General features: G+C 56.6%; 9 protein-coding genes across 19 annotated transcripts in view; 3 read left to right on the top strand and 6 right to left on the bottom strand.

Moving 5' to 3' along the window:
• The window catches only part of BAP1 (BRCA1 associated protein 1), an 11,971-nt gene extending 6,987 nt beyond the window's left edge, over positions 1–4,984 (bottom strand). For both annotated transcript variants that reach the window (XM_009099516.4, XM_050979360.1), the window contains exons 1-7: positions 4,856–4,984; positions 2,521–2,550; positions 2,368–2,422; positions 1,575–1,707; positions 1,100–1,219; positions 573–634; positions 360–502 (exon numbers count right to left, since the gene is read on the bottom strand). In XM_009099516.4, the coding sequence (XP_009097764.2) occupies positions 360–502; positions 573–634; positions 1,100–1,219; positions 1,575–1,707; positions 2,368–2,422; positions 2,521–2,550; positions 4,856–4,892 (580 nt within the window). In that variant the 5' untranslated portion in view covers positions 4,893–4,984. The remainder of the gene's footprint in view (positions 1–359; positions 503–572; positions 635–1,099; positions 1,220–1,574; positions 1,708–2,367; positions 2,423–2,520; positions 2,551–4,855) is intronic.
• Positions 4,985–7,413: 2,429 nt separating this feature from the next.
• On the bottom strand, positions 7,414–19,938 carry SEMA3G (semaphorin 3G). 4 transcript variants are annotated; one of them, XM_050979380.1, is made up of 16 exons: positions 19,815–19,938; positions 16,307–16,467; positions 15,196–15,258; positions 13,543–13,662; positions 12,848–13,031; positions 12,648–12,764; positions 12,254–12,396; positions 12,060–12,174; positions 11,908–11,977; positions 11,588–11,732; positions 11,098–11,329; positions 10,893–10,984; positions 10,605–10,646; positions 10,207–10,432; positions 9,775–9,914; positions 7,414–9,684 (listed from the first exon to the last, which is right to left on the bottom strand). In XM_050979380.1, the coding sequence occupies exons 1-16, from the start codon at positions 19,900–19,902 to the stop codon at positions 9,220–9,222; spliced, it is 2,403 nt and encodes an 800-aa protein (XP_050835337.1). In that variant the 5' UTR covers positions 19,903–19,938; the 3' UTR covers positions 7,414–9,219. The 4 variants fall into 4 exon arrangements, with proteins under 4 accessions (XP_050835337.1, XP_030083925.2, XP_050835338.1 ...); XM_030228065.2 differs by having other exon boundaries at positions 12,848–12,938; positions 19,815–19,937; XM_050979381.1 differs by lacking the exon at positions 15,196–15,258.
• A 1,389-nt stretch (positions 19,939–21,327) lies between these two features.
• On the bottom strand, positions 21,328–27,951 carry ACY1 (aminoacylase 1). 4 transcript variants are annotated; one of them, XM_050979319.1, is made up of 15 exons: positions 27,858–27,951; positions 26,036–26,180; positions 25,367–25,431; positions 24,447–24,551; positions 24,245–24,339; positions 23,984–24,060; positions 23,648–23,737; positions 23,367–23,423; positions 23,184–23,257; positions 23,034–23,083; positions 22,702–22,846; positions 22,552–22,620; positions 22,378–22,457; positions 22,040–22,100; positions 21,328–21,900 (listed from the first exon to the last, which is right to left on the bottom strand). In XM_050979319.1, exons 2-15 carry the CDS (start codon positions 26,142–26,144, stop codon positions 21,736–21,738), a joined length of 1,242 nt encoding a protein of 413 aa, XP_050835276.1. In that variant the 5' UTR covers positions 26,145–26,180; positions 27,858–27,951; the 3' UTR covers positions 21,328–21,735. The 4 variants fall into 4 exon arrangements, with proteins under 4 accessions (XP_050835276.1, XP_050835275.1, XP_050835277.1 ...); XM_050979318.1 differs by lacking the exon at positions 27,858–27,951 and adding an exon at positions 27,427–27,472 and having other exon boundaries at positions 26,036–26,168; XM_050979320.1 differs by lacking the exon at positions 27,858–27,951 and adding an exon at positions 27,334–27,355.
• Positions 27,665–29,306, bottom strand: ABHD14A (abhydrolase domain containing 14A). The gene is made up of 4 exons (XM_050979322.1): positions 29,073–29,306; positions 28,828–28,943; positions 28,302–28,537; positions 27,665–28,036 (listed from the first exon to the last, which is right to left on the bottom strand). Exons 1-4 carry the CDS (start codon positions 29,285–29,287, stop codon positions 27,854–27,856), a joined length of 750 nt encoding a protein of 249 aa, XP_050835279.1. The 5' UTR covers positions 29,288–29,306; the 3' UTR covers positions 27,665–27,853.
• A 937-nt stretch (positions 29,307–30,243) lies between these two features.
• On the top strand, positions 30,244–31,528 carry ABHD14B (abhydrolase domain containing 14B). The gene is made up of 3 exons (XM_018924630.2): positions 30,244–30,460; positions 30,616–30,857; positions 31,190–31,528. The coding sequence occupies exons 1-3, from the start codon at positions 30,253–30,255 to the stop codon at positions 31,370–31,372; spliced, it is 633 nt and encodes a 210-aa protein (XP_018780175.1). The 5' UTR covers positions 30,244–30,252; the 3' UTR covers positions 31,373–31,528.
• A 126-nt stretch (positions 31,529–31,654) lies between these two features.
• On the top strand, positions 31,655–38,820 carry PCBP4 (poly(rC) binding protein 4). 4 transcript variants are annotated; one of them, XM_009099546.4, is made up of 13 exons: positions 31,655–32,886; positions 34,305–34,420; positions 34,748–34,771; positions 34,851–34,883; positions 35,131–35,247; positions 35,333–35,461; positions 35,704–35,832; positions 36,086–36,160; positions 36,330–36,374; positions 36,515–36,590; positions 36,964–37,016; positions 37,421–37,590; positions 37,906–38,820. In XM_009099546.4, the coding sequence occupies exons 2-13, from the start codon at positions 34,325–34,327 to the stop codon at positions 38,219–38,221; spliced, it is 1,263 nt and encodes a 420-aa protein (XP_009097794.1). In that variant the 5' UTR covers positions 31,655–32,886; positions 34,305–34,324; the 3' UTR covers positions 38,222–38,820. The 4 variants fall into 4 exon arrangements, with proteins under 4 accessions (XP_009097794.1, XP_018780174.1, XP_030083990.1 ...); XM_018924629.3 differs by having other exon boundaries at positions 34,305–34,426; XM_030228130.2 differs by lacking the exon at positions 34,851–34,883.
• A 1,295-nt stretch (positions 38,821–40,115) lies between these two features.
• On the bottom strand, positions 40,116–41,393 carry LOC103824289 (probable G-protein coupled receptor). Its single transcript, XM_009099533.4, has one exon. The coding sequence runs from the start codon at positions 41,343–41,345 to the stop codon at positions 40,116–40,118; it is 1,230 nt and encodes a 409-aa protein (XP_009097781.3). The 5' UTR covers positions 41,346–41,393.
• A 1,284-nt stretch (positions 41,394–42,677) lies between these two features.
• PARP3 (poly(ADP-ribose) polymerase family member 3) lies at positions 42,678–47,625 on the bottom strand. The gene is given in 10 exon segments (XM_050979159.1): positions 42,678–43,016; positions 43,131–43,277; positions 43,493–43,670; positions 43,912–43,989; positions 44,139–44,291; positions 44,431–44,657; positions 44,879–45,014; positions 45,222–45,347; positions 45,544–45,781; positions 46,319–47,625. Coding segments are annotated over 9 exon segments (1,398 nt in total). The 5' UTR covers positions 45,727–45,781; positions 46,319–47,625; the 3' UTR covers positions 42,678–42,846.
• An 81-nt stretch (positions 47,626–47,706) lies between these two features.
• Positions 47,707–62,816, top strand: RBM5 (RNA binding motif protein 5). The gene is made up of 24 exons (XM_009099531.4): positions 47,707–47,868; positions 47,972–48,416; positions 48,616–48,771; positions 50,706–50,775; positions 51,255–51,328; positions 53,651–53,734; positions 54,159–54,219; positions 54,377–54,442; positions 54,590–54,750; positions 55,782–55,879; positions 56,371–56,458; positions 56,687–56,764; positions 56,858–56,930; positions 57,437–57,522; positions 57,840–57,918; positions 58,177–58,268; positions 58,814–58,978; positions 59,441–59,587; positions 59,666–59,737; positions 60,478–60,657; positions 60,869–60,943; positions 61,366–61,463; positions 61,550–61,679; positions 62,200–62,816. The coding sequence occupies exons 1-24, from the start codon at positions 47,852–47,854 to the stop codon at positions 62,323–62,325; spliced, it is 2,721 nt and encodes a 906-aa protein (XP_009097779.1). The 5' UTR covers positions 47,707–47,851; the 3' UTR covers positions 62,326–62,816.
• The last annotated feature ends 881 nt before the right edge of the window (positions 62,817–63,697 follow it).

Here is a 63,697-nt window from a genome sequence, read left to right as displayed (position 1 = left end):
CAGTTGTCTCAACACACAGTAGTTATTTGGAACAAGGAGAGAGCGAGGAGATAAATTCTCCTTGCTATATAAAGTTATTTCAGAGCTGAAGGACCTTATGGCTGTGAGCAACTGGGAGGAAAAGGAAAAACAAAAGCAGTACATTTAGAAATAATAACTGCTTTCTAGGCACAGTCCTCAGCACACAGGCTCCAAAATTAGCTGTCAAAACTCAGGACAAATCTGTGAGCCATTGGAGTGATTCTCAACTAATGCCAGTTAACCCTAAGAGGCAATGAAAAACAATACATTGACGCAGGTGAATAGCACCCTGGGGTGCTATTCACCCGCATCAACAAGCAGGGACAAGTGGCTCTTACCGTGGTCAATGGGATAGACCTTCAGCCCGTCGAGCTCAAAGAGCCGCCCCTTGATGGGGACGTAGCTGACAAAATGAAAAGCCTCCATGGTCCGCACAGCGCTGATGCCATTCTGCTTCTCCGGCAAGTGCCGTGGCTCTGGCCTGCGAGGGATAGAGGCCATGGAGAGCCTGCCTCCTCCAGATGGAGGCAGCTGCAGACACTCTCACTCACCTGGCATGGCTGTTGTGGGCCTTGGCCAGCTCCGGAGCATTGCCAATGGCATAGCCTTTGCTCTGCAGCCAACAGCAAGAGAGGAGAACAGCTGAGAAGCGACAGGGAACAAATAAAATGCTTCGCCTTCCCACTCCCTCCCTCCATCTACCCACAGGACCAGGACAGAAACCCTCAGGCACATCCTCTACTCTTCTGAGTTACAGGTAAAGTCCCAGATGGAAAAAGCAAACAATTTCTACTGAATAAATTACAGCTGAAGAAAAACAGACTTCACAGTAGGTCTGAAGGGAAGAGGACTTTTGATTACAGGGAGTAACATGACAGAAGGCTCAGAGCTCTGCCCAGCCTAAAGGGGACCAAGGCTCTGAGCAAGGCAATGCAGGAATACGAGAGAGAAGAGGCAGTCCTGCTGCAGTGTGCAGCCACAGAGGCAGGGAAGGAGCCAGCTCATGAAGAGCATCACCCCAAGAGGGGAGCAAGAGGTAGTGCCACCCCTGCACAGCCCTGCCCGACCCTGCCCCTACCTCAGGGCTAAAGCCTTTGGTGAAATCCTTCATGCGGCTCAAGGTGGGGCCCAGGTCAACATTGTTGCAGTTCAGGAGGACGCTCAGCAGGGCATGGGTGGCACAGGAATTGGGGATCAGCTAGAGAGTAACACAAAGATCAACTTAACCAGCAGGAACAACGCAGCCTTTCAACAACTCCTCAGTATTGGTAACAATCAACTGAAAGCACTTGTGAGAACAGACCCGTGACCTCAGCTCTCACAGGAAGGAGGGAAATCAGTATCATTTAGTGAGCCTCACCATGCCCCATGAGCATGCTCACAGTGCAGGCCACAGTCTCCCAGCCCTCACTGGATTCCCTCCAACCTGGAGCTCAGGGAAGAGGAGCTGCCCTCATGACCAGCAAGATCAGTGCAGCCTGTCAGTGGCACATTGCTTCCCTGAGGTGTCACAGGAGACACCCCCACACACCTTCCCCCAGCCAGGAGCCTACCTGGTGAGCAAAGAACATGTTATTGACGATGTCATCGTCGATCACCGACGTCTCGTCCACCAGCGTGGAGACCTTGCGGCGGGAGCGGCGCTCCTCAATCCACTTGAACAGGAAGATGAACCCATACACGGGGCTGCACAGAGAAAGCAGCAGAGCTCTGCACCAACCACTCCACTGGGCTGCTCTGCCCAGCATCAGAAACGCTCTTGTTTCACAGCACAGCAAAGACAGAGGAAAAGCAGAACAACCAGTGCCATCTTTCTGGCAGTGACCATCCCTGCCACAATCCCCCAGCCCGACACTACCGAGGACACTCCTGTGCTGATGCTTCAGGCTCCGCTTACAATCAAGCTTGAAAACTTTGGGGATTGACAAGTCTTAAGAGGCTGAAGACAAAGAAATGGGAAAATCCCCTTTGGACACTGACTGACTGCAGAACAGTGCCTGGCCACTGAATGACCCTCCTTTTACACTTACCTTGGATTCATTTCTGAGAGGAATTCAGCAATGGCTTTTAAGAAGCAACAGCCTCAAAGCCTTTTCACAGCACCAGGACGGGGGGAAAGACCACACTGCAACGACACCACCTCTCTATGGTAACAGGGAGTTGAATCCCTGGAGGATGTCCCCCAGCTGCCCCAAATTTAATAAAGCCCTCCTGGTCCATCCCTTACAGCTCTGATCTCCATGCCAGACAAGCTCACACAGGCCCCTCTGAACACCTGGCCATGAGCTCCCAGGCCCACAGAGCACTCTGCTTAGCACAACTCACACTCTCAGACCTCTGACTCACCCTTGGCATTTGCTCTGCAGATCATAAATCTCCTCTACCTGCACTCCCTTGACCCCTGCAGACAAAGGAGAGATGCTGGTGTAAGGCCCACTAGAAGGGACAGGGTAATGTCAGGCACAAAAATGACTTCTCAGAAAGGTTTCTAGGACTTACCAAAGTCTTCAACCAGGAGTGTGAAAAGACCTGAAAGGAACAAAACCAACAGGTTATTTCTGGCTGAAGAGAGCAGAGAGGAAATCCACTGTTATCATCCCCTGAGAGTCCCACATGGTCCCAGGCCAAGGCACAGCCAGAGAATCCACAGCAGAGTGGCACCAGGACCACACCAAGTCCCAGCAGCAGGGCTGCTGAGCTCAGAGGTGCTCCAACAACCTTCACCCCTCCATCCCCACTGATCATCCTCTTCCTCAAGAGGACCTGAACCATCTCTTTCCTGCAGCTGGCCTGCCAAGTGAGCAGCAGGGAGCACCTAAATCACACACACATACTTGTAACCAGAGAGAAAAATGACTGAAGATATCACAAGATACTTAAAAAAAACCCTTGTAATTTCTGTTCATGTTAGTCAAAGTCAGTGAGGGGAAATCCAGATCACAGCAACAGGGCTGCAGGGAAGTCCAAGGGCTGAAAGAAGCTCATCTTCATCTCCCTGTCTGTTTGGGGGAACCAAATCCAACAGCCTGTCTGCAGTGGCTATAAAATTCAGGAGGACATAACCAGGGACACAGAGACAACCTCAAGAAAACAAGGATTATCAGACGTCAGCAACTGAGCAGCAGCTGCCACTCTGATGCTGGAGCAGCAGTCAGCCCAATTTTCAGGCAGTCACTCTGCATGTGAAGGAAGCGAGTTCGAGACTGGAATAACAAATCTGCTTTTTCAGCTCTCTTAGAAAGGCTGCTGAAAGCCTGGGAAGAAGTCCAGGGAATACCAATAAGAAGGATTAAATCCAGAGAAACATCCCTGTAAGCAATGGATTTAAGGACCCTGATGTAAGTGACTCAATTAAGAAGAGCCCAAGGGGCTTCCACACCAAAGCTGAAATAATTAAAACAGGGGGGAAACTCCTGGGAGCAAAAAGTCTTCATTAATTCAGCAGAAAACATTGTATTTCTTACAAAATGGTCAGTGAGAAGCAGTATGCTGTGGAAATAACATGCTTCAAACCAGTGGAAGGCCAGGCCATTACACCAAACCCCATCACCTTCCTGGTCCCTTCCAACCCCACTGTTTTCTCTGGCATATTTTAGCATTTCATTTTACCTCAGCACCCACAAAAGGCACATCCCTGCTGCTGACACCTCTCCTGGAACACTCCAACACCCACAGCACATTATATGGCTTGGCTGGACACATTCTGGTGTCCACAAGCTCACATAACACTAGGCCAGCAGCCTGCATGTCCCAAGGCTCTCTTCCCCACCCAAGCCTGGGGAAGGTTCCACCAACCTTTCCTGAGCAGTAAAGCACCCAGAGATTCCACCCAAGCCCCAGGCAGAGCCAGTGGGGAGAGATTCAGCTACTGGATGTGCTGGAAGCTGAGAGCAGCACATGGGTCACTCCTAAGTCTGTCCCAGCTGCCCACCCTGCATCCAAACTGTCACATGGCCAAAAACCTGCCTCTGCCCAGACAGGCTGTCCCCCAAGCAAATAACCTTCCCTCCCAGCTGTGGGAATCCAAACCATGTCCTGGGACTTTCTGCCATGATGAAGGCCAGGAGGGGAATGATTTCAGCCTTTTTCAAGTACCAGTAAAGAGCAGAAAGAGCAGCAAAACTGGGGGTGACTGGAATCCTGACACCAGACAGAATCCTTTGCTGAGTGCAAGAGACAAAGACAATTCCAAAGGTCACATTCCCTCACCCACAGCCCCAAAAACTCACCACCCCATCCTAGAAAGCAGCTCCCAGCCTTGCACAGGACAAGCCCATTCCACACTACAGCGACTCGGAGGGTTAAAACACCAGCTTTGCCCCTTAATTCCCACCCCTGAAACAACTCCATCACTCACAGCATCCACCCCCAGGGCAGCGGGAAGGGGACACCCCTGACCGTCCTGCTCCCAGTTTCTCCCTGCCGACCTCTTCAGCCCCCGTCCTGCCCTCCTGCAGGCCTGCACCGCACATCTCAACCCCCCAAAATCCACTTGTGCTCCCGCACCACCGCAGCCTCACCGGTGCACCCGCACCCCCAGCCCCCCAAAACTGCACCTCCACACCCCCTACCCGCAGCTCTTCCGAACTTTACCAGCTCACCTCCCATCCCTAGCCCCCCCAAACTCCACCCATGCACCACAAGTCCCACCGCTAAAACCCCACCCGTGCCCCCACACCCCCAGCCTGCCCCTGCAGCCTCCCTGAGCCGACCGCCACGTACCCCCACCCAGGCCCCGCTGCCCGCGTGTTCCTCAGAGCCCCTTCGCCGCCCCGAGCTCTGCCTCGGCCGGCCCCCAGCCCCGCCCACTGCGCGGTGCGATGGCCGCGCTCACCGGGGTCGCTCTCCAGCTCCAGCCAGCCCTTATTCATCTTCCCGCGGGCCGGGCCGCGCCGCCATGTCCGGCCCCGACTGCGGGCCCCGCCGTCGCTCCCCGCTCTGCGTCATCGCGCCCGGTGACGTCACGCGGCCGCGACACGTGGCCGTGTTGGGGCGGAGGGGGCGGGGGCGAGCGCAGGCCCCGGAATGGCCCGGGAAACTGCTCTGAGGGAGAGAGCCCGGGAATGGCCCGGGAAACTGCTCTGAGGGAGAGAGCCCGGGAATGGCCCGGGAAACTGCTCTGAGGGAGAGAGCCTGGGAATGGCCCGGGAAACTGCTCTGAGGGAGAGAGCCCGGGAATGGCCCGGGAAACTGCTCTGAGGGAGAGAGCCCGGGAATGGCCCGGGAAACTGCTCTGAGGGAGAGAGCCCGGGAATGGCCCGGGAAACTGCTCTGAGGGAGAGAGCCCGGGAATGGCCCAGCGCTCCCTGGAAAACTGCTCCGAGCAGGAGGAGGCCCCGGAGTTGTTACTGCTACCGATACATCCTGCAATGTTTGCTTTTCGCAAATATTAAAATGGATTTTATATGTGTGGTGTTAAAGCAACTTTGTTGTAAAGATTCAGTTTGTATTTTTGCTGTCAATTGAGCTTAGTGAAATAGCCGATGTAAGTGTGCTTGTGTTAAACTCCCTGCTGGGTTGGGATAATATCCCATGGACACAGGATGAGGACACCTGTACAGATGTGCCAGCCGTCAGCACTCCCCGTCTGAAGGCAGCGTGGGCCTGGGCCAAAACTGCAGGTGGTGATAAAAAGGACCAAAACCACAACCAAGGAATACACGTGCCCTAAAAAGGTGGAACGGAGGAGGAGCCATGCTAAACAGTTCCTAGAATATGTGAAATAGTTTGGGGAAAAGTTTAGTATGCATAATTGTTATGAATATGTAAGAGGCTGATGCCATAGAAATGGTACATAAAGGGTGTTTCCAATAGAGCAGGTGTGCTCTTGGCTGACACACCCGGCCACAGTAATCTTTGCTTTATGGGCTTTGTCTCCTATTGGCCTTTATTAAACTGTTTAAAGTTTCACAGGACAGTGAACGTGTTTTTCACATTTTTCCTGGTGTAGGGTGTGCAGGAAGGATGGATGTCTGGAGCTTATTGCCTCCAAAGCAATAGGGTTTGTCACATCTCTCTGTGTTTTCTGGTGACTGATTTCCAGCCTCTCTTCTCTCCCTTTCCTCCCTGTATGCTGCTACTTCCCTTTATTGTCTGGGGAATTTAGCTATTGGCACGTGCTCATTAACTGTATGCCTGTAATTCTCCAGACACTGGTACTCAGTGCTTGTTCAGTTCTGCCCCGTGCCTCAGGGACCCTCTGCTCACTGTGACACCCCACAGCACTGCTGGGGAACAGGCCTCCAGCAGAACAGCAACCTCCAGGGCTGCGGGATGGAGTCCGTGCCCAGTGCAGCCTCCAGGGCTGCGGGATGGAGCCCGTGCCCAGTGCAGCCTCCAGGGCTGCGGGATGGAGCCCGTGCCCAGTGCAGCCTCCAGGGCTGCAGGATGGAGCCCGTGCCCAGTGCTCCTAAGAGGGGCTCTGGAAAGGTGCATGTTGGGTGGAAAGAAATAGCAAGAATGATAATGTGGGGGCATCTGCCTGGTGGGGTTGTGGAGTTGTTTTGTTTGTCTGTGGGGTTCTTTGGGGATGATGATGATGATGATGGTAATGGGGCTCAGGCTCAGCAGCCCAGGCTGCCCTGTTGATAAGGGGCTGCACTGCCCAGCCTCTCCTCCCAGGCAGCTAAAGACAGGGTGAGAGGGACACAGTCTTAAGCTGCACCAGGGGCAGGTTCATGCTGGACATCATGAAGAGTTTCTTCACAGCACAGGTGATCAGACCTTGGAACAGGCTGCCCAGGGAGATGTGGGGTCACTGTCCCTGGGGGCGTTCAAGGCAAGGTTGGCTGTGGCACTCTGTGCCATGGTCTGGTGACACAGTGTTGGTGTCAGGTCACAGGTTGGTCTCAGGGGTCTCTTCCAGCCCTCAGGTTCTGTGACTGTGTGCCGAGGTGTGAGCCCTGGCCTGGCCAGCAGCTCCACCGTGGCTGCCTGGGAGGCCGGCAGGCTGACAGGGTGAGCGCGCCCCTCCCTGCACTTCCTTGGGAAGCGGGATAAAAATAGGAGTGGCTTTGTTCTTGGGCCGTTCCCACGCCTGCCCGGCCCCAAGGATCCCCTCACCCCACCCTGACCCTGGGACAGTGCCGAGCCCAGGTGGGACTGCTCCCCCTGCACAAACCGGGGTGCACGGGGCTGGACCTGCCCGGGATGCTGGACCCGCCCGGGGTGCTGCCTCCTCCCAGCCCTGGTGCATGTGTGTTGTATTGCACACGGATTCTTACACACGTGGGCATGTTCATGGCTGCTCAGCCCCGGGAAGTTACTAGGCACACAGGTTGCCTCAGCTGGCTGCTGATCACCAGAGACAAGGCTGGAAGCCTGCAGAATGCAGCCCTGACAAAATCTCTCCTGCTCCAGCCTTAGTGGTAAATCCACCCAGAAGCACCAGGCTCAGCCACCCCAGAGATTTACTGGGAGCAGGGACAAAGCACCCCCAAAAGGGGGGACTGTTTAGGGAACTGTTTGCTCCTGGTCTCTGTTCCTGCTCAGTTTGAAGCATTGCTGGCCCTGTCACAGCTCCCAAAGGCAGCAGAGCTCTCAGGGCCCCTCTTGCTGCTCCCCCACCGTGGGCAGCCCAGCCCCTGCTCCATGGGACACAGTGGTCACTCGGGGCAGAGGGGTGCACGGGTCAGTGCAGGCACTGCAGAGCTCTGTAATCCAGGCCCTGAGGAATCACACTCCTGTCTCATTTCAGGCTTTTCACCCTGGTTCCTCCTTGTCTCTGCTTGCTGGCTGTTGTTCACCTGTGCCCCCCAGGCCTGCAATTATCTAGATCCACGTGCTTGGCTCCCATCTGGCCCCATAAATCACTCCCCTCCCTGCAGAAAATGCCCCAGCCTGCCAGCCCCACCTCAGCTCTCCCATCCCAGGAGGTTGCAGGAGAGGTGGGACAGGGAGGAGGAGAAGAGGGCCAGGACCCCCAGCCCATCTCCGTGGGATGGGGCAGTGCTGCCTGGGGAGCCACTGCTGCAGCACAAACACACACAGGGAGGAGAGATGATATCACGACCTGGCTTTGTGTGAGCTATTTAGGGCCTTTTAATTATTATTATTATTATTATTACTATTATTTTTCTTTCCCGTTCCTCCAGGTCTGAACAATGCCTGTCCCGGCGGGGCCGCGGTTCACACCATTGTGTGGGGCTGCCCTGCCTCAGGAAGGGGCAGATCTTTATCACCCCGGGCTGAGTGAGTGAGCTCATGTCGGCTGAGGAAAGCAAGGAACACCTTGCTGGCAGCCTGGAGGTGCCCTCCATGCACCTACCCCCAACCCCTGCATTTGGGGGAGGCCCTGGGTGCTGGTTTAGCTCCACCAGGCAGCAGGAGCCCACCCAAACCAGCCGTGTCCCACCCAGCCCTGCGGGGCCACCAACCAGCAGAAACCACCCCAGGTGTGGTGCAGCCCCCCAAACTCTGCTGGGGCTGCTTTCTGCCTGTCCCTGCTCCCACCTGGGCACAGTGACAGCTGTGGCATTAGTGCCTCTCCCAGTGTTTACCCAGGAACAGGTCTAACCTGCCCACAGCCATTTGCTTTTCTCTCCAGCCCTGTCCAGCCCTAAAACTGTGGCTGTGGGGTGGAGAGTGGGGAAGTGGGGAGCTGCACCCAGGAACAGCTGGCACTGCTGAGTGTGTCCCAGTGCCAAGGGAAGGTAGGAAGGAGCTCTGTCCCCTAGGATATACCCTGGGTGGCACAGCACAGCTCTAGCTCCCCAGGCACAGAGGTGACAGAGCTCCTCCTGCACACAAAAGCTTTTGGGATGATGCTGGCTTTCCCCCATACAAGCAGGCATCATCTTCCCCAGGCTCTGTGCTGGTGTGGAAAGAGCCTGGAGCCATCAACAGTCCCCCACAGCTCCACACGTGGCCCCAGTACTCACAGAGGGATCCAGGCAGCATGTGGGTGACAGCATGGCCTGGGTGGCACCATGCCACTGTGCCCCAGCCCACCCAGGCACTACGGTCTCCACCTGCTACATCACCTGCAAGAGCAAGGGGGAGCCAACGTGTCCCACCTCACTGCCTGTTTGTGAGGTGACCCTGCAGCCCCTGAGGGTGACAGGGACCTGCCCATCCACTCCGGCCAGGGGGACTAGGCTGGCAGCACTGCAAGCCACCCAGCAGGTCAAGAGGCCCCAGCAGCAGCACAGGGAGCTGGTAGCTGCCCACGGCTGCCCCACGTCCGTTCCCCTGCTCTCCCTAAGTGGCCGGTGCGTGCCGGGGCACACGGTTCCTCTCGCTGTGGGCTTTGGCTGTCCGTCCCTTCTTGGCCACGTCCACACCAGCCAGGACCAGCTTGGCCTGGGCCAGCTTGTTCTTGCGGTGGTGAGGACGGCTGCTGCACCAGAGGCGGGCGCAGTACTCCTCCACCCGCCGCGGGTTCTGGGAGCTGACCAGGTGCATGATGTCCTTGAACCAGCTCTTGGGAGCCTGTGGCACCAGCCGGGGCTCAGGGCACAGCAGGTGTGGGAGCTCATCCCCTCGTCCCCGGGGGAAGGAATGTGCCAGCTGCTCGCCAGGGATCACCCGCAGGGCAGTCTTGGCCACGGTCTGGGTGAAGCCGTGCTCCAGCGTTTTGCAGAAGTAGGTGCCGGCATCGTGCCGGTGCAGCCTGCGGAACAGCAGCCCCTGCTCCGTCTGCAGGATCCGCTCGTCTGTCTTCACCTGCAGGCCACCAGGGGGTTGGGAGGGTCCGGGTGTGGCCCGTGTCCCTCCCGTGTCCCCGCAACGGAAGCGGGTGCAGGGGAGCCTCACCTCGTCCCGCTGCTCGTCAGGGGGCCTCTGGACAAACCACTGCACGCTGGCTTGCGGGGAGCGGGGCAGGCACTCCAGGAAGGTGCTGTTGTCCTCTGCCCCATAAAGCACCTTCTCCTCAACGCTCTCAAAATCATCCACTAGGGCAAAGACAGGCACGGGCTCACAGGGAGGGCAGAGCCAGGCTTCCACCTGCCCAGGTGCCAGCCCCCCTTGGCCACTGTGTGGCTTCATCTCCTTCTCTCCCAGTGGCCAGCCCCAGCCCGAGCAGCACCCACCTTCTCTTGGGGCATGCCCAGGTCTCTGAGATGGGCAGATAACGGTGCCCATGTGGAATGGCCACAAGCCCCTCTGTGTTCTAGGGCTGTGCATGTCAGGCCATCCTGGGGCACTGGGAGGAGCCTCTCAGCCCTGGGGCCCCTAGTCTCTCACCGGTCAGGTTCTGGTCCAGGCACTGGTGTGCAGGGTTGGTCTGGTGCATGTCCTGGCGGCGCTGGCGGCGCTTGCCGGAGGGCTGGTAGTGAGTGCAGGCAGTGCCATCCCAGGCACAGTAGGGATCCCTGGCCAGGCAGCACTCGGCACAAGCAGTGCCATAAGACTCACACTGGTGCAGCCGTACCTGGGCCACGCCTAGGCTGGAGCCCACGTAGAGTGTTTGCTGGGGGAACAGCACCAAGGTGGTGACGTTGGCAACCCCCATGGGCTTGGCACCTGGGGGCCCAGCCAGGACACCCCAGGGCACATATGACATGGCTTTAGGAGGCCGGTGACCACAGCTGGACACCTGCCTGGTCCCCAGCCCTTTGACTGAGCCAGTGTACTGTACTCACACGCTTGACAGAGATCTCCATCTGGGTGATGGGCACAGGCATCTGTAGGGGAGGGGAGTGGACGTCAGGCTGGCATAATCCTCACCACAGACAGCCTGGCTCATCTAGAGCCACCAGGGCTTGGCAGAGCATCAGGAATGTAACCCCCAGCCAGCCTCTGCCCTCACAGCCCTGAGACCTTCCAGTGACCAACAATGCAGTGACAGCCCTGACCCTCCGTCCCCATGTGTCCCCAACCTGAGCCCACCCCACTGCCCCCTCCCTTGCAAGTGAGGCAGTAAATGTCACCTTAAAAACCTGCAGCTCCTCCAGGATGACTTCTTCAGTCACGGCTGAGCTTATCTTCTGCACGACCACCACCTTCAGCACCGAGCCAGCATCTGAGGGCCAAGGAATATGGAGGTGTGAGCACCCTGCATCTCACAGCCTAGGGGGGGCCCACTGGGACCCCCAGCTCTGCAGCTCCTTCCTGCACTCTGCTCCTGCTGCTCACCTGTGCCTAGGAAGAGGATGTCGTGCTGCCCGTCCTCGGCCTCCACCCTGTCCACCACGAGCTGGCGCAGCCGGTGGGGCAGGTCGGTCTTCACCAGGAGGGGCCGGCGGTGCCGGGGGAGCACGGGCTGGTACATGAGGGGGTGGGTGCGGGCAAAGTGCAGCACCTCGTCGGGGAAGTCCTTGGTGGTGCCATACTGCCGCCGGGGCTGGTTGGTGGTCTTGCTGGGACACTGCAGGGACAAGAGGGGACCAGCTCAGCCCAGCCACGCCAGCACCCATCACTCCTTCCCCCTCCATCGCCCCTCAGAGATGTCTTGGGTTCCTCTCTGCCTTCCAGTTTGGCACCCATGTCTTCCACCCCTTTGCCAGACCTTGGCAAAGCACCAGCTGACCTCTCCAGCAGGTGAGAAGATGGGCATGGCTCCATCACCACCCCAGAAAAGCAGCTGGAGGAGGGGAGGGACCTGGAGCTCCAGGGAGTCACTCACCACGCCCGGCCGTGGGTAGGGCACCCTGCCCTCGTAGGCACCCCACTGGTGATGGGGGCTCTCCCGGTGGGCAAAGGGCCCATTGAAGACCTCCCGGATGTCAGCCATGCGGTACACACAGACAGCAGAGCCCCGGAAAACGTGGCTGCAAGGGGACAGAGAGTGGGTTGAGCAGAGCCATGCTTGTCACTGCTGGCAGCGGGGGTACCCACATCCCTAAAAGACATGGGGAGCAGTCAGCAACCCTTGGTGACAGTGACAGAGCAGGTCATGGGCAGCTGCAGCTGGATGTCCCCAGAGGCTGGAGCTGGACCACCCACCTGACAGTGCTGAAAAGGGCATAGATCTCTGGGCTCTTCCCATCCTTCGTCCTCAGCAAGAAGACATCCTCTGGAAATGAAAGCATGGGCTTTTTCCTGAAATCCAACTAAGTGACTAGCCCCAGTGAGATACAGCTCCATGCACTCCTTACCCAGCTCATCAAAGTAGGTGTCGATGCCACCAGGGCCGGGGACTGAGCACACCAGCCGGGCCTTGTTGAAGGTACTCCACTTGTTGACCAGCACCCTCTGGCCACCAGCATCATTCTGCAGGGACAGAGAGTATCAGGGCCACTGCTATGACTTGGTACATCCCTGTCCCCCACGGTCCCCACCAGCATCTTACCACGCAGACACGCCCCACACGGCTGACAATGGCGTGCTCCTTGCTGTCTGCCTCCACCACCTTCTCCGTAAAGAAGAAGTAGGCTTTGTCATTGTCCCGGTCATCGTTGTCTGGGATCAAGTGGGCTGCCACAAATTTGGGATCTGCAAGCAAGAGCTGCTCATGTCAGGTGGGGAGAGAGGGCATGGCCACCACCTCCAGAGCCCCAGTCCATGCTGGGGCTTGGTGCCAGCCAGCACCACCCCCAGACCTTGTTGCCCTGGTGCCTGTCCCTGCTCTTAGCTGGCATGGGGGATGCTGCACCATGGCCACAGATGCTCTGGCCACCACAAGGTTCGTGGTCCCTGGCATTAGCCCTTCTGGGGGAGATGGAGGGGCAGAGGGAAGCTGTTACCGTGCAGTAAGCTCTGGTCCACCTCTGTGCGCAGGGCGGAGCGGGTCCCCATGCTGCGGAAAACACCGGGATCGCGCCCCAGGAAATCTGCCGTGAGGCCAGCGTACAGCTCCCCACCTGCAAACACACCCAGCTGGCTGCCAGGGGAACATCCCTGGACACCCCCCAGAGGTTCCCACATCCCGAGGAAGACAACCCACCGATGACGGTGCTGGCGAAAGCGCGGCTGGGCTCGTGTGGGCACCTGCCCCGGCCGCTCTCCACGCTGGCAGGGTCCAGGCTGAAGGTGTGCTGGGGAGGGGAGCAGGCAGGTGATGGGCCATGCAGGGGCCAGCTCTGGTCCCTGCCCAACCTGCACCTCACTCGGTGCACCCAAAGGACCATCTGGAAGCAGCATCCACACTTTTTGAGGCAAGACTGATCCCATGAGGGTGCACAGCAGCTGAAGGGGACCCACCAGCCCCGTTGCTTGCCCGTCTGCCTGGTCAGAGTCATCATGGCACAGACAGGGCTCCTGCTGCCCAGACAGGGCCAGGCTGTCGGGAGGGCTCTGAGGGGTATCCTGCCATTCCATCCCAGCCAACCTGATTTATGAGCAGTGAGCTGGAGAGGAGAAAATACCACCCCCCACCTCAGCCCCAGACAGGACACCAGCCCCTGGGGACACATCTATAAAGGGGATCCCAGGCCAGAGAGGTGGGAAAGCGGGACAGGGAGTAGCAGAAGGACAAAGGGACAACAGCGAGCTGGTTTCTGACACTCTCCCCCACCAGTATTCAGATTAGAGCAAACTGCACATTCAGCATCCCCGTGGAGTCCCAAGGACTCTCAGGAGAGAGAGGCAGGCAATGGGGACCTACATTCCAGGGCTGCCCTGCTGGGGATGCTGCCCTACCTCGCCACGGTGCCCCACGTAGACGAAGGTGCACATGGGGTGGAAGGCGCCTGTCCCGCAGGCCAGCAGGTGTGTCCGGTTGTAGGGGTGCAGCACACGGACATAGTTGGCACAGTCAGTCTGGGGGGACAGCAGGGAGAGGAAAGGTTACTGGGTATTGGTGCTTTGCCCACCCCAGCTCCCTGCCTCTGCCTGGGGCCCTGCCACAGTGGGTGAGCCCCAGCCCTGGCTCCCTGGGCTCCACCCAGGCTCCCTGCCTCCAGTCTGGTGCCAGGGATCTGGGGTGGCAGCTTGTGCCCATTGACAGGGCTTGTATGGACTTCATCTGGGTGGGCCCCAGCCCATTGCAAAACAACAGGGCTTTTTACTGGTCCTCCTGCTGCCCAGAGCATCCCAGGGGAGCTACGCAGGATCCAGCTGCCACCTGGGCATCTCCTGCCCACAGGCACCTGTGCACTCCCCCCGTGGCACAGCCCACGCTGGCCAGGGGAGCAAAGTCACCTGCCCTGCAAGCTGCAAACCCTGCCCCAAACCCCTGGCGCCCAGGACGTGACCAGATGCAGGGACATCCTTCCCCATCATGTTCCTGCTTACGCCAGGGATGAAACAAAAGGAGGAAACAGTGGAGACAGAGACAGAGACCCACAGGCATCCTGGGCTGCCTCCAGAACAGCCCTGGTCTCTGCCGTCTGGAATTGTCCCCTTCTCTGAGGGACGGCAGCAATGACATTCCCAGGGCTGGAGACCTGCCACCTCTGACTTTGTGCATTTTCTCCTGGCAGTTCCCACTGGAAAAGGGCTCCCATCCTTCCCCACCATTAGCTTGGCAGCTCCCCCTGGCCAGCGCCAGCCCTGCCTGCCCTCCATTGTCCCCTCCACAGCGGGATGCGAGGCCCCTCCTCTGCTGGGAACACCGCTGCCCAGCCGCCCCAGGGGCTCCCAGCCTCCTGCTGTTTATTTTCCCTTTGCAAAGAGCCTCTAAAATAGCAAGGGAAAAAAAATATATGTTCAAGAATAATAAGAAGTTGAGCCTGCCCTGGCTTGGATCTGTCGGTGAGAGCTGGTAAAATAAACACAGAGAGCAGAACAGGGACTCCTGGGAGCAATTTGTCTGGGCCAGGGGAACCTTGGGGACTTTCTCCCCGCCACAGTCCTGTTTCATATCGGGGCAGGGGGATGCAAAGAGGGGTAAGGTTTAGGGAACAAGGTCACCAAACCTGAGCCAGTTACAGATTTCCCACCATCAGGAACAGCCAGGATAGGCCAGGCAGTGTTGCTGGGGTCTGGAGCACAGCATGGGGGTTTGGGTCCCTCCAAGCTCCTGTCCCAGAGCCCAGCTATCCCTGCCTGCTCGTGCAGCCACACTGGGAGATACTGGCCACCACTCTGTGGCCACAGGGCTGAGCACAGTAACTAAGACAGGATTTCCAGAGCCTGGAGCAAGCCTATTGCGTGGCCAGGACTGGCCACAGATTCCCTGCCTCGGTTTCCCTCTTGCACAAGGATTAACTGGCCCCTGAGCCCCAGGGCCATCCCTGGCAGGTGACATGGCACAGGCCCAACATGGGGGGAGCCATCTGGCTCCCCCCATGGACAAGGACACCCATCTGGCTCCCCCAGCTCACAGCAGAGCACACATGGGGAGAGACTCACCCCTGGGTCCTTCCCCTTCTGAAAACACTCCTCCGTCTGCCTAGGGCGGGGTGGCCAATAGATCTGGAACACAAAGGGTCTGTTGGAGCAGGGAGGAAGAACAGCAGGCACCCAGCCATGCAAATCCACATCCCCAGGCTGCCAATGGCAAGCAGATAGAGAGAGGGACAGAGAGAGGGAGAGAGAGAGGGACCACAGCTCCCTGGAGCCCACCCAGCCCAGGACTCCCACCCTACAACCCCAAGCAGCACCCTTCCTCCTGGGCAGATGCATCCTGGCAGTCACAGCCCACAGCTGGGCTGGATTTGGGTGGTCATGCTGGGAATGGCTGGAGCTGGCCTGGAAGGGGGTGGGCTTGTGGGTGGCCTGGGGAAAGGGTGCCCAGGGGACAGCAGGAGTGATGGAGTCCATGTCCCCCACAGCCTTTAGCAGCTCTTGGACCGAGGGCAGCTTGGGTACACAAGCCCTTGACCCCACTGCAGTGACCCAGCTCGCTGAGGGGCACTTCATTTCCTCCTCCTCTCTCTTCAGCTAGAAACAGCCCAGAGCCGTGTTTGAAAACAAAAAGTCCAAGTGGAGGGGGTGAAAGAGGAGGGGAGCCACCACCCAGCACCATCATTCTGGTCCATCACCTCTCCCACCAAGGAACCAGGAGAGAGTTGGGAGCATTGCCAGGTGAACCCGCACAACTCCTTGCAGTGATGGATCCCTTTAGCTCCTTGTCTCTGCAGGCTTTCAGCTGGATATTTGGCCTGTGAAGGGGACGCCCAAATGGGGATGGGCATCCCTCGATCTCCCAATGGCAGTTTTTTAGAACAGTGGGGTCCAAAACAATGCTCAGTGCCCAGCTCACTGGTGAGCTGCACCACCAGTATCCTAGGCTGATGATCATGACTAATTGCCAGCTAATTTCCCTCCAGCCACCACAGCCAGCCTGCCCTTGCCAGGCACTACAAGTTTACAGAATAATTTCGAGGCACTTGAGATGAGGCCATCCCCAGGGCAGGCCTTGCTGCAGAGTGACTTTGCCCGGCTCAGTTGGACACCAACAGGTCCACAGGGGGCCAGGGTGGGGACAAACACCCCAGATGCTCAGCAGCACCCAGCTCACCTCCTTGGCATCTGCACTGGCCCCGTCCAGGAGCAGGGAGTAGAGCACATCCTTGCCCCCAAGGAAGAGCCGGTCGCGGTACTCGTCCAGGTAGAGGGAGCGGAAGCCCAGGGAGCCACGGTGGCCAAAGAAGAGCACGGAGCGGTTGGAGCCTAAAAGCTCTGCCAGGAAGAGATGAAAGCATCAGCAGAAGCCATCCCAGCCCCAAGGGTTCCTCTGACTGCTTCTGAGTATCATGGAGCTGTCCTGGAGTCAGCAGAGCTGCTCACAGCCACGGCAGACTGCAGCATGTCTCCATGCCTTCCTGGAGGCAGGGACATCTCAGCCTCAACCTGGCTGGAGTGCTGTTCTCCCTGCCAGCCAAGGACAAAGCTGCACAGCCAACAATCAGCAGCAGGGTCCCAGGAAAGGTTCCCACCTCCAGCAAGGTTTGGCTGAACCACTCCCACTGTGGCCGTGCCACAGCAAGCGGGGCAGTGCCATCAGCCCCAGGCTGGGATGGTGGCGAGACTGGACACGGGGTGGGTGGAAAGCAGGTCATGTCCCTGCTGGGTGCCAGCCAAGGACACAATAGCAGGCACCCAGCCAGTGCCATGGGGAAACTGCCACATAAAACCCACTGCTGCCAGTGCCACCAGAACTCACTGACAGGATGGCTTCCTCCATGGCACACACAAGGCACTTGGGGAGAGGCACCAGCATGGGGGTATCCCAGGGATGGACAGGCTGCATCCCTGGGATGGACATCACATCCCAAACAACAGGGTCTGACCGTCAAAGCCCCCAGAGCAAGTCCAAGCCTGAATCTCGTGCAATGCCTCACAGTGACAATGACACGGGGGCAGTGGCTCGATTGGTTTCCAGTAGGAAATTACTTTCAGGGTCATCGAGCCGGCACAGTGGTGCCCACAGAGCTGCCACAGCTGCCAGAGGGAATGGCTCAGCTTCACAGGGCTCTGAGAACCCATCCCGACCCCAGACCAGGCCATTGTGCCTGCCAGACAGAGAAGGAGAGGACAAAGCGCCATTGATGAGCACAGCTCTGTCCCCAAACACCCTCCAGCCCGGAAGACTGCCAGCCACTGCAGCTGACCCCAGGGAAAAACCCAGCCCGAGCATCTCCCACACATGTCCCCAGAAGAGGGGAGGTGGTGCTGGGACAAACCCAGTCACCACAGATCAGGACACTGGGCTACCAAGTCCTGCTCTTGCTGGGGGGACATTTGTCACTTCCAGCAAGGAGGTGAACAGCAACATAATTCCCATTCTGGTGGGAAATGCCTCTTCTAGGCCCTGCAAGGGAGACAAGGTCCATCCCCAGCAGGGAACAACAGACTCCTTCACCCCACCATACACCCTATCGCTGCTCAAGGGCAGTCCCAGTGCCCCAGCTGGTGAAGCCAGTGGCACGGCGGATACAGCCCCAGCGGCTCCATCCTCATCGGAAAGAGCCCTGTGCTTGCAAGCAGAGCTGGCTCCAGGCAGTGGTGGTCCCTCCACCCAGTCTGGCACCCTCCTCCCTGTGTCCTTCCAGCATCAGGTCCTCCCATATCGCTGGGTCCAGCCCAGGAAAACGCTGTCGTCTCCTTCTATTCTTGCCCAGCAATAACATTTTCCCAGCTCAAAACAACACCGGCAAAGTCGGCAGGCTCCTTTTATTGTTTCAGGCAAGGCTTCCCTTTCTCTCCCAGACCTGGTAAATTCCTCCTGCACCTCGGGTTACACTGGCTCAGGGCACCTTCCCCTCCAAGTCCCCAGGGAACACCCTTTGCCGTGCCCCATCCATCCCTGGACACCTTCACCCCAGGGTGAGGGTTCCTCGGGAGGGACAGCAAAGAGCACAGGGCAATCAATGCTTCTGGTCCTCACAACAGCAAAATGCTCTTTCCCTCTCACATGAGCCACTGCTGGAAGTTGAAACAAAAGGAAAAGAGTGGCTGGAAGTGGGAGGGAGAGCTGGGTACACGGCCACCACTGCACCCACAGCACGATGCTTGTCCCTGTCACCCCACAAAGTCACCTCACAGCCAGAGCCAGCAGCCACACACAGCCCCGGTCGAGGAGCTCTGCACAAACAGCTTCAGCTCACCACGGTTTTAATTTCAGAGACTCTAATGTCTTTAATTGAAATTTTCTTTTTTTTTTTTCTTCCCCCAGGGGAGAAGGCGGTGGCAGAATTTGTTTCATGGGAAATTTCAGTTGCTGTTTCCAATTTGGAAAACGAATGGAATAATCAGCTTAAGAAAAAAAAAAAAAAAAAAAAAAAAAAAAGCTTCCAAAGGTGGCTCGCTCCCCGTGGGAGGCTGAGGAGCTTCCACCCCGCCCCGGGCAGCTCCTCGCACCTGGGAAACGGCCCTGCACGGCTGGACTTTGTGCTGGAGTGGATCAGACACTGAGCCAGACACTGAGCCCCACGATTCACCCCTGCTGAGACCCCAGATCTCCTCACCCTGCTGCCAAGGCCAACCTGAGGACACCGGGTCACATCACAGGACAGAGCCATGAGTCATGCCGGGCTCCCGGGATGAGGGGATAGGCGGCACTTGTGCCTCAGTTTCCCGTTCAACAGGGAGGCAGCCCTGGGGTCACCTGCTGTGCCTCAGGACAGAGCAAGGGATGCAAAAACCCGGGAACCCCCAGCCCAGGCAGCAGAGGAGCAACTTTCCCTGGCACTGCAGCTCCCGAGGCTCTGGAAGAGCCGGCTGCCCAGATCTTTCCCCCTTCTGGGAAGGAAGAGGGAAGATATACATTATGCAATTTATTTTATGCTGAATTTTTTACAGCAGGTTCATTGCTTTGAGGCCGGGAGGAGATTGGGGCGCCCCAGGCTCTGTCAGGTTTGGCTGGAGCAGCCGATGGATTAGGCTGGCAGAGCGGGGGATGCGGCGAGCCAGAGCAGGATCACAAGGAGAGTTTTAATTAAAACCGAGCACTGCCCCCGCACCCCCGAAGGGGCCCCGGCACCCCGGCATCCGCACCCCAGCGCGACGGGGCTCGGAGGGTGCACCAGGACCCCCCCACGCAGCCAGGGGCAGGATGCTGAGCACCCACCCCGCCGGGGGACCACCCGCGCACCGCAGCACCCACCCGGCACACGAGCCAAAGCGTGCCGGGGCCAGAACGTCGCCGTGCCTCAGTTTCCCTGCACGCCGCGTGGGAGACGATTCCCCCGTGGGCAGCGGCGGGCCTGGCGCGGAGGCACATCCCCTGACCCCTGTCCCCGTCACCCCGCTCCTCTCTTCCTCCTCCTCCTCCTCCTCGGGGGGGGCCCTACGTCCCGCGTGGGGAGCGGAGGGTGCAGAGCAGCCACCCATGAAACCCCAGCTCGGTTCGAGCCCCCAGCACAATTTTCCCACCAACCGCACCAAAAACCCGCACTTGGGTGCAGCGCCCGCAGCCGAGGGTCCCCAGGTTCCCACCCGGTACCCGGAGGGGGCACCCTGAGGACACCCCTCCCTGGACAGCCCCCCTTCCCCGTCCCGCGGCAGGTACCCCCGGCCCGGCTCACCGCGGTAGGACAGGCGCAGCCGGGGCAGGCTGTGCCCCGCTGCCCAGAGCCAGCACAGCGACAGCGACACCGCCACCGCTGCCCGCATCCCGCCGCCGCGCCCTCGGTCCTCGGTGGCACCGAGCTTTTATGGGGCCGACATCCGACCGCCCCCGGCCCGCCCCGGCCCGCCCCGGCCCGGCCCCGCCAAACCCCATCCCCGGGCGGCGGGGATGCGCGGGGGGACGGCCCCATCTCCCGGGGGGGGCTCCCGCTGAGAGCTCTGCACACTCCGAAGTGTCTCCTGCCAGCAACGCTTTAGACCTTACTGCAGTCCCCTTCCCCAGAAGTGACCCTGCCAGCACCTCGGGCTCATCCCTGAGGATGGGGAGCAAGGCAGGGAAGTTCTGGTCCCCCAGCCTGCACTGCTGGAGGAGTAGGAGAGGGCATACAGACCTGCCGCCCCGGGAAGGATGCTCGGCGTGCTGTGATCTCCCAGCATCTGCAAGCACACGGCTGTCTGGTCCCATCTCAGTGCCAGGCAAGCTGGGGACAGCAGGCCAGCTGGGGAAGGGGACTGAGTAGGGCTGAGGGGGACATAGGGTGCCACAGGCAGCCCTGGCACAACGACAGGGCAGGGGAAAGCAAAGGTGCCAACACCCTGGGCAAGGATCCTGGCCAGCAAGGACCCCACCGTACCCACCCCACTCCCATGCCATCCTCCCCCAGGGCTGCTGGGTCACTGGTGTGGTTTTATGACACCTCAGAGAACCCATGCTGGCTTCCCCTGGGAGCCTCATCACACAGCAAGTGTGTCCTACACCCAAAAAATGTTGGACTTCCCCTGCACTGGATGGAGGGAGGGGAAGGAGCAGAGGAGCTGGTGGCTTCTCCCTCAGTGCTTCATCGCCACCAGCCTCATCTCCTCTCCCAGCCTGGCACGGGGAACCCTCATTATCCCCAGCCCCCAAACGGTTCCAGCAGCTTTCTTAATTAAAACAGAGGTCAGGAGGCTGGGGACCCCTGGCTCACCTCCACCTTTTGTAATGAAGCAGCTCTGTCAGTCTCCCAAGCAGGGTAAAACCACCCCAATTCACTCGGCGAGCCCTTGGTTTCCCCAGGAAGCTGCACGGCTGGGACAGATCCCACACCCTGGGGCGCTGGGAGCCACACAGGGCTGGGAATGAGCAGGGAGGAGGAGCTGCAGCCGATGGCAGCTCTGGCAGGTGAGCAGAGGTGCCTGCCCAGACCCGCACACTGCCTGTCCTGACCAGAGGGTCTGTGGAAGTGGCAGAAGCTCAGGAGGGAGGGAGCAGGATGGGCCCCAGCGCCCGACCCCCGAGGCTGATCGGGAGCAGAGGCCCTCAGCCTGCCCGGGCAGGATCCTGCCCGCACTGCTGTCATGCAGGCAATGAGCCCAGGGCAGGAGAAGCACCCCAGCAAACTGCACTGCACCAGGAAATCCGCAGTGCCTCGGAGAGACCCCGTGGGTAGCACCAGCATGGACAGACAGACAGACTGCCCCGTTCCAGGCTGTGCTTACCAAGGAGATTTATTGATAGGGAGAGTGGGCAGCACTGGCCCCAGCTCCCCCAGCAAGTGGGCAGGGAGGCAGGACAAGGCATGGGGAGGCAGAGTGGGGCACTGGCCAGCCCCTCACCACCCAGCCAGTGAAGCCAGAGATGGCACAGGGAGAGGGGGAGGCACTGACAACACCAAGAAAGGCTGGAGACACCTGGGCACGAGGCTCTACTGGCACCTGACCAAGGAAAACACAACCCCATAGGTGTCACCATCAGGCCATCCCTGAACATAGCCAACATGGCATGATGCCATCTACATCCCAGCACCGTAGCAGGTATTTGCTGTGCCCAGAGTCCCTGCCCCTCTTTTTAAAGCCTTGGGTCTCTCTGCTTGGCACTCCCTGCCCCTTGCCAGGCACTCAGCCCTCGGCGGGCAGCGGGGGCACTGAGGCCAGGGCAGTCAGGAGGCGGGCATAGATCTCGATGCCCCGCAGGAAGATTTGCTCGTTCAGGAACTCATTGTGGTCATGGAGCAGCACCGGTGTGCGGTTCATGGGTGAAAAGCCAATAGCAGGGTGTCCTGCCTGGAGATGGGGAGACACAGAGTGAGGTCACAGCTGGCACGGGCACCACATGCCCCCTTTCACCTGGACACAGCTTCTGCTTGTGGCTGTGGGTCTCACCCCAGGTGAGGGCCCTGTGGCAGGCTGGCATCACACTCACCGCTCGGATGTAGCGGCTGTCGGTGGCAGCCGGGAAAATCTCGAGCTTGAGCTGCAGCTTCCTGTCAAGATAGACCCTGTGTCAGCATGGACACATGGCCAGCTGAGTCCCCTGTCCTACTCACACCCCATGGGCAAAGAGACTGTGCCAGGACATCCCTCAGCCCTGCAGGACACTCAGTCCCATTCCTTTTAGGGGACAACAGGGAGATGCTTTGGCAAATCACAGGGCTCTCCATCCCAGCCCCTGACATGACCTAAGAGACCCCCAGGGACCACTTGGCTTCCACCAGAGGATGTCCCTGCCAGGGTCCTGCCCTTCCTAGGGACACTACTTACATGTCCCTACAGACCCCACTGAAGGCCTTCCACCATGGGTCTGACTCCTCAGTGGAGGTGATGTGTTGGTCCATGCATTTCTGACAAGAGGGAGAGGGCAGATGAAGGGGCAAGGGGGTGGCATTTGGCAGGGGAGGGACAGGGGAGGGGAGGGAGGTAGCTGAGCTCTCTCACCTGGTGGAACTCACAGGTAACACCTTCCCCAGCATCGCGGCACCACGTGGTCACCTGTTTCTCGAAGGCCTGGGCAGAGACCAGAGGAGGGGTGTGAGCAGGGTACCCTCATTCCACTCCTCTCCTGGGTGGGGCTGGCATGGTGCCCACCTTCAGGTCCATGGTGGGTGGGATGCGGATGTCAAAGCCAACAGCCATCTCGGAGGGCACCACGTTGAAGGAGACACCCCCCTCCAGCATGGTCATGTTGAGAGTGGTGACATCCCCCAGGGTCAGGTTTGAGTCGGACTTGAGCCTTTGGGGATGCAAGGGACACTCACTACCTGCCACCTGGGGAGAAGTGCTTCCCTACCCTGCTGTCACCCAAAATGGGGAAACTGAGGCATAGGGCAACGGCACCAGATCACAGCTTGGCTTGGGATCCCAAAGGCCCCCTTCATGGACTGAACCAAGCCACTGCCATCCTGCAGCCCATCTCCTACCTCTGCTTCTCGCTTTCCCTGAAGGCCAGGAAGGAGTTGATGACTTTGTGCTGGGGAGGGAAGGGCAGCAGGTGAGGACCAGCCCCATGGGCAGGGGCCTGGCAGCACAGGGCAGGCATGGGGGTGCACAGGGGGTACCCCCTCTCTTACCATCTTCTCAGCCGCCGTGTTGCTGATGAAGCGGGACCCATGCCCAGGGCTACCTGTGCACTTCACCTTTATCCCTGCAGCAGTAGGCATAGAGGAAAGGGTTGAGCAGAAAGCCTGGGATAGCACAGGTGCCCCAGCACCCAGGAGAGCCAAGGACAGGGCAGTGGATGCACAGATACTCACACCATGGGCTCCTCTCACCATAGAAGACACTGAAGGTGTCAGATGGGCTGGCCAGGCCTGTGGTGGGCACAGACAGAGGGTCAGTGGGAAATAGAGGTACCATGATGTGCCCCCTCTGCTCAGTCCTAGCAGCATTTTCCTCCAGACTGGCACCGTGTTCACTCACCACTGCCCAGGGGAAGGATCCCCCAAGGGGGTCCCGGGAAGCATGTGGGGTGCTGGTGCCTGGGGAGTGATGCCAAGAGGAAACACATTCCAGTGCCAGCCCTACCAATACTCACCCTCATCCATGGCAAAGCCCACGTTGAGAGCTTTAAACTCAGGGCGCTGCACGAACATCTCCATGCCCTTGTGTCCGCCCACCTCTTCATCTGTGGGGGAGAGCCTGGCATGGAGGAAGGAACTGGGGCATCCCCCAGCCCACTACCCCTAGTCCTCCTTCCATGCCAGCCTGGATGCCACCAGCACACCTGATGTCCTCTCCAGCCTTGAGCTAGGGGAGGTCAAAACCTGGGGAGCCTGGCTGGGTGGTGCCTGGCTGCCACGGGAGACTCCACAGCACCACCCAGCTGCCAGCCCCTCTGTACCTCCTGAGGGGGGACAGCCTGGGGACTCACCAGGCACAAAGGTGAGGTGGATGGTGCGGGCAAAAGACTTCCCTTCTGTCTTCAGCCTCCGGATGGCCTCAAGGTACCTTGCAAGGGAAGGTAGTGTACGGTCACTGCGGAGGAGAGGGGCTTGTGTGCTCTGAGCCACCTCAGGGCAGAGGTGGCACCTCTGGCCCCAGGGACCCTGGGGATAGTGGCATCCTGTCCTGCATCGCTCAGGGACACCAGCAGCACCGTGCTCACCCAGCAGGTGCAGAGCCCTCCACTCACTGGATGGAGACGCACTTCATATCCTGGGCACCCCGGGCATAGATGTTGCCTTGCGAGTCTTTAACTGCCTCAAAGGGGGGGTAGGTCCAGTGCTCCTGCAGGGAAGAGCATCCACAATGGCAGAAGGGCACAGAAGGCACCAGCTCCCAACCACCCTGTCCTCCTCTCTGTGCTCTTCCCACCCCTTGCTCTGCTCCAGCACCTCAAAGACAGGCACAACGTCAGTGTGGGAGTTGAGAAGGATGGAGCGCAGGCGAGGGTTCGTGCCCTGCCAGGTCAGGATCAGCACCACACGGCCCTGGCACACCTGTAGGACAAAGGCAGGATGTCACCAGGGTCCAGGATGGGGACAGAAAGGCTTGGGCCAGCAAGCCAGAGCCAAAAAGCATCAGCTTGGGAAAAGTTTCTGGATGCCACCTGCCACCCCTTTCTCCATGGGGAGAGGACAGGCAGCAGGAGCAGGGCTGCCTGAACCCCCACAGCCAGACAGAGCCCGGCTGCAGGTGCCAAAGCTGGCTGAAAATTCAGAGGAGGGAAGACAAACCCAGCATCTTCCCCTGGTGCCGGGGAGTCTCCCAGGACAGCCAGTGCCCAGCAGGAAGGATGGCCCCAGGCAACGTGACGCTGCCAGGTCCCCTGCTAATCATAGCACAGGCATCTGCAAAGGTCAGCAGGGAGCAGCCAGAATACTGGCTTAAGGAAGGGCTCAGGTCAGCAGAGGATTACAGGCAGAGGGGATTCACTCCTGTCTAGCTCTGGGTGCAGGCAGAGGAACATCTTGGTTACTAAGGCCCCAAGCACAGGTGGATGGATGGATGGATGGATGGATGGATGGATGGATGGATGGATGGATGGATGGATGGATGGATGGATGGATGGATGGATGGATGGATGGATGGATGGATGGATGGATGGATGGATGGATGGATGGATGGATGGATGGATGGATGGATGGATGGATGGATGGATGGATGGATGGATGGATGGATGGATGGGTGGATGGATGGATGGATGGATGGATGGATGGATGGATGGATGGATGGATGGATGGTGGATGGGTGGATGGGTGGATGGGTGGATGGGTGGATGGACAGACTGAAGGCTGCTTCTCGGCTTGCTCACCTCCACTTTTTGGCAGGCCAAGCCCAGGTCGGTGCCAACACGTTCCAGAAACTGGACAGCCGCATCTGGGGAAGAGTGGGGATGCCCACAGTTACACTGGGGTCTCTCACTGCAAACCCCCAGGCACCCCAAGGCTCTGTGGGGTTCCCAGACCAAGGAAAGAGGTGACAAAACAGGACAGGTGCTGCAGGTCCTGGACACAAGAAGTGGCCATGAACAAGGATGGGAGAAGCTTGTCACCATCCCTTTGGGGTGAGGACTTGGGAAATATGAAAAGAATAAAAACTGAATGGAGCTGAGTTCAGGGGGAATGTTTCTCTAGTGGAGTTTAGGGAGCTCCTCACCAATAAAGTGCACTTTATTGGGAAGACATAAATGTTAACAGAAGGAGATCTACGCAGAAGGAGATCACCCATCCCAGGGCAGCACAGAAAGGGGAGCAAGGGGCACAGGGCCAGAAGAAGCAAACAGTAGCTCTGAGGGCACTTGAGATGTCCCTGCCCCAACCAAAGGCATCAGCAGAGATAAGGCACAAAGGAGTTTGCTCCTTAACACCACGATCAAAACAGCCCCAGTACAGGACTTGGGCACCTGGATCCAAAGATCAAAGCTGCAAAGCTGCATTACCCAGTCTCCACATGGCTCCCCGTCCTGTCCCCCCATCCTCACCATAGTCAGGTTTAGGGTGGACAGTGTCAATCCTCAGGTACTCCCGGAAAAGTGTAACCGAGGGGTTCTCTGAGGCCCCTGTGCTCTTCCCAGGCTTCCCAGGTGCCATGTCTGGGAGCAGGGCTGCAGAGCTCTGGGGAAAGAGCTGCAAGATGGTTAATCACCCACCAGCCCCTCCAAAGTCCGCCTGCATGCTTGGTCGTCACAGAAACTGAAGGGAGATGGGGCAAAGGTCTCCCCCATGTGACTCCTGGGACACTGCCACCATGGGAGAAATCCCCCCCACTTGGGTACAGGGCAAGATGGGGCGTGTCCATCAGTCATTATTCCCCCAAAACACGTTCCTGCCCCAAACACAGTGCCAGGACAGGCTATGATGCCCAGGCAATGGGTGAAATCCAGGGAAGGGCTAGCTGGGAGGAAAGGGGTGCAGCTAGGTGGGGGAGTATGAAGAAGGGTAAAGGGGAAGAAGGGTATGTTGGGTAGGGAGACATGGTAGTTGGGAGCATCCAGGGTTTAGAGGTTTGTGGGAATTCTGAGGCATGCAGGCAGGGAAAGCAGGATGCTGGTGTAAGGGGGTGCAGGTAGGGAAAGGGGGCTACTGCCTGGCTAGAGGGTGCAGGAGAGCACCAAGGAAAGGCTCTGGGGGTGCAGGGAAATGGGGATGGGGAAGGGGGATTGAATGTTAACAGAGGATAGAGGTAGTGGGGGACCATATTAGGGTGACAGGCTACTGTGGGAGCTGTTTGAGGGAAGCTGGGTGGCTGGCAGAGCAGGAGTATGTGGGGTGCTTAGGGGCACATGGGGGTTCAGCACGAGGGGTGAACGGGGGGTACAGGAGCAGGGGGTGCAGAGAGGCCACGAGGGGTGCAGTGGGACTGTGGTTAGGGGGCAGGGGTACGGTGCCTGGGGGTGCCAAGGGGCACAGGTGGGGTACAGGGGTACCATGGCTGGGGGGCAGGCAGGGGGCACAGTGGGGTGCAGAGGCACTCTAGCTGGGATGCAGGGACACCATGGTTAGAGCTGTGGGCAGCGCAGGGCACACGGGCAGGGCTGCAGGAGTACTGTGGCCAGGGGGGTACGGGGTGAAGCAGAGGGCAGGCAGGACACCGTGGTTCGGGCTGCAGCAGCTGCGTTCCCGGGGTGCAGGCGTAGCGTGGGCAGAAGGCCAGAGGGGTGCTGGATAGTGTGGTTAGGAGCGCAGGGGATGCAAGACACCATGGCTAGGGGTGCAGAACAGCGCGGCAAGGGAGTGCAGGACAGTAGAAGAGGAGTGCAAGGGCGGGGGTGCAGGGTACCTCGGCCCGGGTTTAAGGGGGGGCGAAGGCACCGGGGCACCCACCCGCGGGGTGTCCGGCCCCGCTGCTCGGCCCCCGCCGCCCCGGCCCTACCTCAGCGCTGCCGCCGCCGGCGCTGCCCGCCCGGCCCCGCTCCGCCCGCCGCGCTCCGCTCCGCCCCGCCGGCAGCAGCGGGCAGGAGGCGGGCAGGGGCGGGCCGGGGAGGAGCGGGGCGCAGGAGGGGCAGGGTGCACGCAAGGGGCACAGGGCACCCTCCTGGCCCCACACTGGCGGCAGAGAGATGGGGCTGGAGCTCGAGGAGCCCCGCGGCGCTTGGGGACACACGCAGAAAGCAGAGCAGCATCAGTTTATTGGCCTCGTGACAGACGACACCCTGTCCTGCAGCAAGGGACACCTCCAGTCCCACCCCCTGCCACCCTGGGGATACTCTAGGAGGGAACAGCATCCCTCATGCCAGCTGTCTGTGTCTCCCAGCCCCCCGGACCCCCCAGCCCCTCTGTTGGCAGGGAGGAGGCGGTGCTCACTTCAGCTGGCGCAGGAAGCCCAGCAGGGCTCGGTGGAAGTCCTCTGGCTTGTCCAAGTAGCAGGCATGGCCAGCACCAGACAGCACGGCCACACGGTGCTTAGGGATGTGCTGGAGGTTCTGCAGGGCCTGGGGAGCCAGGCCAGTGTCACGGTCACCATACAGGATCAGGGTGGGCGTCTTGGTAAGGGGAGAGAGAAAACAAGAGCAGCTGTCAGAGGGGTAAATGGCCACCACACTCCCCCTGGGCTGTGCCCACCTCCACCCATCACCACAGGAGGCTGCAAAGCGGAGGGGAGGCAGGTGCCAGCACCCCCATGAGCTGGGGGTCACAGGTCCCCCTCACTGTCCCCAAAACAGTGCCACCCTCCACACCACCCTGCAGCCAACTGGCCCACAAGGCTCACCAATACCCAACACAGCCCCCAAGAGCCCAAAAACCCACCTGGACTCCGCGGTACTGCTCAGCAGTGAAGTCCTTGGTGCCCACGGGTGCGATGGGCACAAAGCCGGCCAGCCGGTCGCCGTGAGCCAGGAGGAAGGGCAGGGCAAAGCGGCCGCTCATGGAAGGGCTGATGAGAACAGGCCTCTGCATGCCCAGCTCCTGCAGGACACGGTCCAGGAAAGCCCTCCGGCCCTGTGCTGTCAGCACCATCTCCACTGGGGGAGAATCTCCATAGCCTGATATGGGGAAGAGGGCATGGGGTGGTCAGGGGGCATTGTGCAGCCTACAAGTCTCCCCTCACCAGGCTTCAATGGCTTGGCAAAAAATGGACCCTTGATCAAGCCCCAGGGTTGCACAATCACAGCCATCGATGCCCCAGGACACAGACAAATCCCAGGCACTGCACCAGGGATAACCAGCAGCTATCCAGAGCCCTCCCTGAAGAGATCCAGAGCCCAGCAGTGACTGAGGCAAGGGACTGGAGCTGCATAAAAGAAATCAGCTAATCACAGTGCCATGCTCCTACCGGGCAGATCTATGGCAACCGTACGGTAGCCCTCTCCAGCGAGCAGTGCCAGTGTGCCCAAGGCCTCCCACGTCTTGGAGGTGAACGCCTGGCCATGCAGGAACAGGACATCAGGCCTGGAGGGGGGAAGACAGGCGGGAAGGGGTTCAGGAAGGCTGCCATGCCCGCAGCGTCCAGAGACCACGGGGGCTGGTGAAGACCGGCCCCAGGGCCTCCACCCCCCGCCTGCCGGCGGGCTGACCCACCTCCCGGGGCCCACAGCTGCTGCGGGAACCTCCCTGTAGAACACGGGGGGCTCTCCCGCAGCCATCCCCGTCCGCACGGTGCCGTTGGCCGCCCGCCAAGCCCGCTTCCCCTCCTCAGGCCGTGAGCGCCGGGCGGCCGGGAGCAAGAGGTACAGGAGCAGGGTGAGGAGCGCCCCGAGGAGCAGCAGCCCCAGGCGGCTGCGGGCAAGCAGCATCTCCGCTCCCGCTGGAGGAGAGCGGCTGCGCGGGGCTGCGGGACCCCAGCCCCGCTGCTGCGGGGAAACAGGTCCCGGTCCCCGCTGCTCTGCTCAGCTCCGGCCCAGCCCGAGGCCAGCAAGGCGCTGCCGGCACCGCTCGGGCCCGGCCCTGCCGCCCCCGGCCCTGTCGCCCCCGGTCCGCCGCGGACGGCGCCGCTGCGCCCTCGGGCCCCGCCTGGCGGCAGCCCGCGACACTACAGCCCCGCAGGACACAACGGCCGGGGCCAGTAGCGGAGCCCCGGCTCGGGGGATCTGTTGGGGCGCGGCCAAGCTTGTCAGAGCTCGGCAGAACTCGGCTATGTTCGTCAAGGGCTCGGCGGCTCTCGCCATAGCTCGGGCAGGGTTCGGGCGGGGCTCAGTAGTGCAGGGCAGAACTCGGGCTCTGGTCTACAGCGCTCGGGCTCTGGTCTACAGCGCTCGGCCTGGCTCGGTAGAGATCGGGTGGGGCTCGGTTTCCCTCGGCAATACTCGGCTCTGCTCGGGAAAGCTCGGCTTCGCTTGGCGGGGCAGGGCCCGGCCCGGCGGAGCCCCAGCGGTTCCCGGGGCCGCCCCGGACCTTACGCTCCATGACGCGGTGCCGCCGTTTTCTCGCCCGCCCCGCCGGTCTTTGGCCCCGGGGCGCGGCACCCCCAGTCCCGTGGTGCGGTGGGGAGAAGACGAACGGCGGCCTGCCCCCTGTGCGGAGCAGCAGGTAAGGGCTGCAGGCCCAGCGATGTACGGGGAAACTGAGGCAGAGGCAGGCCCGAGAGGCCGCCTGATACATCAGTGACCCCGGTGGTGCCACTACAGTGAAGATGATGCCGGTGTGACCCTTCACAGCCCTTTTGCCTTCCTGCCACCACCGAGCCTCGACAGGGCAGAAGGCCCGTCAGCCGTCCCGTTCGCACGTCTCACCCCATTTAACAGCGCCCCAGCCCCCAGGCATGGCCACCCCGCGGGTCACCGAGAGCACCGTCACGGTGCAAGGACAGAGCCTCTTCTACCGCCGAGCTGAGCCAGCCCAGGCTGTGCCCAGGCTGACAGTGCTGCTGCTGCATGGCATCCGCTTCTCCTCTGAAACCTGGCTGCAGGTGGGGACACTCGCCACGCTGGCCGAGAATGGCTACCGAGCCGTGGCCATCGACCTGCCGGGTAAGGTGTGGTGAGCACAGCCCTAGTCAGGCAGGGTAGCCACTGGTTTGTGGTGGCAGGATGGCAACCCCGATGTCCTGCTCTGCTGTGTTGGCTTCTCCCTGTCGTTGAGGCAGTGTGGAGCCTGACAGGGCCACTTGTGTCTCACAATTCAGGGCTGGGACGCTCAAAGGATGCTGTGGCCCCAGCACCCGTGGGCCAGCCAGCACCAGCAGCGTTCCTGAAGGCAGTTTCAGAGGCTCTGGACCTGGGTCCAGCTGTGGTGATCAGCCCATCGCTCAGTGGCATGTACTCACTGCCTTGCCTCTTTCAGCACAGCCAGCTGTTCAAGGCCTATGTACCTGTGGCACCCATCTGCACTGAGAAATTCACAGCGGAGCAGTATGCCCAGATCAAAGTATGGCCTGGAAGGGCACTGGGGAGGGCAGGGAACTGGGAGGAGATGGTGCAGAGGGGATCCTGGCACCGGGGTTAAGCAGGGGAAAGACCAAACAGGCTAGAAACCCTGTTGCCACTGAAAGAGGAGAACCTGATGATGAAGGAATGTAAATGTGGGGTAATGGGAGGTAAAAAGGGACGGCTGGAGACCCAGGAGTGTGAGCTTCAGTTTCCCTTTGTCATACTGGGTGGGGGAGAGAGGCAAGTGACTCCCCTCCAGGGTGTCCCTGGCAAGGAGGAGCAAGTGCCTGGGTGACGCTTGCAGGCTCAGGGTGCTTTCCCCCTTTACAGACCCCCACGCTGATTGTGTACGGGGACCAGGATGTGGAGCTGGGGCAGACCAGTCTGAACAACCTGCAGCACCTCCCTGAGCACCAGGTGCTGATGCTGCAGGGTGCAGGACACGCTTGCTACCTGGACAAGCCCAATGAGTGGCACCATGGACTCCTGGCCTTCCTGCAGCAGCTGAAGTGAGCAGGATGGGACCACAGAGCTGGAGAATGTGACCAGCCCACCCACCCCTCTGCCTGCACATGCACCCTTGTGCCTACCCAGGCACTCACACTGCACTGGCCCACACCAGCACCCACCTCTCTTGAGACCAAATAAAACCCCAAGCTCTGCCACTGCTTTCCTGCCACCTTCATCCTGCATCTTTTCCACCTTTCCCACCTCCTTCCCGCATCCCTACTTCCATGGCTGCTGTTGCACACAGGTTTGGGGGGTGACAGCAGGGAAGATGCAGCCACTGAGGGATGGTATATTTGGGGATTGTGGATGGGTGAGTGCCAGCCTTGCTAGAGCCCACCCATCACTCCTGACAGGACCCCCATGAACCTCAGAGGGTGCCCAGGGAGCCCTGGGGCTGTGTTCAGGGACAGGTAGGGCCCCCAAGGTAGCAACATCTGTGTCCCCAGCTGGCCCGCCTCCTCTTCATGCTCCTCTTCCTCCTCCTACCCCTCCTGGCATGCATCCAAGTCCAGGGTAATCCACTGGGTCTTAAAAGGGAGCTGCCAGTCCTGGGAGGCTCCTGCCCACGGCAGCCTCTGCCCAACACCCTGGGGAGGTGGGGGGTGACCCAAAGAGTGGCTGCCATGAACAGATGAGGGGGCGGGCAGGGAGGCCTGACAGACAGGGCACAAGACCCCTAACTGCCACCTGCCTGCACTGCCTTTGGTGCTGCTGCACTGGGCACTCAGGGGCACAGATGGAGCTGGCAGCAGGGTGCCCCCCCAGTGCCCCCCCTTCCCAAGCTTGCCTGGGCTTTAGCTGCTTACGCCAGGGCCCAGGAGGATTTAGTGGGGGAGGTAATGGGGGGGGTGACACTTTTCTCTGGGTGCAGGATGCCCATGTGGGGGACACAAGGCAGTGCCAAGGGTGCAGGAGCTGGTCTCTTCCCTGGCAATCTGGCAGGACCCCTGTCTGGAGCATCCCTGATCCCCCAGATGGCTCAGGTCCCCTGTTGCTGTCCTGACTCGCCCCTACCCCCCCCCCCCTCCATACAGGGGTGCCTCCTGCCCCTCCAGGCACCACCCTGCAGCAACAGCCCGGGGTGCTAGCGGGCCTTGGGGTGCCAGCTGCCCCATCCCTGCCCGCTCCAGTGTCCTTGAGCCCTCGAGCCCTGCCAGCTGATCGGCTTCCAGGAAAAAAAACCACGCAATTACAAAGAGGGGCGATGTGTGAGCCAAAGGGAGGGGGGCCGGGGGGGCCAGGAATGTCCCCAGCGGTGGCAGATGGCCTTACCCAGGGTGCATTGTTCCTTTTAGTGTCTCTTATCCGCTGTAATAGGATCCCGGAGGGAGGGATGTGGGAGAGGGGAAGAGCGAGGGGGGCCCCGGCGTGGACCGGGGTGGGGGCCGGGGCTGCCAGCTTGGCCCTGGCCTGTCAAGCGGCTCATTGTTCCTGCCCCGGGTGTCACTGGGCGCCGCCGGGGACAATGTGGCACTGAGAGGGGCGGCCGGCGGTGGAGGGACGAGGCGCACGGAAAGGTACCCGCCAGGCCCCACTCCCGCGGGGACCAGGGGGCTTGGGGCAGCCGGGAGGGCGAGAAGAGAGACGTTTCCCCAGGGTCGGGGTGGGGGCTTCCTCCTGTCGTCCCCACTCCCTTTGTCACCCGAAGGTGCCCCGAAGGACGGGCGGTGCCCAGCTTGGTGGCTTGTCCCAATGCCAGCCATGGCAGGTGGCCTGTGCCCATCACCGGGGCCTCTGGCGTCCCTGCCAGCCTGCCTCACCTGGGGGAGAGCCCCCCTGCCCGCAGACCCCCCAGGCGTTGTCCCTGGGGCCCGTGGCCCTGCTGCTTTCCCCCGTCCCATCGCCAGGCTCATCCTTCTTCCCCCGGCGGGGTCTTTGTCCCTGGCGGATTCCTGCTGCCATTCATCTCCAGGGGGACTGGGGACCCTGGCGGCCGCGCGTCCCTGCCGGCACCCCACACATCTCCGGATGCCGCGGGCAGGGTGCATCCCTCTCTCCCCCTCCGCCCCACTTCGGGTTCCCCCGCACGAGGATCGGGAATATTCCCCCTCTCCAGTCTCTCCACCTTTCTCCAGCCTGCGGTAACGGGGGGGTGCTCGAACCACGCCGGAGGTACAGCGCTTAGGGGCTGCGCCCCCGCCCCCCCGTTCCCCTGATGCAGGAGATGTGCTGTAGCGGTGACGAGTCCTGCCAGCACCTAAAATAGCCGCCCCCCCCCCCCCCCCCGCCATGCCCGCGGACGCGGCCCCAGCCTCAACACGGGTGCTTTGTTTCAAAGCTGCTTGGCATCGCCCAGCTTGCCGGGAGCCAGCGGTGCCGCAGCCGCCCACCCGGGCCTGGACACACAGTAATTGTCCGGCTCCCAGGGGCCTTGGCCGCCCACGGCCACCCGGGCACAGGGTCCGGGGGGCCCTGGGGTGCTCCAGGAAGGGACACGGTGCAGCGGCGTCAGTCAGCAGGCATCATGCTGTGGTTTGGTTGGGGTGATCCCCGTCAGGGAGCTTGCCTCAGTGTCCCCTGAGGCTTTGTGCATGGGCACGGGGAAGGGAGGAGGAGAAAGAAAGTGACTTCCATAGTCTGTGAGACCACCCAGGCCACCTCTATTCTCCCCACTCCAGCAAGCGTTTGCAAACATAACCCTATCCCACAGCCACGCTCCACACGCCTTGCCTCCTCCCCCTGTACCATCCAGTTCCTGACTTTATGCAGGACAGCCTGAGGCAGCTCAGGCACACACATAGCAGCGGGTCCCTTTTGGGGGTGCAGAGTGCCTGTGGGGTGCCATGGGGCCATGTGAGCCTTGTCTGCCAGAGGGCACAGTGCTGCCTCTGCCTCAGTTTGCCCATTTACCAGGCATAGGATATTCAAGCTGCAGATCTGGGGGTAGGGGGTAGCTGGGGCATGCCCCCTTTCTGAAGACCCCCATGTCCCACAGACTCATCCCGCCCTCCCGCCATGGCGTCGCCGGATGGAGCCAGTGGCGTGGGCGGCAGTCCTGAGGAGACGGAGCTCAGCATCACCCTGACCCTCCGCATGCTCATGCACGGCAAGGTAAAGGTAGGGGGCTCAGTGCCACTGAGGGGACAGCGATGCCTGGGCTGAGGGGCCATGCTGGAGCTCCAGCTCCTCACCATGCCCTGTTTTCTGAGCCCTGCTTTCTTCCCATGCTCCCTGTCTCCCCTGGGAATAACATTCCCAGAAGTATTTCTTTTCCCATCCTAAGCCAGGGAGGGGCACATTCCCATGCCCCAGTGTCACTAGTTAAGTCACCCAGTGTCCCTGGGGCAGGGTCTGGCTGTTGCCAGGCTGTGGGCAGAGGAGGGATGTGGCATGCAGGGAGCCACCTCCTGACAGTGTCACTCTTCTCTGCCTTTTCAGGAGATCGGCAGCATCATCGGCAAGGTAAGATTTGGGGGTCCTGTGTGTTGCCAGCACTTGGCTCCCCTGGACCTGACCACCCACCCTGTTCCTTTACCTGCAGAAAGGAGAGACTGTTAAGAGGATACGAGAGCAGGTAAGGGCAGGCTGGTGGGCTGCCAGGTCCTGCTGCCTGTCATGCCTGTACCTGGCGGCTCCCATGTGCCTGCCCCCCTAAATCCCAGGAAAAAAAAGCAGCACCCCAGGGAAGGCTGCTTGGGGCAGGTGGGAAGGGCAAGGCTCAGGCTCAAAGGCACTAGTATCCCCCTGTGAGGCTATCCCTGGGGGAAGTCATGAAGCACAGGGTGTGTGACATCCCTAACGGGGTGTGACACTGTCCCCAGAGCACTGCACGCATCACTATCTCGGAAGGGTCCTGCCCTGAGCGCATCACCACGATCACCGGCTCCACCGACGCTGTCTTCCGTGCTGTGTCCATGATCGCCTTCAAGCTGGAGGAGGTAGACAGCCCTCCTAAATCCCCGCCAGGTGCCCCCACACCTGTAGGATCCTGGGGTCTGACACTGCATCCCACATCCCTCACAGGACCTGGGAGCAGGGGGCGATGGGGTGTCAGCAGGCAGAGCACCGGTGACCCTGCGCCTTGTCATCCCTGCCAGCCAATGCGGTTCCCTCATCGGCAAGGCGGGAGCCAAGATCCGGGAGATCCGGGAGGTGAGCCTGCGGGTAGCCTGGAGGTGGGATCCCTTTTTCCCCCTGGGGCGCAGAGCCTGGGTGTTGGGGCTGGCACAGTCCCACAGGGACTGAGGGAGGTGATGCAGGAGAGGGAGCATTGCCCGGCACTGCAGGTCCTGCAATGGTCCCTGGGGGCTCAGGAGGGGGACAGGGGAGGTGTGAGGTGCTGAGCCCTGGCAGGGAGTGGTTGGGGAATGCCAACATCTCTCTGCTTCCTGCAGAGCACAGGGGCACAGGTGCAGGTGGCTGGTGACTTGCTGCCCAACTCCACTGAACGTGCTGTCACGGTCTCGGGGGTGCCAGACACCATCATCCAGTGCGTGAGGCAGATCTGCGCTGTCATCCTGGAGGTACCTGCCAAGCCCCTTGCCCAGCCCAGGGGGCATCTGCTACCCACCTCCCCGCTCCCCAAGGCTTCCCATGCCCATCTGGACCCAAACACCAGGGTTCTCCTGTGTGGAAACCCATAGGAGCACCCTGCCTTCTTAGTGCTGGGGGCTGTGCCCAGCTTGCTGGGGGCGTAAGGGGGCAGAGGGTCCTTGGGGCTACAGGGGTATTCAGCTTCATCTCTCATCTCCTCCACCTCCTTCCTTCTGTCTCCAGTCGCCTCCGAAGGGGGCCACCATACCCTACCACCCTGGTCTCTCCCTGGGCACCATCCTGCTCTCTGCCAATCAGGTAAGAGGCCACAGCATCTCCGAGGACATGAGGTGGCCAGGAGGGAAGCCTCTACCAGCAAGGGGCAGCTCTGGTGGGCTCAGGGCAGTCTCTCTACTCCAGGGAGGAGTGACCCAAGACAATGGTCCTCACCTGACTCCCCACTGATGCCCCTTTTTTCTCTCCCCAGGGCTTCTCCATGCAGGGCCAGTACAGCGGGGTCTCTCCTGCAGAGGTGAGTCTGCCCATGTGGCAATGGGGTCGTGCCCACCACGATGGGTGCTGCTGGGAATGCCTGTCTTGGGAGGCACTGGGGCACAGCTGACCTCTGCCATCACCCCTAACACCACCTTCCTCTTCACACTGTCCGGGCAGGTGACGAAGCTGCAGCAGCTGTCAGGGCATGCGCTTCCCTTTGCCCCCCTGGGCCATGCACCCACCATGGTGCCAGGTGAGCATCTCCCATGCTCCCCCGAGGCTGGGTGTGCCCCTCCTGATCCACCCTAACACCTGGCCCTGATGAAGGGGTTTCCCTCCTCTGCACCCTTTCCAATCCCAGCACCCCCAGCATGTCTATCTGCCCCTCCAGCACAACCTTGTCATTGTTTTCCTGTGGTCACTGCACCCACCAGTTCTCCCCAGTCTTGCAGTGGGAGAGCACCAGCACCAAATTATGTCTATGTCCTGTCCTCCCTTCCTCTCCCCAGCAATCCTTTAGGTTTGTCTCCAGGGCCACTCACTATCCCAGTATGAGGCTGGAGTAGGGACACAGAGCTACTGGAGAGCTGCCCCTTCGTTGCTGACATCCCTGTCTCTCTCTTCAGGTCTGGATGCCAGCTCCCAGAGCAGCTCCCAGGAGTTCCTGGTGCCCAATGACGTATGTATTGATCTGGGAATGATGAGGGGGACTACAGCTTGTCCCCACCCATGTGTCACTTTGCAGAGGCCAGCACCCACTAATGCACACAGTGGAGGCTCTGCCAGAGCTTAGGAGCAGGAGGGAGTAGCTGGGGCAGAAGAAAAGGGAAACTGAAATGCAGGACGGGGGGAAGAGTTTGCCAAGGAAAGGCCTTGGAATGTGGCACAATGCCAGCAAGAGGGTCTTGAGTGAGACCAAAAAGCAGGGTTTGCCCAAGGAAAGCATTGTCCTGCCTTCCCAGTGCCTTCCACAGTTTCACCTCTGAGGTGTAGGTGATGTCTGGGTGAGACTCTTGGAGCTCCCTGCTTGGCAAGATGCCCTGGCTGCTCCTGGCTCAGCCCATCCCATCACTGCCCTTTCAGCTCATCGGCTGCATCATCGGCCGGCACGGCAGCAAGATCAGCGAGATCAGGCAGATGTCAGGTGCCCACATCAAGATTGGCAACCAGACTGAGGGCTCCAGTGAGCGGCACGTGACCATCACAGGGACCCCTGTCAGCATCACCCTGGCTCAGTACCTCATCACAGCCTGGTAGGTGTCAGCCTGGGGGGGGCTCATGCTGGGTGCTAGTGAGGGGTGGCTCTTCACCAGCACCCCAAAGCAGCTTTTGGAGGATCCACAGCATCCTCAGGAAGAATGAGCTGGGTGGTGCTTTGAGATCCTGAGGTGGTAGGTGCAGTACTCGTGACCCACCAGATTTAATGCCCAGTTTTTTAACCCAGTATGTGCCATGGATACTTGTGCCAGAAGGGATGGGGTGCGCGGTTCCTGCATCCTAAGCTTGTGGTGGGAGAACCACTCTGTCACCATGGTACTCACCATCATCCTTCTCTCTTTCTTCCCCAGCTTAGAGACTGCTAAATCTACCTCCCAGGTGCCACCAGGCCCTGGCTCCATGGACCTCGGCATGGGCTTCTCCCAGCCCCTTGCCCCAGGCTCCGGTGCGGCTCTTCCCGCCGTCGCCCCAGCACCCCCGGCCCTGCTGGGCACCCCCTATGCCATCTCCCTCTCCAATTTCATCGGCCTCAAGCCGGTGTCCTTCCTGGCGCTGTCCCCATCCTCCATGGCAGGTCCCAATGGTGGCACCACCACCTACACGACCAAGATCTCGGCAGCCAACGGCACCAAGAAAGCTGACCGGCAGAAGTTCTCGCCCTACTGAACCCCACTGGTGGGTGGGCCGGGGGGTCCAGGGTGCTACTCAGTAGCAGGGACACCTTCCTGCCATCCACCCTGATCTCAGCCTCAGCCAGGTGCCCCATGTCCCCCACCCCAGGGAAGGGAAGGGTCTTCCTGGTGGTGATGCCTGCTGGAGGAAGGGGCTGTTTTGTTGCCTACTGTCCATCCCAGCAGCACTGTGCCCCCCTCCCTGATTTTCTGCACAGAGACCATGTGTTCTAGTATTGGGTGGGGGGGCTGTCCCTGCTGGCCTAGGGTCCCTTCTCCCAGTGCACTGTGCTGGTGTGGGACCCCTGCTTCCTGTCCTCACCCTGCCTCCCCTGCCATCCTGCTCATGCCCACACTCCATCTGGCACCCAAAAGCCAGGTCCCACTGGATAAGGACTGCCTGGCCTCTCCAGGAGTCCCACTTCCACTGGCTCTGGTGGGGGGCCCTCCCTGGGCCACCCTGGGGCAATCGCCTCCCAGCAACCCCATCCAAGAGCCAGTCCCTGCTGGCTTGGAAATGCTGTATATATATGAGTCTATATTTTTTCCTCCTTTGTAACTTATCAATGGTTTAATAAAAAGATAAAATTTACAAGAAAATAACAATAACAATAATAATAATATTCCCCACCCTGGGTGGAGACTTCCGCCAGAGCAAGGGTGGCCCCAGCTCTTAGGTATTTGGGTGGTGGCTGGAAGGGCATCCATGTGTCTAGGGGGGATGCTGGCCTTCAGTCCCATCTCTCTGGGGGTCTTCCTGGAGCCCCTCTCTGCCACAGGGCAGTTGGAGAAGCCACAGGGCAGTTAGAGAGGCCATGGGGCAGTTTTCCCTCAGGCCTTCCGTTGCTACCGGAGTAGGACATCTCCAACCCACCATGCCAACACCATCCCTGGGACCTTTGTGGGCAGGCAGAGGGTGATGTACCCCTGCAGCATTCCCCAATAGGGTCCAGTCCCCTTTCCAGCAGTGGGGACCCTATGAGAGTCCCCAAGCCCTTCAAAAGCAATGAGACTGAAGAGGAACAGCAGGTCCTGATCCCCTCTGGCTGCTGCTCTCCTGGGGCAGCCCACACAACCATCCCCCACCGCCCTGTGTCACCATGTCCAATCCAGCATGCCCTTGGCTAGCAGCCCAAGTTGGCTGGCACATGGCACTGCTGACCCGGCTTCAAACTGGGCAGCTGTGTCCATAAACAGCCCGGTATGGACCCCCAGACAGGCACTTCCCCCCCAGGGGGGTTGATCACTGCCAGCTGAGAGTGACAGAGGGCATGGCCAGGCCTGGCCATGGGCATTGCATGCTTCCATGCCAGCAGGACAAACAGTGACACAGCCAGAGCCAGCCCTGTGAGTGTGTCTTCCTATCAGTGTCACAGGGAGCAGGAGCCCCTCCACACAGACATTAGTTTTGGGTTAAGCAGCCAAGGATGGAAGTCCCCGAGTCTGCCATCCAGGCTCAGCAGGGGCTTGGGGCCCTGGTGTTACTGGTGTTAGTGGCATTAGCTGGAACGTTGCCCCTGGACAGAGTGCAAGGGACATTGGCCCTTCCCCGCTGGCCAGGCGTGCTCCCACCAGGGCAATGGAGATGGAGGTGCCCCATCCCCTGTCCCTGTGCAGGAGCCCCCTGGCACTCCATGTCTTGAAGAGAGCCCATCCCTGGAACTGGGCTGTGCTGGTGGAGCCAGAGACAATTCCAGCTTGCAGAAGAGAGGTGAGACTTCCTCAGATCTGCTACCTTCTCCCAGCAGAGAAAACATCTTTTGCCATAAGCTCAGAGAAGAGGCAAAACCTGCACAAGGACTCCTCCAAATCCAAGAATTTGGGTCCAAGCAGGTCAGATGAGTCCCTGGCAGGTCTCCTGCCCAGCACAGTGGCACAGAGCCTCCTTCTCAGCTGCTCTCTTCAGGAACATGACCTGGGGTGGGGAAGCCCGTTGTGGTCTGGTCCAGCCTGTTCCTGGGGCTGGGGCTGATACAGCTGGTGTGTGTCTCCAATGTGCAAGTTGCTCTTTGGAGGAACTGCAAGAAGTTTTCCTGCACAGAAGCCTCTGAGATGGAAAGACAGAGCTCCTGACCAAGTGGATGGTTAAGACAGCTGCGCCGGAGTCGGGCCAGCTCCTCGCGGATTTGGCGGTTCAGCAACCCGTAGAAGAAAGGATTAACGGCAAAGGAGGAGTAGGCAATCCAGGTGACCACCATCTCCCCGTGCCCACCACCCACGGTGCCAACAGGGACAGAAGAGTGCAAGTGGAAAGCAAAGAAAGGCAGCCAGCAGCACAAGAACTGTCCCACAATGAGGACCAAGGTGAGAATAGCCTTGTTGCTTCCCAGAAGGCGATCTGGGATCAGCCTGGGCAGCATCAGGATCCAGGCAGTGAGGATGGTCACTTGGCTGGCAATGGAGTCACATCGGTGTCTGGGTGCCACTGCCTGTGCTGGCACAGGTGCCTGCTGCAGGGACGCAGTCCGGGCCACACGGTAGATGCTGGAGTAGACAGCGAGGATAATGATGGTGGGCAGAATAAAGCAGGTGATGCTGAAGAGGATCACAAAAACCTTCTTGTGGGCCCCGGGGCTCCAGTAGACCGTGCAGCGGCTGGCACTGGTGGCCCCGTTGCCATGAGGCCATGCCACTAGTGCCAAGACAGTGATGAGAACAGACTTGACCCAAATGAAAACCACTCCTGCCACTGCCAGCCTGATGGTCATCTTGACCTCATACCTCAGAGGGTGAACGATGTAGTAGTACCGCTCCACACTGATGATACAGATGGTGAGAATGGAGGCACTGATGAAGCAGATGTTCAGGAATATCACAGCCTTGCACTCAGCAATGCTGTAGATAACCCAGTTGAAACAGGAGGAGCTGGAGATGATCCCCAGGGGCATGAGGAAAATGGCTGAGAGGAGATTGACCACGCAGAGGTGGCAGACAAAGATGAACTTCCTGAAAAGGGGCGTTTTGAGGATGATGACCATCACCACGATGTTGGCCACCAGGGCGGTGAGGGTGAGCAGGATCATGCAGAAGAGGCCCACCACCTCCTGGCCAATGGAGTGCTCAGGAATGGAGAGCAGCTCTAGGCTGTCCGTGGTGTTTGACCCTGTCCACCTCGGCATCCCCCTCCAGGGCTAAGCCAGCAGCTATGGTGCCTGGGCAGCAAGGGCTCTTCTCCTGCATCCCAAAGAGGGCAACCCCACCACAACCATGGCTGCTACCTTCTCCTTGCCTGTTGGGATCAGGAGCCAGGTGTGAAGGGAATGAACCAAAATGCAGAAGAGCCACAGAAAAACACAAAGACAACCCGCACGCTTCCAAGGTGCTGGAGGAGGGAGAGGTAGCCAGTGAAGTCAAATCACCCTGGCTCTCCCAGAGCTGCCACCCAGGCTATCCCCAACCTGGCCAGGGATAGCATAGCTAGGTCCTGTGGGCAGCCATGCCAGGCTGACACCCAGTTCCCCCTCTTCAATGGCACCAGTATGTCCTGAGGTGGGACAGCACAACTTGCCTGTCCCAACCCTCTTGCTCTGGCCACAGGGGACCCCAGGGTAGATGGGATTCAGCGCACCTTTGCTCCTGGGGAGATGGGTGATGCTCCTCTCCTCACTGGGTCCTGCTTGCTCGTGTTGCTGGTTCTGTTGCTCCCACAGCAGAACGGGGCTGCCCGCTCTGTGTGAGGCCACGCTCGCCCTTCCCCGCTCCCGTCACCGCTCGTCATCCTGTTTGCCTGCAGCCCGCCAGCTGCGGATGGCACCAGCTGTCACTCCCGGCACTGCCTGCACTGCCTGCACCCGTGGCAGTCCCACGGGGACAGCTGCTGGGTCCTAGCAGCCGTCAGGGGCTCAGGAAGGGGGGATCGGGGTTCCTGAGCCCTGTGCCCCCACAGAATGGCCACCCACTGCACCAGGCTGGTCCTTCCACAGGAACACCTCAGCCCTCAAGTTCCTTGGGCTCGGGACAGAGCTACAGGCATGTCTGCAGCATGGCACAGGGTATCACAGGGTAACTGATACCCAGGGGTATCAGGGTAACACAGCTGGGAGTTGCCCTCCCCTGGCAGCCTGAGCACCCGGACATGTGCTCAAGGGACACACGTGAGCACAGAGAAGGGCTTGGCATGGGTGCCAGGCTGGGGCAGGACAGCAGACATGGCATGAGGCACGGCACTAGAGGGAGGGCAGGTACTTACCCTCAGGATGGATGGATGAAATCTTCCATGCCCAGGCAGGGCAGCAGATCTTGCTCATCCTCTTTAGCTCTGATGCCACAGACTGGGCATGAGCAGTGTGCCTTGCTAAGGTGATGAGAGCAGCTGGCTCTCAAAGACACCAGCTTTCACTGAAGGCTTCAGCCCCTCAAGAGCCACTCATGCCATCCTTTCAGGGACCCACTGACACCCTTCCCTACAGCACACCTGCCTTGCTGGGCAGGAAAGCAAGAGCACCATCCAGTGCAAGGCACAACGCTTTTATTGACAGTCAAAGCAAGCTCAGTCCCCATGCCAGCCTGTCCCTTGCCAAGCTCCAGGTAGGGTGGCCAGGGAGTCCAGATCACTGTGCTCTGGGCTGATGGGTATCACCTCCTGGTGCTGGGCCAGGGCCACGGTGCTCCCAGGCACCCTCAGAAGAGGAGCTGGACAAGTTAGCGTATCTGGCACTGGCTTTCCTTGTAGATGATGTACTCGCTCTGGCTGAAGGAGGAGTCCTTGTAGGCGGGCATGGGGATGGGCTTGCCCTGGCACACCAGCAACTTCTTGCCATCCAGAAGCACCTCCTCATCCTGTGCAGGATCTGGGCCAGAAGACACCCCAGTGCCACATGAAACCAGAGATCTGGCCTCTCTCCTCCCTGCCCTGTGTGCACCACAGGCCCAGAGCTGCCACAGCCCTCCTGCCCCCAGCTCACCTGGCTCTGTCCAGCCACAGGCCAGGACACTGTCATAGCCAGCAGGTGGCTGACACAGCGTGGGGTCATCACAGGTGATGTGGTAGGGCTTGCCCAGGGCCACCTCCGTCAGGAACATGATGCCAACATTCTTGGATGTACAGCCCACTGCCATGGGAGAAAAGGGATGGGAATGATAGCACCATCCCTGTCACTCCCATCTGGTTGTGCCCAGGCCACGCTGGACCACAGGGACCAATTACCATGGCAGGGAGGGGCCTTGGCAAGCCCACAGCTGCCTGGCAGGGGGTATGCAAAGGCAGCCAGGCTCACAGAGACCCTGTGGGCATCACAGGCAGCCCAGCCCATCCCAGGACCCTCACCATAGCAGGCTGATTTGCTGTTCTCAGAGGCAAAGTAGATGCCCTTGCGCACGCGCCCACCGGAGTGGGGCATGATGCGCAGCCCCCTCCTCAGGATGGCAGCCACCACCGCCAGGTTGGTGCCGTGCCACAGCAGGCGCCGGTGCTCCAGCAGGTCATGGGCCTTGAAACGCTCATCCTGGAGAGATGCAGAGCTAAAGGCTGTCCACAGAGGGACACATGGGTGCCCAGGGGTGGAGGGCTGCCACCCATCTCCCCAATCCAGCCCCAGTGCCTTGCTGGAGGGGCAGGAGACTGGGTGCCTGTTCAGCCCTGGCCAACTGGGCTGAATCCCCTCCTGGGGGGAGAAGCCTTAAAGCAATCCTGGAGTGCAACCATGGCTTCCACACTGTGACATGGGAGAATCACCTCCTCCTCACCTCGCCGTCTCGGGCTACCTGCCAGATGTTGAGAATGTGGAGTTTGTGCCCAGTCTGCATCACATAGGTCTGGATCAGCTGCCAAGGGGGAGGCAAAAAAGCTCTGTCACTCCAGGCAGCTATCTCAGCAATGCCCACAGTCCCCCTGGGACAGTAGGAACCTTTGGGGTGCCCACAGGCCTGACATAATTGTTTCCCAGTATGGGACACTGTGACACAAGCAACACCTGGTATTCCCGGGAAGCTGGGTCAAGCAGGGAGAGCTGGCAGCAGAGCAGGGCGTAATCCTGATCCAGTGGATGGGCAACTTCTTTCTCCTCCTCCTCCTCCTTCTCTTTCTGTCCCTGCAGGCTCTGTGCAACCTCAATGTCAGCCAGCACCTGGCATGGAGAGAGCAGGGACATCCTCAGCACCAGTGCTGGGCACTATGCTGGGGGACCAGGGCAAGCCCAGCCTCTTGCCAGCAGCTCCTGCCCCATCAGGAAGGGATGTCAGGCACTGTGTGCTCTGGCATCTCACCAACAGCATGTCCTTCTTGGCACGCAGCAGGTCAGGGGAGTTGATGGTGTGTGGCCGTGCCCGTCCAAAGTTGTGTGGGACGATGGTGTAGAAGCATGAGGAGAGTTCCTCCAGGTGAGTGGCCTGGGGGGGCTGCTCCCTCAGCGCTGCCTCCAGCTCTTCCAGTGCCTCAAAGCCCCTTGCAATCTGCTGCTTGCTCAGCTTCCCCAGAGGCATCTTTTTCACGTCTACAGGGGAGGACAAGATGAACCCCTCCACCCCACTCACCCTGCAGCTACCTCCAAGAACCTCCAGTATCACCGTGGACAAGTGTTGGCACCCAGCATGGGGTGTCCACAGTCCCATCAGGTGCCAGAATATCAGAGGGGATGCTCTAAAATCCATCAGCACCTGTGCTCCATTCACCTCCCCACCTGCACCCCCAGACAGAGCCCATGCCTCCTCCTACTGATATTCATGGTCTGCATGGCATCCCGGAACATGTCACTGCTGAAGATGAGGGACACCAGGTCCTGTGTGGCTCTGTCCAAGGTGCAGGGCAGCACCCGCTGCTTGCACATCTTGTCCCCATCCACAGCATCCACCTGCAGACACCCCACATCAGCTGTGGGCCTGCAAGGGGCTGTGGGAGCACAGCACCAGGGCTACCCATCTCTGTGAGGAGACTCTGGTCCTGGGGCAGTGAGCAATGGGACCAGGGACCACCAGGTTCACCCTCAGTTTTTGGGGCTCTGAAGGCAGGGTGGGGACAGCTGAGGTGCAGGGGATGAGTGATGCCCGGGTGGACTCACCACGCGGCCCCAGCGGCTCCAGACACTGTAGGCACCATCGTCCTCCAGGAGCTGGATGATGTAGAACTTGTTGTTGTTGGCACTGATGTTGGTCTGGTTCAGGGTGCAGTCATAGTCCTCGTAGACCTGTAGCAAGTGATATGGCCTGGGCTGGCACCTGGGAGTGTTCAGGGAAGGAGAGGGTGCAGAAATGTCCCAGTGGGAACACACGGGGTCTGCAAGGAAAATTGGGGCTGCCCCTGTGTCACCAGGGCAGGGGCTGGTCTGAGACTGCCCCAAGCCTCCCACCCTGCCCCTCTGAGCAGCTCAGCCCTGCTCTCACCTGGGCACCCAGTGCTGAGCTCAGGGGGCACAGCCCATCAATTTTGGCAGGCGGCTTCTCCTTGGGAGCAGTTTTCAGGGTTGCCAAGGTGGAGCTCCAGGTGTCATCGTCCTCTTCCAGTTTCGGTTTCTTTTCCCTGCTGTCTGGCTGCTTCGAGGAAGAAGCTTGGCGCTTGGAAGCCATGACTGAGCCCCCCTGCTGGCACCGCTCAGCACAGCCTTAATCCCCCAGAAAAATCCTTGGAGACAGCAGAGGGAGAGGTGAGAGATGCCATGCTGCCCTTCCCGGAAAGTCCAGTGAGCTGTGCCTTGCTTTCCCTTTGCCTTCAGCCCACAGCAGGGCTCGAGGAGGGGATGTGACCTCTGCCCACAAACTGTCTCAATCCTGTCCCTGTGTTCAGGGTGGGTGGAAGAGCCTCTCAGCACCCTTCAACCTTTGAGGGACCCCAAAGTGGAAAGAGTCCAGTGACAGAGAGCCAAGGGGGAGCACAGGGGAGCTGTGCCCTCACCTCCTCTCATCAAGAACCCCCAATCCACTGGAGTGTGTCCCCAAGGCTCGGCCAGCTCTCTGCCCCCGGGGACATGCAAGAGGGGAAACAATGCAATCACACACCACCAGACACAAAATGCATCCCCCCAGTCGCTCTCAAGACCAGTGAAACTCTTTGATTTGGGCAGGAGAAGGCTCGGACAGCGCCTGTCTGCTGTGCCCCTGCCAGTCCCAGCTGAGGAGGACAGCAGTGGGGATAGAGGTACAGGCAGCAGCCGTGTCCTACCTGCTCCTGCTGCCCAGGGCTGCCTGCTGAGGAGCTGCAGAGAGCCTTCAGAGGAGCCGGGCAGCCTGCCCAGAGGAGAAACTTTTTCCTTAGGCAGAACCAGGGATGACAGCGGAAACAGCTGTGACGCCTCCGGGTAGCGCATGCACCCTGTGACAGAGCTGACTGCTGCTTGACTCCACTGCCTGCCTGCCTGTCTGTCTGTCTGTACTGCCTGCACTGCCTGTTTGCCTGTTCTGCCTGTCTGCACTGTCTGTCTATCTGTCTGTCTGTACTACCTGTTCTGCCTGTCTGTCTGCACTGCCTGTCTGCACTGCCTGTCTGTCTGCACTGCCTGTCTGCACTGCCTGTACTGCTTGTACTGCCTGTCTGTCTGTACTGCTTGTCTGCCTGTACTACCTGTCCAGCCTGACTGCTCCTCACTGCCTGCTCTGCCAAGCAGTCCCTGGATGAGATGTGACCCTGACCCCACCCTGCTCTCCAAGCCAGCCCCACTCCGCCATGCTCTTAGACTAACAAAACTATATTGAAAAAAAATAAAGATGGCACCATTTTTGAGTGTTAGATATCTTTTCTTGGGTCCCAAGCAAACACTCAGGGCTAAGGGTCAGGCAGTGAGGAGGACCTGACTGCATTTGAATGTGGTTTGAAGGGCTCTCAGCAGCCTCTGCCTGCTCCTGCTGTGCTCCGCAGGGTCCAGGTCCAGGAGCAGCTGTGCAGGAGCAGGGGCTGTGCTGGTGCCATGGGAAGGGGGCAGAGGGGCCCATGGTGCTGGGAATATGGAGAGGATGATGTTGCTGGGGCCAAAGTCTTGTTGGTTTTGCAGCTCCTGGGCTCCATGGCTCCTTGGCCATGTGAGCCCAAGCAGTGCAGGCGGGGGTACAGCCTCACATCCTCCCTTGGGGGCAGAAATTATTCACTTTTATCTGAGGCAGGGGCTCCCCAAAGGGACTGTAGGCTATGACAACTATTTAGCTATTGACAGCAGGACAGAACTGGGGTTCCTCACTGTGGAGAAGAGATGACTCCAGAGGGAACTTAAGAGCCCTTTCCGATGCCTAAATGGGCTCCAAGCCGGCTGAAGAGGGGCTATGGATGGGGCACATGGTGATAGCACAAGGGATATCTGCTTTAAACTGACAGCAGTTTTGGATTGGACGTCAGGAAGAAATGCACTGTGGCGAGGCACTGGGACCTGTTTCACATGGCAGTTGCGGCTGCCCCATTCCTGGCAGTGTTGAGTCAAGCTGGACGGGGCACGGAGCATCCCGCTCCCATGAGGGGGGAGCCGGGCCGCGGGGCCCTTAATGGCGGCAGCGCTCCCAACTACATTTCCCGGCGTGCCGCGCAGCAGCTGCGCCTCCGCCCCGATTGGAAGCTTCCAGTCGGGGCGCGAGGTGGCTGCTGGGTAGAAGACGGGCGGTCCCTTAGGCGCCATTTTGTGGCGAGGCAGCGAGAGGGACTGTGCGGGTGTGCTTGGCGTGTGGTGCCGGATCGTGCTGTGCCGGGTGCCTGCGGATCCTGGGCGGCGGCATGGGCTCGGACAAGAGGTAAGAGGCGGCGGGAGGGCGAAGGGAGACGGGAGGAGGCGGGCAGTGGTGGGGGTCTCGGCGGGCGTTTCACGCTCTGAGCTCGGCCCGCTGTGCCGCGCAGGGTGAGCAGGACCGAGCGGAGCGGCCGCTACGGCTCCATCGTGGAGAGGGAGGACCGCGACGAGCGGGAGTCCCGCAGCCGGCGGAGGGATGACTACAAGAGGTCCAGTGAGGAGCGCCGTGGTGACCGCTATGATGACTATCGCGACTACGATAGTCGAGACTACGACAGCCGAGACTACGACAGCCGCGATAGCCGAGACTGCCGCGACTACGACAGTCGGGACTACGATAGTCGAGACAGCCGAGTCTGCCGAGACTACGACAGTCGCGACAGCCGCGATTGCCGAGACTACGATAGCCGAGATTGCCGCGACTACGACAGCCGGGACAGCCGAGACTACGATTGTCGGGACTACGATAGTCGGGACTGCCGAGACTACGACAGTCGCGATAGCCGAGACTATGATAGAGACTACGACAGCCGCGATTACGATAGCCCCGAGGTGAGCAGGTCCGGGGGGCTGGGGCCGGCGCTGCGGGGCGGAGGGCACTGGGAGCAGGTCGGATCCTGGAGCGCTGCCCGGGGCCGTGCGGAGCAGCCACGGGCCGGCGGGCAGTGTCGGTGCTGCCGTCCGTTCGTGCGGCACTCTGGGCACACGCTGCGGGGAATCGCGGTGGCTAACGCTGGGCGCTGGCTTCCAGAGGGAGCGGGAGCGCAGGAACAGCGACAAATCGGAGGACGGGTACCATTCCGATGGCGACTACGGCGAGCACGACTACAGGAACGATATTAACGATGAAAAAGAAAGCAAGACCATCATGTTGCGTGGGCTCCCCATCACGGTTACGGAGAACGATGTGAGTAGCCGGGCAGGGCTGTGCCTGCCTTGCCCCCGGGCAGGGCCGTGCCGGGAGCGGTTGCTGCCATTTTGTTGAGCGCTGCATCATGGTGGCCCCTCTCCAGCGCTGTCGCGCTGCCATTTTGAGTTCTGAAAGCATTTAAACTCCCAGTGTTAAGTAATAGAGGTCAGTTCAATGTTAATCAGTCCCTTTAAAACAGAACGAGCTGTGAATACTCGTTTTTTTCACGGATGCTGTCCCTAAGAGTGGATTTTAAACTATCTGCTCCTTGCTGCTTTTCTGTATGGGAGGAAAGAGGCAGGTTTTTTTTTTTGCTGCTTCGCCCCACTGCAGGGGGTGGGGAGCGGGACAGAGACAAAGAGGTGACAATCACCAGTTTTTCTGGTCTTTATCGAGGCCAGAACTTGTGACCGATGGGGTCACACACAGTCACCGAGCTCCTTAGCCGAGCACAGCCTCGCACAAAGCTGCTTTGTGTGGGCACAGCTGTGGGAGTCAAAATGGCTGCTGCCGAGCTGAGGGAGCAAGTAGTAACGAGCTTGGTGCTTGCTTGTCTGACGTATTTATTAAAAAGATGTTTAAAGTTTAAGGTTTTCTTATGTATGGTTACTTTTTAGGGCTTTTTTTTTCTTACTGGGTTATTTTGGTTACCAAGCTATAAGCACACAAGTAATATTTGAGGGATAAAAGCTGAGCTATCCCAGTTTGTTTTCAGTCAAGACTCCGCCTCTGCCTTAAATGTGTATATGCCTTAATTCCTAACACAGAGAATACATTTGCACCATTTCTACAACGCAGATTTTTTTCCTTTGCTTTTTCTTTGATTACTTGTTACCCTCCTGATGTTGAGGGTTCCTAATCACCGTACACTGCTCTAGCATTTTCATGAGTGTTTGAAATCAAGTGTAGGTTCCTGCATACAGATGAGGCAGCCCAGTCAGACATTACGCAGAACACTTTAGAACAGTTCTTGTTTCTGAGATAATGATGTAGCTCTACAGCTGTGCAATAACTGTAGCATAATTTATAGGAATGTTTAATTCTGGACTCAGAACTGTAGACAGTGCATCTTGGAATGTAGAGTTGAGTTCTTAAGTTAACATTACTTCTGGTTGTGTACACAGTTCTCATTTTTTTTCTACATTTTTCGTAAGAAAAATTCGCTTGCATCTCTGATATTATTTCCAGTCAGCATATAAATGGGCAGCTTTAGCTAAGTTTTGATTCTGCTGAGCAGCCCTGTTGCATGTAATGAAGTTTGAATTCTGTGAGAGCTGCTGAAAAACCTTGTGTCTTCTGCTCTAGATTTGAAAAATTTGTTAGTGTTTGTTTTTCCTCCATGCCTCTGCACAATGGCTGAGACTGCCTGTGCCACAGCAGCTTTGTTACACCAGAAGAACTGACATGTCTTCAGCTTTTTCTAGGATGACACATTCGTCACAAATCTACTTTATCTTGAAAAACCAATGGGCGTCAGCTAGAGGATGAGATCTTTAGTGTGAGGCTTAGGAATACATTTATCATGGAGCCTTGCAGTGCAGGCTTCCTGATTTTCATTGCTAGGAGCAAAGAGTTTCTAGACATGCAGGAAGAGGGATATCAGCAGTGTTCTTTTTAAAATCTTGGGATCATGCACAGAGTCTTTGCCAAATACTGACCAAATAATCTGGATCGTGGGGATTCAGGTTGTGGATGATTCAGTGTCCTGAGTGAGGATTACAGTTGGTTTAGCGTGTAGCAAAGGATGATGTGGACTTTGATGCTCATTAGTCCCCCGTTGGGTTCTCAGTAAATGTTTTCTTTGTCTTTGAGATAGTGTTGAAAACATTGTTTTGTGTATCTCTTTCATGGTACTGCAAGGTAGGTGGTTTCTGTGACTTCTCTCTGCCAAGCTATGAAAATTTTAACTGTTGGATCAAAATCTCCTGCAGATTCGTGAGCTTATTGAGTCCTTTGAAGGTCCTCAGCCTGCAGACGTGAGGCTGATGAAAAGAAAGACAGGTGAGAGCTCTTAATCCAGTTTTTGACATCACCTTCCTCTTCCCCAGCCCAAAAGAGTATCCAGAATTGTCCCCAAACTGCAAGCACATGCAATAAAAAAAAAAAAAAAAAGGTTTGCCATGGCTAAGGAATGTGGCTTTTTGGAAGACTTAGATAGCTGGTCAACATGTTAAAAGAAGTCTGTCTACAGGGGGTTTTGTTAACAGGTATTGGTAAGTAATAATAGTGTAAACCCATTTAATAGTATGTAGTGTGTTGCATGGTTACCCTTAAACATGGATTCAGATCGAGTGAAATGTAGCCAGTTAAGGCAGCTTGGTTCCTTGCCATGGCAAAAAAACGAGCAGATCCCAGCAGTTGACGTCGCATTTGTAAAGCTGCTTTGTCATGAAGTAATGAAGCAGTTGGAGAGAGATTCACCTGTTTTAAAGGAACTGACTAACACAAGTATCCCGTCTATATCTGAATGCTGTCTCTAGGTGTAAGCCGTGGTTTCGCCTTCGTGGAGTTTTATCACTTTCAAGATGCTACCAGCTGGATGGAAGCCAATCAGGTTGCTTCACTCACCAAGTCTAGATATTCCTGAAAATGGAACAAGTCTGTACAGTTTAACAAGAAAGAAAAAAAAAAAAAAAAGAAAACATAGAGGTGGAAGGAGTGGTTTGTTCCATTACAGTGATTTAAAGAATAAAAGCTTTGTATATATTAAAATTTGTAACATATAAGATAAAATTAGGAGAGAAAGTTCTACTTTGGTAAAAGGTGCCATTGTTTTAAATGACTTGGTTTCCATTTAATTGGCTTATGAAGATTTGGCTGGTATTTGTTAAAAAATCCTAGCTTATTTTCACTTGATGTTTCCTTCTCTGTTATCAGAGAAAGAGCCACATCTCTGCATTGCATTGGTATTAACCGTGAAAGAGAAGTGTCAGTTCTTGGCAATAATCTGTTACCCCAGTTAAAGAGGGGGAACTGGCTCTTTTAGAGAAAAAAGCATATTCATTTTAACTAAATTAGGCAGACAGTGAGATCTCACATCTGTTAGGCTCTGTATTTTGGCTTCTTTGTTACTATGACTTGATAAGGAGCCAAAATGCAGTAAGAATCCTCTGATTTGTTTTCCTGTGAAATTTTCCTGTAGCACTGTAAGCAGTTTCACTTGCTTTTGCTAGTTTTCTGAGTATTCATAACCTATTTTAACAACAGAACTTAAAAATACTCTCAAAGTGAGCAAAGTGTCAAATCACGGATTTTTTTCTTGCACCTGAATATTTGATGCAGCAGTCCTATGACAACATTATGAATGTTCTTCTGCTCTGTTGATGTAATAAAGAAATGGCACCATCATGGGATTCATGGCAGTTCCAGCAGTTGGAAGTTGTCATATGCCTTGTGCTGGAATAGTGTTTCATGTGTTCCCACACTATGGGTGAGATCCCCAGCCAGAGAGCAGCTTTCAAATTCTGTTTTCCTGACATGCTGCTCAGTAGGGCAGGTGGCTACCGTGGAAAGGCCAATACCAAGAAATTAATGCTAGGCATATTTTCAGAAATTAATTTTTTTTAATATATACAAAGCTGTACTGATGCATAATTTATTGAAATATACTCAAATTCACTCCAGTAAGCAACCACCTTAGTAGTAGGGAAAACATAGCCTGTCCCCAGCAGCCGGGTTGCTGACTGTTAGATGACAGAACGATGTATTGCAACTATGCCAGCAGCCTTGTTTCTATGTGTGCACATCCAGTGAGTGCTGGGCCCTCCAACCCTCCCTCCTGCCGGTAGGAGCAATGGCTTTGCCCTGTTCAGTCGTGCAGAATGTGAGAGCCTTATTCATGCTACATGCTAGATCTGTGTCGGACCCTGTTACCAGAAAAGCCACTGGTCCTGACACTGTGGTACCTCTGCAGAAAGCCAACCTGCTATAAAAATGGTTCTGCCATTGCAGTGTCTGGGGTGTGGCCTCTAATATGCACTTCTTCACATGTGCTTCCACCTGTTTGACCAAAATATGTTGAGAGCCATATTTTGAAAGGTCATTCTGCATACCCACGCTTGGCAAAGCGTGAGGCTGAGAGTCAAGGCTTCTTAGTAGCTGTAAATTCCTAACTCCTCTGAAGTCAGAGTGAGAGGACATGCTGAAAGCATTATGAACTTTTCCTACCCCTGGAGAAGCTTCACATGCAGTCTAGTTACTCATTTTGGAGAGCTCTTGCCTGAATGAAGAACACAAACCTCTTGTGCAGGCTTCCAATTGAACTGATGCAGTAGTGAAATGAAACCACTCTTGAGTTATGTTTCAGTTGATGGCACTTGTAATCCAGCCTTCAAGAAGTCTAAGCAGGGTCCCTTTGGGAGGAATTACTCAATTTTCAAGGGGACACTTCTGAAGTGTGCTTGGAAAAGTAAATCCAAATGTGGTTAAAAGGTCTGGGGTGTTCGGAGTAGGGGACGAAGTGAAGCAGTCACCTAAGGACATGTTTAAAAAGTCTCTCAGTACTATACCAGAAGTGAATAGAAATGTGGGGGCAAAGAGACTCCTAAAAAATGTGTTAATATGAATGCAGCAGATTAGGACTCTGTCTCCTTCGAGACACTTTCTGGTTCCATGTCAGCGTTTAGTGTTTGGCAGCTTTTTCTACACTCCCTGATTCTGTTTATCTTTGCTCCACATCCCATTCTCTTACTGCCCTCGTCCTCCTCTCTGCAGGATTGGATGGGCAGGGTGTAGGTGGCGGTGGTTGTCCTCCACATCCTCCCCATATGTTGTCCATTTAATTCAGGAGCACTGATTCCTCCGAAGGGTGCTCTGCCATGGGAAAATGGACATGTGTGTCTTGATACAGGAATAATTGAAACCACTTTTTTTGCAGAAAAAGCTGGTGATCCAAGGGAAGCAGATTGCAATGCACTACAGCAACCCAAGGCCTAAATTTGAGGATTGGCTCTGCAACAAGGTACAACACATGTTTCTGTATGAGAGTTTGTCTTACTCTAGAGTTCACCACTTGCTCAGTTGTTTTAAAAAAGTGATACCTAAGTCAAACCTGCTCCTGTTCCCCATGAAGTTAACTTATTCCCAGCATGTGTTCCCTTCTAACGCTGCTTTTAGTGGCTATGTTGTGACTATGCTTGGGATTGTAAGCCAAAGACTATACAGTTTAAATAACTAATTTGGCATGACGAGGGAGAAAGTAACTGGGATGTTCTGAAAAGCAGCTGTAGTCCACATAAGGGTGGCTTTTGATGTTCTGGATTATTCTGGTGGGTTTAGCTTTGTTGTGTTACTTTGTGTGAATGTCTGGGTTTTGTCAGTATACAGCAAATGCAGTGTTATTAAAATTACCCAAATTCTTACTGGGCTTCTCTTGTTCTTCACAGTGCTGCCTTTACAACTTCAGAAGGAGGCTAAAATGCTTCCGCTGTGGAGCGGACAAATTTGGTACGTTACCATCATCTCTTTCATGTTCAGTTTGTGGGAAACTTTCTGGCCTGTGTAGGATCCAGAGTTCCGTGTAGATTCTAGACTGGCTTATGAAGTACTGAGCTTGAAGTGAATGAACCATGTCCTGACTGAAATATTTTCTCTTCATATGAAGATTCAGAACAGGAGGTACCACCTGGGGCAGCAGAAGCCGTTCAGTCTGTGGATTATTACTGTGATAGTAAGTGATCTTTGACTTACTCTAGAATGTGAAATGTAAACACACATACTAAAAATCCTTTCTGTACCTCAGCCTCCCAGCTGAAGGACTTGAAACACTCTGCAAAGCCATGGTGTGCACTGCTAATGTCATCCTTGTTCTCCTCAGCCATCATTCTTCGAAACATTGCTCCTCACACCGTGGTGGAATCCATCATGACTGCCTTGTCTCCATATGCATCCCTGGCAGTCAATAATATTCGTCTCATCAAAGACAAGCAGACTCAGCAGAACAGAGGCTTTGCATTTGTGCAGCTGTCTTCTGCCATGGTGAGGACTTTACTGCTGTTCTGGAGAGAAACAGCTGGTTAAACTCCTTCTTTCCCTTGCAACATATAGAGCCCTGAGCTGTCTGAAGGACTGTCCCGTTTCAAGGAGTATTGATGGATGCAGTCTGTCAAAGCTCATAATATGTAGCTGCAGTTTGAAAGGTGGTGGGATGTTGGGAACACGTTGAAAGTCTATTTTGGTAACAGAGTTCTGTTCTGGATTGCAGCCTAGCTTCGTGCTTTGATTGCAGAAGTACTGCTGTGGGATCATACTTGGTTGACAGGTTCTAAGATCTGGGGCATTCAGTGTGGGAACAGCTGCATAGAGTTAGGCTTCTTCCACGTTGAGAAGAGAGGAGAAGGCAGATGTTGCTCTTAGCAGCATCCAGTGGGAGGGTGTAAGAAACAGCAGAAACATTCTCAAGGATGCATAAGGAGAGGACAATAGGGAGCAGCCATAAATTGAAACACAGGAAATTGCAGAGGTATGAGAAAAGCCTCCTAAGTTTCAGGGACGTCATATGCTGGCATGGGATCCATTAAGGGCAGTGAATCTGTTCCTGGATGTGAATCTGGGGGATGTGGTGTAGTGGTGGCTGGGTTAACCATTGGACCTGATTTTAAAGGTCCTTTCCGGTTAACCTGAATGATTCATTGAGTCTGTACATAAAACTTGAGCAGCAGTGTGATCTGTTTGAGCCTGCTTTAATCAGAGGAAAGGTGGTTGGATTAAAACAGGTGCCTAATCTCAGTTTTTGCTGTTGTCCCATTTGGAGTAGTTTGTGTCTTGATGAAGCTAAGCTTCTGGAACTTATTTAGTACTCTGGGACCCAGGGAAAGGCGCAGTATTTTCACATGGGCAGTTAGGGCTCTCACTGTGCTCTTCTGCATATGTGTAATGTGAGGACATGGAGGTGTTTTTACATCTTTACCTCTTTTCAGTGGCTCTGCATGAAAAGGTGGAGCTTGGGGGACTTCTGAATCCCCCTCTGTAAACTGCCCTTCATAATAATGAGTATTTTTTTGTTGTAGGATGCTTCTCAACTGCTACAGATTTTACAAAGTCTTCAGCCACCACTAAAAATTGATGGCAAAACAATTGGTGTTGACTTTGCAAAGAGTGCCAGAAAGTGAGTGTGACAGCAGTCAATTGCATTTTTGGTTTTTGCTTTTTTTTTTATTCACATACCCACCCCTTCCCTTTATATTGGATGGTTTCTTCTTGTCACCCACGCTTTTATTAAGCTTATTCTAGCTCCAAAGTTTTGCTTCCCATAAATCACTTGTGTTGCATGCATCCTGCTCTTCACTGCAAACCAGGATAGTCAGAGCAGTGTTCCCCACACCCCTGCTTCCATCGTCTGAAGATAACACTATAACTGTTTGTGTGAACAGCACATTTGTTCCCTTGGAGACCTTTTGACTTGTTACTGACTCTACAACAATGAACCTGAAGTTCCTTTCCTTGCCCAGCAATGTTTTGGCTCATGTTATAAAACATTCCGAATGTTTTATAACTGCCGAGAAATCTGTGTGTGAGGGCAAACTCCACATCCTTGCTTCGGGAGACACTGCAGTAAAAAGCAGTATTTACTCAGGTGCCTGATTTTTGTGATTGCAGAGACCTGCTTCTCCCAGACGGTAACAGAGTCAGCGCCTTCTCTGTGGCAAGTACAGCCATTGCTGCAGCTCAGTGGTCATCCACTCAGGTATGATTTGGAGACTGTTACTCATAGTCCTGCTTTCCTAAACATGAAAGTGCAGACCACGTAATTGCCCTGCTGACCACCTGCTTGGTTCAGTTGTTTGATGGCAGATTCAGCCATGACAGATCTGGTCTGCACACAATCAGTTTGGAGCCTAGGCAGTAGGGTGCATGAAATTATTTAATTATTTGTTTACCTCTCCCTGACAAATACTATATTTTTGAATTTCAGCCACAGACTGGAGAGGGCAGCACCCTTGACTACAGCTATCTCCAGTCAGGACAGGATGGATACTCACAGTATGCTCAGGTTAGTAGTAGAGATGGTGCTGTAAGCAGTAGGTTGTCATAGATTGGTTATGCAGATTACTCACCTTGTGTTGTCATTCATTTCCCTTTACAGTATTCCCAGGATTATCAGCAGTACTACCAAAATCAAGGAGGAGTGTTGGACACAGACACAGCTACCATATCAGGTAGTGCTTCCAGCATCTTAGAAGCAGTTGTTTGTAATTACAATTTTGCAATAGTAATGCCTGTTTTTGTTGTTTTGCTGCACAGAAGACTTGGCTTATTTTGCTCTCAGGATGTCTGAATGAGGATGAATTACTAGAGAGCTGTAACATATTTGTTAAAGTGGAATATCTCATGCAAGATGAGAGCCTTAGTTTCAGGCTGTTGATAAAGGTCTTGAACTTATGCTAGCAGTGTAAGCAGCTCAAGCAAATGTTCAGCACTAAGAGCTGTAGAGGCCGGGAATTGCTGACTTTGGGAGCAGAATGTTTCCTCCTGAAAAGGAAACTATTCCTTGTCTGGGTAGAAGATAACCACTGTGTATCTATCTCCTTTAGAATGTTTATTGCCTTCTTTGGTTGCTGGAGCTGGAATTAGTAGCTGAAACTATAAACAAAGTAATTTTAGCCCTAGGATGCAGTAGTTTTACAAATTAGTTTGCTTATGCATTGCTGCTCTCTTTTGGCAGGAGCTCCGGTCACTACAACAACAGCTGCAGTCGTATCCCAGAGTCCTCAGCTGTATAATCAGCAGACAAACTCACCTGACTCTCCGGTAATTACAGCACTGATGAGTCCTTGCTTTCAAAGCCTGGGATATGTGGCTTAGCTGTAGCCTTTGATTTTTTAAGTGGGTGGTACAGCAAAGCCTCTGAGTGTCCGTGGGTTAGTCACAGTGTTTGTGGTCATAAGTCACCTGCCATTTCTTCTCTGGGATGGTTTGTTCTTTGCTAAAGGTGAGTGCCAAGCATGCTGGTGAGGAGGAGTTAGCTGTCGTATGCGTAGGGTGTGCTGCTCATGCCTTGGCTTGCTGTCCTTGTTTTCTTGGTGACAGATTTTCTAATTGAGGTTTGTGGTTTGGGTTTTTTTCAGACACAATCAGCACCACCTACCACTAGCACTCAGGCACAGGCAGCTCCTCCGACTGGCGTAGTGCCTGGAACCAAGTACGGTAAGTGCTCGGGAGCTGCTCTTGGGGACAGGTTTCTGTCACTGTAGCAATAAAACTCAGCTTTGGCCAAATGCTCCATCACCCTGTCATGGTGAAGCTGCCCCTGGAGAGCGTTGGCTGCATGGGTGATTAAGAGCCCTTTACAGACATGTCTGCCGTTGTGGCTGCTATAATCTCCGAATTTTACCTAAAATGTAGAAAGATACCTGTCTGAATTCGTCTGGAACGACCATGTCCCACGCTTTAATTTTTTTACAGCTGTCCCTGATACTTCCACCTACCAATATGATGAATCTTCAGGATATTATTATGATCCTATAACAGGGCTCTACTATGATCCTAATTCCCAGGTAAACACAAGTTCTTCCCACATGTCTTAACTGTTAAGGTCCATTAGTTTCCTATCTCTCATCATATGAGTGACATTTGAGGTGCACAACATACCAAATGTTGCAGATAACTCTCAGCAGTGTGTGTAGGGCTGGGACTTGATTTCCCTCTGGTATAGCCCTGCATTTTTCTCTCCTTTTTCCTTAATTTTCCTCCACATTTGGCCCATATAGGATTAGCACTTGTCACAGCCACTGTAACTGAGCTATTTCGTTGCGGAGTGCCCAGCAAAGTGCACCCAGCTCTGGGCTCTGGTGGGTCATCTCTTGGGAGAAGCAAAAGATTCTCCATAGTGCTGTTGGGCAGAACCACCTGTGTTTTGGGGACAGAGGCTTCAGCCACTTCCTGCCTTTCAACTCCTCTGTGGAGTATACAAAACTTGTTTGGACTCTACAAAACGCCTTCCCGTGTGGTGCAGTAGTGTGAATCAGCTTGTTTGGGTTCTCCCGTGGACATTGAGCTTGTGTGAGGTGTTTAACTGTCTGCTTCTCCTTTCCTCTGGCAGTATTACTACAATGCCTTAACCCAGCAGTACCTGTACTGGGATGGCGAAAAGGAGACCTACATGCCTGCAGCAGAAGGTGTCACATACCAACAGACAGCTACCACAACCACCACCAAAGAAGTGAAAGAGAAGAAGGAGAAGCCTAAAAGTAAAACAGCCCAACAGGTAATGGGATCATAACTGGGATAAAGTCTTCTCTGTGGAACGGGATATTTCTCCTTTCTCATGAGAAAGGAAATCCTAGGTTATTCAGTGGGGTGCATGCCTTCAGTTTGCAGGCACTGTGGGGGGCTGAGGAGAGGTGGAGTTGGCAAGACTTCAGTGCAGAAATAAGCTCTGCATAGGAGGAGTGCTTATGGAATCCTGCCAGGATCAGTGGGAGTATAACTGAGCCATCACATAGAGGATTATCTTGATAAGAAGGGTTTGTACAGCAAAAGCAGCAAGCTGTGTTCTCTTTGAATGCTGTATACAGGGAAACACCTGCACTGCATCCAGTGTTCTGTGGTTTAAAAATAAAAGGTAGTGGGTTGACTTGTTCTGAAACTGCATGTGAGATTAAATGAGTGTCAAAAGAGATTGATAGCTTTGAGAGGAGCTCTGTGAGCAAACCACTCTGCATTTCAGATTGCTAAAGACATGGAGCGCTGGGCAAAGAGTTTGAACAAGCAGAAAGAGAACTTCAAGAACAGCTTCCAGCCACTGAGTACCAGGGAAGAGGAGCGGAAGGAGTCAGCAGCTGCAGATGCAGGCTTTGCCCTCTTTGAGAAAAAGGTGAAGGTGCTGGCATGGTGTGTGGTGGGGTTCCTGTGACAGAGAGCTCTGTGCTCATGGCATTCTTGTATCATGCAGGGAGCTCTGTCTGAACGGCAGCAGATCTTGCCAGAGGTGTTGAAAAATGGGGACGATGAAAATCCACTAAAGGTGAGTATGGTAGAGGAGCTCTAGCCAATACTTGCTTTCAGACCTGGATTTCCCTGGCATTACATGTAAAAAGTGCTGATGATTGCAGCAGTATGGTGCAAGTGCAGTAGGTTGGGTAACTGAGATACACTGAGGACAGCTGTGATTCTTCTTAGCCTTGAGCTCAGTTGGGGTTTTGAGGTTTCTACATAGGCTGTACTTAGAAGTATTGTTTGGCTAATTATTTGGAACTGTCTTGCAGCTGTTGTGATATGTACTTGTTTTGAGTTGCAGTGCTTCAAAGTGTGGGCCCAGTACTTAATAGAAGAGGGACCCTGCAGCAGAGGTGGCAGAGAAGGCTTAACTACTTAACGCCTTTGTTTCAGTCTTCACTGCCAAGGCCAGCCCTTAGGAATCTGTGACCCAAGGGAATATGAGAAAAAGAGCTAGCCCTGTGAGAGTGACTGAGCACTGGAAGGTTTCCTAGAGAGACTCTGGAGTCTCCTTTCCTAGAGATGCTCAGAGGTCATCAGGACACAGTGCCAAGCAGTATGTGCTAGGGGCGGACCTTGCTTAAGCAGGAGGGTTGGACTGGATGACCTCCAGTGGTCCTATCCAACCTCAGGCATTCTGTGATTTCATCCTTAGTAAAGGGAGCATGCTGTTCCTCCTGTGATACACATCTGCAGCCTTTGTTCCCTCTTTGTGCTCTCTGAACTGTGGCACTGCTGCACTCTCCTAATGCTGCCTTTGCTTTTCAGCGTGGCCTTGTGGCTGCCTACAGTGGTGACAGTGATAATGATGAGGACTTGCTGGAAAGAATGGAGAATGAGGAGGAGAAGCTGACTGACTGGAAGAAGATGGCTTGTCTGCTGTGTAGAAGGCAGTTCCCAAACAAAGATGCCCTGATTCGTCACCAACAGCTGTCTGACCTGCACAAGGTAGTTATACTATATAGTGAGGAAAATACTCGGGTTGTCATAATTCGGTGTGTAAACCAAAACCATGAGGCATGTTGCTGTTTGGAAGACTGGTTCTCTTAAAGCAAAAATCTGCAGGTGGATATTTGCTCTCCCAAAAGTCAGCTACTTAATTTAAGAAGAACTGTTGTGTGTTTCATGTTGTTAAAGTGAATCTCCCTTCTTGTTTCAGCAAAACATGGATATCTATAGGAGATCAAAGCTTTCCGAGCAGGAACTTGAAGCCTTGGAGCTGCGTGAGAGAGAGGTCAGTGTTGAGATGAGTAGCTAATGGAAAACATATGCAGGTGATCTGTTGAGCTCTCCTTATCCTGACACACGTCACTTGAGATAATCCTTGTAAGCCAGCCCTTTTCCAGTCAAGGTCCAGAGCTGCCCTGTTAGATGGAGAGAAATGTCCCACAGATCTGGCTTAGCAAGGAAGGCTCATTCCCCCTCTAGCTCAGGGCTGCCAGACTGGGACTAGAAACCTGCAAGTCTCTTCCTGCCCCAGTGCTGGTTCAGATGGTGCTCCAGGGACTTGAGTCTTGGGCTCTGCTGTTGGTGGTGATAGAATTAGTGGGCTGCAGTCTACAGCATTCTGTAGTAGCTGGCATTCATCTGATTCCCATAGCTCAAAGCTGAACAAAAGTGTCTTGACATCCATGCTAACTGTAGTTCTTTGTGTAGATGAAATACAGAGACAGAGCAGCAGAGAGGCGGGAAAAGTATGGCATCCCCGAGCCGCCGGAGCCCAAGCGCAAGAAGGTCTATGATGCAGGCACAGTGTACGTATCTGAAAGGTCCTCAGCAGCTGCCTCAGTGCACCATGAGCAGTGGGGGTGGCTTGTTAACTCTTTTCTTCCTTCTGCAGGAATTACGAGCAGCCCACCAAAGATGGCCTTGACAACAGTAATATTGGGAACAAGATGCTGCAGGCCATGGGCTGGAGGGAAGGTTCGGGCTTGGGAAGAAAATGCCAGGGCATCACAGCACCCATTGAGGTAACTAAAGACAGATGTCTCCTTGAGGAGGTTTGGTGCCCTTTCTTTTTTCTAGTTTAACCAGAAGCCCTTGCTGTTTAAGAGCTCTGAAGGAATAAACTGCCAGCCACTGCAAAGCTGCCTCTTATTATCTTGGCCCCTGCTCATGTTTGTCCCATTGGATGCTGAAGCAGAGGCATGGCTGTGCCTTCCTCCCTTTGGCATTTGACTCCTAAGACCCTGTGGCCCCAGTACACCAGAAGAGGCTGCCCTCCCTCCAGTTGTTGTCTTTCCTGACCTTGCCATGTGCTCCAGCTTGTGCTGTTAGGAGCTGTTCTGTACAGTTGGACTGGGGCCAGAGTAGTGTGGGATATGGGGTATTACGTGTGCTCCAGTCTCTTGGTGTCCATGGTGGTATTTATGGCTGTAGAGATCCCCAGGGAAGCTTGGGAAGCTGGGTGAATTGATGGGATTTTTGGTGGTGGCCTCGTGGTGGTTTGGCCACTTGCTGCAGAGCTGAAGCATCTCTCTTCTCTTGCAGGCCCAGGTACGAATGAGAGGAGCTGGCTTGGGAGCCAAGGGCAGTTCCTATGGCGTCTCCACGGCGGATTCATACAAAGACGCAGTGCGGAAAGCCATGTTCGCTCGCTTCACGGAGATGGAGTGACCCCTCTGCCTGCAAAGCACTTCTTGTTAGCAAGAACTGACTGTTAAACTCCATAGCCTTGGTGACCTGGCTGTATCCTGGCTTTGGTTTAGAGTTGACCATTTCATTCCCTTGGACGTTGTTCCCTGCTCAGCATGTAACAAACACTTCCATGAGCAGATTGTTTGAACTGACTCAACTTCATGCTGGAGAGCTCCTGGTTAGACCAAAGGGGATGGCTGATCTTTATATGGTCGTGTATATAGTGTAATGTATTCTGTGTTCTAGCATGTTGTCCAGGTGCCGCTCCTGCCCCCCTGGAGCAGCAGCAGGACCTGTTAGCTGTGCTTTCAAACTGTCTCTGCTCTCCTTTTGTTGTATCGTCTGTGTTTTTTTGGAGAATTTTCCTGTACATTTTGTATGATACATCTTTGTATAGACTTTTTGAAGACTTTGATTCTAGTTGCCAATTTGGCTCATTTCCAAATGAAATACATCCAAAAATTATCCTATTTCTGTTTCTCGGTGGGTGAATGAAGAATTAAGTTGCCAATGCTACTTGTCCTTTCTGTCATTCTGCTTCTTCCTTGATGAGACTTCATCCTGGAGTCTCCGTTCCATGCAGCTCTCCACTCGCCTCCCTCCTTTCATCCCTGTGCTGTGCCTTGTTCTCAGCATCTTTCTCACAGCTCCAGCATGGATGGTGGCTGGTGCAGCATCAGATCTCTCTGTAGCCCTTCTTGCCATCACTGTAGGAGCAGGAGAGGTACAGCAGCAGTGTGTGCACTTGCCCAGGAGCCCTCGGTGTTAGCTGCTGGCCCTTTGGTGGGCAGGGAGGGGGGTGACATATGTGGCACCTCTGGGCAGGTTTGCATGCTCCACCTCGGCTTTTGGGGTGCCTCGATGCTGTGGGGGAGCTGCTGGCTGGGTGATGGGAGGATGAGGTTCCCCAGAGGTGTCCTGCAGCTGTCCTGTTACTGCCTTTCTGTTCTCTGCCTGTGCTGTGCTTTGTTCACACTCCTCTTCACAAGAGCCTGGATAATCAGAGCCCATCTCAGCCCTGAGCTCTGCCTTTGCTGATGCTGTTGGCTGTGGGTCTCGCTCAGCCTCCACACAAAGCTGAGCCAGCAGTGGGATTTCCTACTGTCCAGGTGGATATAGGAAGGGCTAGGATGAAGCAGGAGCAGCTTCACCATTCGTGCTTGGTACAAAACCCTTCTGAGGGTCAAGGCCAGCATCCTCTGGCTGCTTTTGGGATGGGTGAATCCTGCTTTGCTGGCTGCTGCAGCTGCACCTCTCCCCCTGTTGCCCTGTCAGGCTGCTGCCTGATTTTTGAGGGGTGCCTGGCTTGGGATGAGTCAGGCTGAGGAGTGCCACCACCCCTGCATCAGGA

This window comes from Serinus canaria, chromosome 12 (genome assembly GCF_022539315.1).
Source record: "Serinus canaria isolate serCan28SL12 chromosome 12, serCan2020, whole genome shotgun sequence".
NCBI lineage: Eukaryota > Metazoa > Chordata > Aves > Passeriformes > Fringillidae > Serinus > Serinus canaria.
The sequence above is the reverse complement of the archived record's forward strand: the minus strand, read 5'-3'. Positions and strand labels throughout refer to the sequence as shown.

What these genes read in the sequence shown, in the direction of transcription:
- SEMA3G (XM_050979380.1), bottom strand. Translation starts at nt 19,902, where the DNA reads ATGCGGGCAGCGGTGGCGGTGTCGCTGTCGCTGTGCTGGCTCTGGGCA. An exon ending in GCCCTTTTCAGCACTGTCAG is followed by an intron (nt 11,733 to 11,907) that starts GTGGGTGGTCCA and finishes GTCCCCTTGCAG; the next exon opens with CCACGTTTTCCGGGGCTCTG. An exon ending in CATCCTCTTCCTAGGCACAG is followed by an intron (nt 10,985 to 11,097) that starts GTGAGCAGCAGG and finishes CTTGGCCCTCAG; the next exon opens with ATGCTGGCTCGGTGCTGAAG.
- ACY1 (XM_050979319.1), bottom strand. Translation starts at nt 26,144, where the DNA reads ATGGCACCTGGGAAGCCTGGGAAGAGCACAGGGGCCTCAGAGAACCCC. An exon ending in TTACCTGTGAGTTCCACCAG is followed by an intron (nt 22,458 to 22,551) that starts GTGAGAGAGCTC and finishes CCCTCTTGTCAG; the next exon opens with AAATGCATGGACCAACACAT. An exon ending in AGTGGGGTCTGTAGGGACAT is followed by an intron (nt 22,101 to 22,377) that starts GTAAGTAGTGTC and finishes CTATCTTGACAG; the next exon opens with GAAGCTGCAGCTCAAGCTCG.
- ABHD14A (XM_050979322.1), bottom strand. Translation starts at nt 29,287, where the DNA reads ATGCTGCTTGCCCGCAGCCGCCTGGGGCTGCTGCTCCTCGGGGCGCTC. An exon ending in GGTTGCCATAGATCTGCCCG is followed by an intron (nt 28,538 to 28,827) that starts GTAGGAGCATGG and finishes TCCCCATATCAG; the next exon opens with GCTATGGAGATTCTCCCCCA. An exon ending in AGCAGTACCGCGGAGTCCAG is followed by an intron (nt 28,037 to 28,301) that starts GTGGGTTTTTGG and finishes CCCCTTACCAAG; the next exon opens with ACGCCCACCCTGATCCTGTA.
- ABHD14B (XM_018924630.2), top strand. Translation starts at nt 30,253, where the DNA reads ATGGCCACCCCGCGGGTCACCGAGAGCACCGTCACGGTGCAAGGACAG. An exon ending in CGTGGCCATCGACCTGCCGG is followed by an intron (nt 30,461 to 30,615) that starts GTAAGGTGTGGT and finishes CTCACAATTCAG; the next exon opens with GGCTGGGACGCTCAAAGGAT. An exon ending in AGCAGTATGCCCAGATCAAA is followed by an intron (nt 30,858 to 31,189) that starts GTATGGCCTGGA and finishes CCCCCTTTACAG; the next exon opens with ACCCCCACGCTGATTGTGTA.
- PCBP4 (XM_018924629.3), top strand. Translation starts at nt 34,325, where the DNA reads ATGGCGTCGCCGGATGGAGCCAGTGGCGTGGGCGGCAGTCCTGAGGAG. An exon ending in TCGGCAGCATCATCGGCAAG is followed by an intron (nt 34,772 to 34,850) that starts GTAAGATTTGGG and finishes CTTTACCTGCAG; the next exon opens with AAAGGAGAGACTGTTAAGAG. An exon ending in AGTTCCTGGTGCCCAATGAC is followed by an intron (nt 37,017 to 37,420) that starts GTATGTATTGAT and finishes CTGCCCTTTCAG; the next exon opens with CTCATCGGCTGCATCATCGG.
- LOC103824289 (XM_009099533.4), bottom strand. Translation starts at nt 41,345, where the DNA reads ATGCCGAGGTGGACAGGGTCAAACACCACGGACAGCCTAGAGCTGCTC.
- RBM5 (XM_009099531.4), top strand. An exon ending in TGCAGCTGTCTTCTGCCATG is followed by an intron (nt 54,751 to 55,781) that starts GTGAGGACTTTA and finishes TTTTTGTTGTAG; the next exon opens with GATGCTTCTCAACTGCTACA. An exon ending in TTTGCAAAGAGTGCCAGAAA is followed by an intron (nt 55,880 to 56,370) that starts GTGAGTGTGACA and finishes TTGTGATTGCAG; the next exon opens with AGACCTGCTTCTCCCAGACG.